The sequence below is a fragment of the Ictalurus punctatus genome, chromosome 29 (assembly GCF_001660625.3).
Source record: "Ictalurus punctatus breed USDA103 chromosome 29, Coco_2.0, whole genome shotgun sequence".
Lineage (NCBI taxonomy): Eukaryota > Metazoa > Chordata > Actinopteri > Siluriformes > Ictaluridae > Ictalurus > Ictalurus punctatus.
The window spans coordinates 9,149,931-9,215,186 of record NC_030444.2 but is presented as its reverse complement, the minus strand read 5'-3'; the positions used below and the strand labels follow the sequence as shown (position 1 = coordinate 9,215,186).

At 39.9% G+C, this 65,256-nt stretch overlaps 3 protein-coding genes and 1 long non-coding RNA gene across 13 annotated transcripts in view; all 4 read left to right on the top strand.

Moving 5' to 3' along the window:
• LOC108260881 (solute carrier family 12 member 6) overlaps positions 1–14,130 on the top strand; it is a 30,809-nt gene extending 16,679 nt beyond the window's left edge. For 6 of the 7 annotated variants that reach the window (XM_017461544.3, XM_017461547.3, XM_017461546.3 and 3 more), the window contains 18 exons: positions 1,366–1,649; positions 3,240–3,407; positions 3,503–3,601; positions 3,718–3,775; positions 4,243–4,417; positions 5,379–5,497; positions 6,098–6,196; positions 6,540–6,659; positions 7,222–7,326; positions 7,420–7,588; positions 8,823–9,018; positions 9,556–9,725; positions 9,843–9,974; positions 10,277–10,384; positions 10,656–10,769; positions 10,935–11,161; positions 12,370–12,503; positions 13,145–14,130. In XM_017461544.3, coding sequence (XP_017317033.1) covers positions 1,366–1,649; positions 3,240–3,407; positions 3,503–3,601; positions 3,718–3,775; positions 4,243–4,417; positions 5,379–5,497; positions 6,098–6,196; positions 6,540–6,659; positions 7,222–7,326; positions 7,420–7,588; positions 8,823–9,018; positions 9,556–9,725; positions 9,843–9,974; positions 10,277–10,384; positions 10,656–10,769; positions 10,935–11,161; positions 12,370–12,503; positions 13,145–13,236 — 2,569 coding nt within the window. In that variant the 3' untranslated portion in view covers positions 13,237–14,130. The remainder of the gene's footprint in view (positions 1–1,365; positions 1,650–3,239; positions 3,408–3,502; positions 3,602–3,717; positions 3,776–4,242; positions 4,418–5,378; positions 5,498–6,097; positions 6,197–6,539; positions 6,660–7,221; positions 7,327–7,419; positions 7,589–8,822; positions 9,019–9,555; positions 9,726–9,842; positions 9,975–10,276; positions 10,385–10,655; positions 10,770–10,934; positions 11,162–12,369; positions 12,504–13,144) is intronic. The other variant, XM_017461548.3, reaches the window with a different exon arrangement.
• Positions 14,131–16,666: 2,536 nt separating this feature from the next.
• Positions 16,667–29,469, top strand: tox4b (TOX high mobility group box family member 4 b). 4 transcript variants are annotated; one of them, XM_053677657.1, is made up of 9 exons: positions 16,667–16,790; positions 21,286–21,354; positions 24,331–24,606; positions 24,881–25,141; positions 25,339–25,662; positions 25,832–25,912; positions 26,033–26,656; positions 26,903–27,057; positions 28,087–29,469. In XM_053677657.1, the coding sequence occupies exons 1-9, from the start codon at positions 16,785–16,787 to the stop codon at positions 28,142–28,144; spliced, it is 1,854 nt and encodes a 617-aa protein (XP_053533632.1). In that variant the 5' UTR covers positions 16,667–16,784; the 3' UTR covers positions 28,145–29,469. The 4 variants fall into 4 exon arrangements, with proteins under 4 accessions (XP_053533632.1, XP_053533631.1, XP_017317209.1 ...); XM_053677656.1 differs by having other exon boundaries at positions 21,286–21,399; XM_017461720.3 differs by lacking the exon at positions 16,667–16,790 and adding an exon at positions 18,690–19,411.
• A 2,015-nt stretch (positions 29,470–31,484) lies between these two features.
• supt16h (SPT16 homolog, facilitates chromatin remodeling subunit) lies at positions 31,485–49,230 on the top strand. The gene is made up of 24 exons (XM_017461666.3): positions 31,485–31,972; positions 32,705–32,797; positions 34,340–34,510; positions 35,237–35,389; positions 35,525–35,671; positions 35,920–36,071; positions 36,189–36,361; positions 36,586–36,676; positions 36,971–37,044; positions 37,804–37,916; positions 38,077–38,142; positions 38,303–38,398; positions 38,489–38,604; positions 38,787–38,940; positions 39,450–39,577; positions 40,113–40,375; positions 41,290–41,408; positions 44,505–44,743; positions 44,842–44,917; positions 45,777–45,946; positions 46,385–46,514; positions 47,128–47,260; positions 48,305–48,379; positions 48,481–49,230. The coding sequence occupies exons 1-24, from the start codon at positions 31,907–31,909 to the stop codon at positions 48,582–48,584; spliced, it is 3,102 nt and encodes a 1,033-aa protein (XP_017317155.1). The 5' UTR covers positions 31,485–31,906; the 3' UTR covers positions 48,585–49,230.
• Positions 49,231–54,125: 4,895 nt separating this feature from the next.
• Positions 54,126–57,644, top strand: LOC108260552 (uncharacterized). Its single transcript, XR_001811188.3, has 3 exons — positions 54,126–54,293; positions 55,866–55,950; positions 56,334–57,644. It is a non-coding gene; the product is annotated as an uncharacterized LOC108260552 (long non-coding RNA).
• The last annotated feature ends 7,612 nt before the right edge of the window (positions 57,645–65,256 follow it).

The following is a 65,256-nucleotide window of genomic DNA, read 5'->3' as shown; positions in this document are numbered from 1 at the left end:
ATCACCAAAGGTAATTGTACAGTTCTGGGCACCTGATGAGTTCCATTACAATGTAAGAATTATGGGTAATAAACCTATCCCTCCAACATAGTACTGACAATTTAGCTCTGTCTTATATTATTTCAAATAAAACCCAAGCATTATTACAGATCGAAGTTATGCAAAGCTTGTTAGGTTACTCTAGGTTGCTAGTGATATTTATTCATCTAAAGTAAACAGACAGTGTTACAGCGAATCCGGACCCTATCCTGGGAAACACCGCGTGAAGCAGGAATACAGCCCGGATGAGACACCAGTTGATTACAGAGAACTTGGCACACACATTCACATACTCGTATACACCTAGAGGTGACTGAGACTCAACAGTCCACTTACAGGCATTTTTGTTTGTTTGGAGGAAACCCAGGAGAATATGCAAAACTCCACACATGGTCAGGACTGAATCCGGGTCCCTGAAGCAGCGATGCACGTTATGATGAAGTAAAACTTAGCAGACTTACCTTCAGTCTTTTGTGTATTCTGACATCATTGTAAGCTTCAGTATAACAAAACAGTACGGAATAGTAAATGGTTGTTTTCTTTCCCAAAGACGTGTTTCAGCATGGGTTTGTTCGCTTGATTTCCATAACAAGGTCATAGGCAAATGCCACACAAACTCCCAGTAGTGGCGAGTATTAAAGATGTTTATCTTAAATACTGTCTCATGGCTAACTGCTTTGATTAACAGTTACAGTGGGGGAAATATGTATTAAACGCCTCAACATTTTTTTTCAGTAAATATATTTCCAATGAGGCTATTCACATGTAATTTTCACCAGACATCAGTATTAACTCAAGAAATCTGGAAATATAAAGAATTCACAACATTAAAGTCCATAAATAAAGTTATGTGTAATAAAGTGGAATGATACAGGAAAACAGTCTTGAAGACACTAAGAAAAAGCAGTTCTCCAAGGCAAGGTAAGGCAAGGAGCCAGCTGAAATCCATAAGTAGTTAGAAAGTAATTATACTGTGCAAATTAATATCAGCTGGGTTAGTAAATTGATTGTCTATAAAAAGGTTTTTCGTTACCAAGGTGTCACACTAGAAACATCTCATGATCGGTAAAAGCAAAGAGCTCTCCCAAGACCTTCTCAAATTATTGTTGCAAAATATATTGATGGAATCGGATACAGACGTATCTTCTTGAGTTAATACTGATGTCTAGTGAAAATTTCATGTGAATAGCCTCATTGGAAATATATTTACTGAAAAAAAATGTCGACGTGTCCAATACTTATTTCCCCCACTGTATGTTGGTCATGTTCATAGAAGTCATTTCTGTGTTTTAAGTTGCGCTATCCATTCATTATGTCTGCCCTCAGAGTGTGCATGCTGGGCAACCGGAGCATCTCTCGACACGAGCTCCACGACGATCTGTGTGCGAAAACGGTTCTGACAGATTCCAACATCAACGTCAACATTAGTGAAAACTTCAACGGCACAGAAGCCCCTCCTTTTACTCCATCAAAGGTGGAGAAGACAACAAATCTGTGGTTGCGTTTTTGTAATTCGTCGAAGCTGAACGCAGCGTGCGACGAGTATTTCATGAACAACAACGTCACAAAGATCGAGGGAATACCAGGCCTCGCTAGCGGTGTTATTGCAGGTACTGTGCACTAACATGCAACAAGTTAGACCGTTTGTGCTCACATTATACCACAGCCCTGTCGAATCCTTAGATATGATTGATCCTAAAGTGTGGATTCATTTCCTAGAACAGCCTCACCTGATAGTAGTTTTGACAGGAGGTGTATAATAATGTAATACGTTATTGTTTCTATAGTAAATGCTCAGAGACTTGAATAGCGGATGATCGAATGATAAATGGATTATAAAAAGGTGGTGTTGTTTAAAGTGCACCTATTATGGTTTTTCAGATATTACCTTTCATGTAGTGTGTTATAGAGCTGTTCTTGAATGTAAAAACATCTGCAAAGATTCAAAAATCAAAGCGTGCGATAAACTGAGTTATTGACTCCCAAAAGAAGGAACCGATTCTGAACAGCTGAAACGAGTCGTTAGTGATTCCAGACTTACTTCCTGTACTAATCTACGTAGGTTTGCAACAAAAAACCCTGCCTCTGGTTTTCACTGACTGCTCTCTGACAGCGGTAGACCAATCACAACAGACTGGGACGTCTGACCAATCAGAGCAGAGTATTCTCTCTGAAAGGAAGAGTTTAGAATGAATCATTTAGAACGGATCATTTAACGAGTCCTTTGTGACACTGGGGAAAAGAGGTAATTCTGCAATTTAAATTATGTGCACGTTAAAATGTTTTTTGAACTTGGATGCATGTAAATCTATTGTATTAAACCTTTAAAACATAATTAGGTAAGTTTCAAAAACATAATAGGTGTCCTTTAACAAAGAGAAATGTATAATCATTGATGTGGTATGGATTTCTGTGAGGAAATCCTGCTGTGAGGCGGGGCTTTATAACAGCCAATAACACAGTCTTCAAGACTTTTCTGTTCCTCAGTAACACTCAGTCAAGCTGTATAAATGATATCTGCTATAGCATAAGCGATAATGGGGAACTAGCTTATTTCACGGACGTTCCACTAAATTAAACGCAACTGTACGCTGATAAAAAAAAAAAAAAGTACAGGTTCTTTAATAAATAACCGTAGTCAGCATTGACTAATTGCTGTAGTATAAGAGGAATGAAACGCTTAAGGATGTGCTGTTATGGAGTCCGATTTGCATCACACCGCCCCGTTGTTGATTATTTTATCATGAAAGCATGCCCTCGGGTGTTTTATTCCTTATATATTTAATGGCAAAAAAAACTAAATCATTTTACATTTTTAAGATTCTGTTTTCCACTTGTCGTCACCGAAAAGAAACAAAACACTGCGAAATGATGCTCAGGGCAAAGGGCTTGGTAATGTAATATACGACATTTTCACCTTGAATTTCACATTTCCAACAGGCACCAACTCCCATGCGTTCAATTCGTTTAAATGTTATTTGTCTAGTGCTATCAAGGATAGACGTTGTCACAAAGCCCATTTTCAAGAAATCCGGATGTCTGGTGTGATCCCTGATGAGTAAGTCAGAGGTGACCCCTCCCCCTCCGAAGAAAACTCAGAGGAAACCCTTCGTATTTGGCGCAGATATTAAACAGGAAGCCATTTTGAATTCAGCCGTTCAATATGCATGAACAGTGTTAACTGTATTCACTCCTTCTAGAGAACCTTTGGAGTTCATACCACAGCAAAGGAGATCTTCTGGAGCAAGGTTCAAACCCCACGCCCAGCTCGGCCTCCACATACCCCAGCCACCACCTTCCGTACATCTTTGTCGACATCACCACATCCTTTACACTGCTGGTGGGAATCTTCTTCCCGTCTGTGACAGGTGCACAGCACTCTCGTCCTTTCTTTTAAAAGACCACATTTGATCACGTCTTAAAAAGTGTACATTTTCTACTTCTGTGTGTGTCTCTCTTACAGGTATCATGGCAGGCTCAAATCGCTCCGGGGATCTGAAGGACGCCCAGCGCTCTATTCCCATCGGAACGATTCTAGCCATCCTCACCACCTCTCTTGTCTGTATCCTTTAACGCACACTCATTCACACACATGCGTTGCAGTTCGCGTCAATGTTTTTAGGCCGAGTCGTTGTTGTTTTCGCGCTATTGAGACGTTTTCCTGAGTAAGAGATGCAGATCTGAGCAGCGTGGTGCTGTTTGGGGCGTGTGTGAAGGGAGTGCTTCTCCGAGACAAGTGAGCTTTCTTTCTTTCTTGTGCTTTTCTTTTGTTTTCTGCCTCTGGTGTTTGTCCATTCATCCATACATTAACCCACACACCCATTCACAGCTTTTCTTTCTTTCTTTCTTTCTTTCTTTTCATCCTATATTATTTTATTTTATATTATTTTGGTTCTTCCTTCTGTTCCCCAACTTTTTGGCTTCTTGTTCTTATTATTTCGGTACTTCCTTTATTCCATCCATCCATCCCACAGGTTTTTATTTTGTCTGGTTCTTATAATTTAGGTGCTTTTTTAACTTTTATCCCTCTGCGTATCCACCCATCTGTCCTTCCATACATCCATCCATCTTTCCACCCGCATACAGTTTTCTTTTTCTTTTCTTTGTTTTTATTTTATTTTTTTGTTATTTTCCGTCCCTCCATCTTTTCTTTCTTCCATCCACAGCCTGTCCTTTCATTTCTTTGTGCTATTTTTCCTGCAGGTTTGGTGACTCAGTGAAAGGCAACTTGGTTGTGGGTACACTGGCGTGGCCGTCCCCCTGGGTCATCGTGATCGGATCTTTTTTCTCGACGTGCGGCGCAGGCCTTCAGTCACTGACCGGCGCCCCGAGATTGCTGCAGGCCATCGCTAAAGATAACATCATCCCCTTCCTTAGAGTAAGTGCCGTGTGTGTGTGTGTGTGTGTGTGTATGGATCTGTCAGTGTGACAAAGTCGACCAAAATGAGAGACGCACCGATGTATCGGCCGATAAAGGCAATTTTTCACGATGGCCGATAGTTTAAAAACATCCGATGATCAGGGCCGGTTATATCCTGTTAATCAAAAGAGGGCGGGAAAACACATTGATTGCGTGCTGTGTGTAAAGATGATGTCTCTTGTGTGGATTGATGACAAATCTGCAGTTTATAATTTCTGTAATCTCTGCAATCTCTGCACTGCTAAAATTTACACCGGACGCTGCAGCAGTGAAGCGGGAGTTAATTTTTTTTCCGCACGCTGCTCGAGCTGAATTAAAGCGCCAGTACATCATTGAAAGATTTAAATGAAGATGAGTTGACAAAAAAGTATATATTGCACAAGAAAATATATTTGCAGAGTAGTATATTTCATATCCAGTTAATGTTAATATATAAAAAAGTTTATATAATATATTACCAGTTTGATGTTTGTGATGAAGTAGAAATGCTTGTGTTAGTGGTGAGTGAATGTGAGTCTAACAGGAGGTTTTTTAGAATTTTGTCAATGTTAATAGAATTAATAACATTCAATAAGTGAAGAAATCTTACTTTAATCTTCAGAATTTAGTTCATGTGTTAATTAGAGTAATGTGTTTTGTGTTTATGAGACCAGTTACTGGGAAACAACTTGTTGAAATGGAGAAAATAACGTTTTTATTTGCATTTCCTTCAGAATTGTGGAATTTAATTATTATTAATTTAAAAGAAGGTTGTTATTTTTAACATTTTTAAACTTGCACAGTCACGTGTGAATTAACATTATAACCTGTGAACCGGAGTGATCCGTCTCCAAGTCGAAAACAGTTTAGAAGACCTGGACGATTAACACTATTACGAACTATTCGTTTTTTTCACCCACGTTAATGACTCTCTCTGCAGGTGTTTGGTCACGGTAAAGCTAATGGAGAGCCTACATGGGCTCTGCTGCTAACTGCCTTCATCGCTGAGCTGGGCATCCTCATTGCTTCGCTGGACTTGGTCGCCCCTATTCTTTCCATGTACGTATGGATACGTGTGTGTGTGTATACACCCAGAACACACAGAGACTATTTGTAAGGGCGAGGCAATACACTATAGTTTATTGTTCATTCATCATTGCTCTGCATTGCCGCTGAATTCTCAGATCTGATTGGTCAGGACCTGATTCATTTTCTATAAAATTCAACTCGCCATGTTCAGATGAACACGTTTATTCTAACATATTATCGTTTCTATAGTAACAGCTACTTCACAGGGACACGAACGACGGAAAATCCTGTTGTTATTTAACCCCGAACCATTTATAAACATTGTTCTGGTGAGGTTTTACCATGAGAAGACGTTTAACGTTTATAAAACAAGACTTCTCGAGTCCGTCTCGGCGCTTTGAGATAGAGCTCTTAAGAATTGTGCGGCAGGGAAAGTCTTCAGGACAGAGGACTTTTGTTTTTTCTTAGTCTAGCTGCATTTGTTTTCAGCATGCCCAGTCATCTTTTATTCCTTACTCATCACAATATTGGCCTTTGTAATACTGATATTGCAACGAAAAAAAACCCCTGCAATGTACAAACAGTTTCATGGTGAACATTTGAACTCATAATCGACTTTTCTCTCTGCAGGTTTTTCCTGATGTGTTATCTGTTTGTGAATCTAGCTTGCGCTCTTCAGACTTTGCTGAGGACCCCCAACTGGAGACCTCGTTTCTCCTATTATCACTGGTACACACACCTGCATCTAAGCACACACACACAGACCCATACACTCTCTCTCTCTCTCTCTCTCTCTCTCTCTCTCTCTCTCTCTCTCTCTCCCACCATGGTGCCTGTTTAATATTTGCTGTTTGAGCAAAATGACCTTTTAAAGGTCTCTCTCCTCTCTCTTTTCTCTCTCTCTCGCTCTCTCTCTTGCTCTCTTTTTTCTCTCTCTCTCGCTCTCTCTCTTTTCTCTCTCTCCTCTCTCTTTTCTCTCTCTCTCTCTCTCTCTCTCTCTCTCTCTCTCTCTTTTCTCTCGCTCTCTCACTCTCTCTCTCTCTCTCTCTCTCTGTCTCTCTTTCTCTCTCAGGACGCTCTCGTTTTTGGGGATGGTCATTTGCCTGGCGCTAATGTTCATTTCATCGTGGTACTACGCAATCGTCGCCATGGTGATCGCCAGCATGATTTATAAGTACATCGAGTATAACGGGTACGTTGCCATGAGAACCAGAATCCTTGCTCGTGTTCATGCATTTGGAAAGTGCTGGAAAAAACAGAGAGAGAGAGAGGGAAAAAAAAGAAAGTCATTTACTCCGCTAACGGAAATGCTATTTACAGTTGGCTTAGATGTGGAAAATGTGCTGTATCGACTCGTGCAACATGACACCATGGTTCAAAACCAAATAGATCCATACCAAATATGTCAAAATGGTACATCCTTTTATGCCAATTATATGAACCTATACTGTTACGTATTAGCAGAGTATTTAATACTAGTGTACGTTAGTGTGTGGTTTGGCATGTAGTCATCATGGATTACTGTACCACATAATACTTTGTGCCAATTAGCATGTCATTTAAATTGAATACTTTTATTTTTTCCCCATTCTACACTTCATATTTGTTGCTGTTTTGATTGTGAAACCTTGTCATAACCTCTTTGTTATATTTCCATATCAGCTTGCATTTTAATTTTCTTTTGCATTTTGGAAATTCACTGGTGTGTGTTTGTGTGTGTGTGTGTGTGTGTGTGTGTGTGTGTGTGTGTGCAGGGCAGAGAAAGAGTGGGGAGATGGAATTAGAGGTCTCTCTCTGAGTGCAGCTCGATTCGCCCTGCTCAGACTAGAGGAGGGGCCACCACACACCAAGAACTGGAGGTATATACTCCTATACACATAGATCTTTATAAGAAAATTATTCTTTTGAGTATAAACACATGCCTTTTTTGCTCTGTGTGTGTGTGTGTTTAGACCTCAGCTGCTGGTTTTGCTGAAGCTAGACGAAGACGCTCACGTTAAATCTCCACGCCTGCTGACGTTCGCCTCTCAGCTGAAGGCAGGGAAAGGTTTAACCATCGTGGGCACCGTCATTACCGGAAACTTCCTTTACGCTTACGGCGAGTCGCTTGCCGCTGAACAGGTTCCACTCTCCATTTTCTCCATCTATATTATCCGGTTACCCATGAACGTATTGTAGAAAAGTTTAGTACTAAAAGTTTGGAGACACACTTGACTGAAATTTTTCTCATGATCTTAAAAACCTTTTGATCTGATCGTGTATGATTAAATGTTTGAAACCGGTGTTGTACACAAAAATATAATTGTGCCAACATATTCATTTCTTTCATTACAAAACGAACATTTTATTTCCAAAAAAAAATCATCTTTTTTTTAAACGGACGACTCGGAGCGAAATATTCCAAAAACCAGCCGATAAGAGTCCAGTGTAGGTGGGAACTCCTTTAGTACTGTTTAAAAAGCATCTCAGGGAAATTCCTCAAGAAATCGGGTGAGAAAACACCAAGAATACATTTCTGGAAATTCTAGGCCAAAAGGGTGTCTAATTTTGAAGATGATATAATATTCAATTATTTTGATTTATTTGGGATTTTTTTTTATTTTTTATCACAACATAATTCCCATAGTTCCATTTGTGTTCTTCCAGAGTTTTGATGACTTTTTATTATTATTCTAAAATGTGGAAAAATAAAAATAAAGAATGAGTGTGTCTTTTGACCGGTAGTGTACATGTAGCAAAGTTTCTAGTTGGGGTTGCAGTCATTTTTGTTGTCATTTCAAGCTAAATAAAACATAAATAAAATCCTCTGTCTTTGTCCAATGGCATGTATTTGAATTGTTGAATTGTTACCTCCTTAAACACTGTAGTATAATACACAGACGAATTATTTTGGACTGATTTCTTTTTATTCTCATCATTGAAGCTGTAATTGTAATTTGTAACAAGACTAATTGAACAGCAGTGTACTGAATCAAGATAACAAAAATGAAAAGCTACTCCTAATAACCCATAAAGCCGTGCAACTGTTATCGTAGGAAAAAGTGACTCTGTTAAATATTAACCCCTTTCCCCTCATATCTGCAAACAAGCAGCATATTTTTTGGTTTGGTTTGTAGCTTTGATTTGGTGTTGGAAGATATGGGTTCACGTGTGTTTACATTAAAAATACTAGATTGGGGAAAGTATACTGCATTTTGTAATACAGAAAATGTCGACCACTTTCAGGCAGTTTGAATTACTGAGGCAAGGTTTATAACCGTACATTGCTTTTCTTTCAGCTGAACCGTTCACCTTTTTCAATCCGTACCTCCCTTTTTATCACCGTTCCCTCTCTTCTTTTCTCTCTGTCTCTCAGACGCTGAAGCACCTGATGGAAAAGGAGCGGGTGAAGGGGTTTGTGCAGTGCATCGTGGCACAAAAGCTACGCGAAGGCATCAGTCACATGATCCAGTCAAGCGGCCTGGGCGGCATGCGACCGAACGCGGTGGTGATGGGTTGGCCACACGCCTGGAGACAGAACGAAGACCCGCAAAGCTGGAAAACCTTCATCAGTAAGCAAAGAAGAAGGGCGAGCTTGTGTTCATACCAGTTCATTTCTAGCTTAATGATATCAATGATAGCAATAAAAATGCTATGTAATGGAACAATTTTATTGTTACTCCTTTTAAAAAGTCCAGTAAAAAAAAAATCCAGTGCAACAAGTAAAAGCAGTGGGTCTGTGCTTAATGCTGAACCATTTCAGATTTAAATGAACTAGAGCTAGCCAAGTTGAAACAAATGCTGTATTCAGTAATGGCACCTCGATGCTAAGCATGTTAACACTCATGTAGTGTTTGTTGATTGCCTGCAAAATGAAATTTTGTCAGAATGATTTTAATTAGTTATTGCTTATATGAATGCAGACAATAAATGTACTACATTAGGTACTTATAATAGATATTAGATATTTCTGATAATCAGCCAACATTGATGAATATCCTGAAACTACACTGCCCCCTAACTGAAGGCGGTATATTATTTCTGCATGATCACTTGCTTTTATCTGAACGTATATGTACCGTATATAATACACACTCTCTGCTTTACAGACACCGTGCGCTTGACGACAGCAGCGCACCTCGCTCTAATGGTGCCCAAGAACATCTCTCTCTTTCCCACGAACAGTGAGCCGAACACAGACGGTTACATCGACGTGTGGTGGATCGTGCACGACGGAGGCATGCTCATGCTGCTGCCCTTCCTACTGCGGCAACACAAGGTGAGAGAGACACGATAAAGTTTAATAAACACTGTTCAATTTCATTTAGCTCAATTAATACTTTTGTTAATACTGTGTGTGTGTGTGTGTGTGTGTGTGCATGTGCGCACGTGTTAGGTTTGGCGTAAATGCGGGATGCGCATCTTCACGGTAGCTCAGATGGAGGATAACTCTATACAGATGAAAAAGGACCTGGCCACCTTCCTTTACCACCTGCGCATAGAGGCTGAAGTCGAGGTGGTAGAGATGGTATGTTTTTTTTTCTTGTTTTTATTTTAATATGAATTTCATCTTCATTTATTTCATTGTTTGTTTGCTACCTTCGACTTAGGAAATATTTATATTTATTTAGATGTAGATTTTTTTTTACCTGTAGTAATCTAGCAAACTCTCTCTCTCTCTCTCACTCTCTTTCTTTCTCTCTCTCTCTCTTACTCTCTTGCTTTCACTCTCTTTCTCTTACTCTCTTTCTTTCTTTCTTTCTCTTTCTTTCTCTCTCTCTCTCTCTCTCTCTCTCTCTCTCTCTCTCTCTCTCTCTCTTTCTTTCTCAGCATGACAGTGATATCAGTGCTTATACATATGAGAGAACCCTGATGATGGAACAGCGATCTCAAATGCTCCGCCAGATGCGCCTCTCCAAATCGGACCGAGACAGAGAGGTGAGATTGAGAGTGTGTGTGTGTGTGTGTGTGTGTGTGTGTGTGTGTGTGTATGTGTGTGTATGTGTTAGTTATTATACAAAATTTTGCATTACCAAACTGTTTTTAAATGTTGCTGTTTACAAAAATAAAAAGCTGTCATTAAGTGTGTTTGGTGCAATTTTTTTGGATACATTTTTAAATTTGGCTGTTGTTTCTTTGTTATTTTCTTCACAAAGGTAAAGTGTGCATGCAGAAATGTTTTTTTTTAGGTTTAGGGTTTGTGTTTTAGGTATTATCTTGTGGAGAGGAGACTGTCAACTGCAGCCCCATACATAGTGCAGAGAGAAGCAATAATTATGAAGACAGAGGGAGTGAAAGTGAGGGCGAGACAGAGAAAAATAGAGTGAGTGAGTGACAGGTATCAGAAGAAAAGAAAGGTCTCATGAAAGGATTGCTGGTGATGGAGTGTGTGTGCATTTGTGAAATTGTGAAACCGAGATTAGATTTTCTCTGCGTGTGTGTGTGTGTGTGTGTGTGTGTGTGTGTGTGTGTGTGTGTGTGTGTGTAGGCACAGCTGGTAAAGGACAGGAACTCGATGCTGCGCTTGACGAGTATTGGCTCCGATGATGACGACGACACCGATGGCGGGACAGAGAAATTTAGCGGAGCTGCTGAGAACAGGCGTGTCCACATGACCTGGACTAAAGACAAAGCACTGGAACTGCGTGCACAAGCGCACATTCCCTCCGGCTGCAGCACACCCGAGGGCTTCAGAGACATGCTCAGTATCCGGCCGTGAGTTTTACACACATTTACACCCACTCGTCCATCCATCTATCCATTTACCCTCCATCCATTCATACTCTCATACACTCAGAAAATACATCTACTGTAAACTTACATCTACACAAGCATTCATATACACTGGAGGTCATAAGTTTACATGCACCTTGCAGAATCTGCAAAATCTTAATAATTAAAAATATATATAATAAGATTGATAATAGGAATTGCATTTTGTTTTTGTTTTTATTTAGTTCTTCCCTGAATAAACTATTTCACATAACAGATAGTCCACAAGACACAAAAATAACTGAATTTATACAAATGAACCAGTTCAAAAGTTTCTTAATACTGTGTGTCGTTACCTGGATGATCAACGTACTGTTTTTATGTTTTGTGATAGTTCTTCATGGGTCCCTTGTTTGTCCTGAGCAGTTAAACTGCCCACTGTTCTTCAGAAAAATCCTCCAGGTCCTGCACATTCTTTGCTTTTCCGGAATCTTCTGCATATTTGACCCCTTTCCATCAGAGACTATATGATGTTGAGATTCATCTTTTCACACTGAGGACAAATGAGGGACTCGTACACGACTATTACAAAAAGATGCAAACATTCACTGATGCTCAAGAAGGCAATACAATACATTAAGTTAAATTAAATTGTTATTATTTTGTCTTCTGGGAAAAAAGCAGATATATTATGTAACATCTGAAGGGCAGGACTAACTGAAAAAATATAAGATCTTTAAACAAAATAATAACAATCTACACCAATCATCCTGTTCAAAAGTTTACACCCCCCGGCTCATAATGTATCGTGTTGCCTTCTTGAGCATCAGTGAACGTTTGCACTTTTTGTAATAGTTGTGTACGAGACCCTCGGTTGTCCTCAGTGTGAGAAGATGGATCTCAAAATCAATCATATAGTCACTGTTGGAAAGGGGTCAAATATCTTAATGAACGTGAATCCACACGGAAATGGTGCAGTGACCCCACAATCAGGCTGTTGACATGGCCATCCCAGTCATCTGACCTAAATCCCACAGAAAACAAGAGTACATGAGTGTTATAGGAGAATACTGTCTTATGTTGGCATACTTAATGCAGGAGTGACAGTAATGGCGTGTGTTTTGTTTTGGCTTTTTTTTGTATTTTAACGACATTTAATAGCAATTTTTGCACGTGTATGATTTTATGAGCATGTATAATCACTCCCGCAGGGATCATTCAAATGTCCGGCGCATGCACACAGCAGTCAAACTCAACGAGGTCATCGTAAATAAATCCCATGATGCCCGGCTGGTCCTGCTCAACATGCCAGGACCACCCAAGAACCCAGAGGGAGATGAAAACTGTATCCTTTCTCTCACAAACCCTGTGAGACAAGTTGTACATACACATACTGTATTCATCTTATTTAAGAAAGCATTCAGCTATAGAGCAGTGCTCAAACGATCGGAAGGACGATACCTGCGTTTTTGTGTTTTACATTAAATGTTTAATCCACACTTATTACATTGTTACACTCTTAATTCTCTGTTTTCACATAAAATAATGGTCTACAGTGCAGAATTGCAATTGAGAACAATAAGAATCAAATTCTAACATGAAATGTCTAAAATAATAATAATAATAATAATAATAATAATAATAATAAATACAAATAAGTGTCTGGATATTTTTTTTCCCCTCAGATTATTACTTATCCCTGTTCATTAGTTACATATTTATAAAACATATAAATTTATTTTTATAATTGTGAAATGCATAAAAAAAAGAAAACAAGAAAAATAAACAAATACAACAGCAAATAAAAAAGATCAGCACTGTGTTATAAGAGAGATTTTAATGTTTTTGAAAAAAATTATTTATTTTTTTTATCGTCACTTTCTGAATGCTCGATTCCGATTGGACAGAAAATACGCCCCATTGGGTTTTATTCTCTACTTGGTTAATTATTTGCTGTGATGTTTATCCCTGATTTGAAAAACGCAGATATGGAGTTTTTGGAGGTTCTGACCGAAGGCCTGGAGCGCGTCCTGTTGGTCAGGGGTGGAGGAAGTGAGGTCATCACCATTTATTCTTGATTGCCAAGTAAAAGTTGTTCGGCTGATGATTAACCGAACCGTCGAGCGGAACGCAGCATGGACGACGCGTCAATGGCTGTCTCTCAAACATGCTCCGCCTACTCCACCAAGCCCCACCCACCGTCCACATCGGCCTGTGTTCGCCAGCACTTGTCACCATTTTCATGTGAACGACATGATGGTTATGAGTGTGTGTAGAAGCGCTATGTGTCAGACCAACTGATGAGAAACACACACACACACATTACACAGTGGGACAGTGAGTGTGTTCCATGGATTGACTCAGGGGTTGTTCTAGTTGATGGACCTTGAATGTGTGTGTATGTGTGGCATTGTTTGTATTTGTATTTGATAAGTGATGAGCGTGGAAGGATAGAGAATTCAGAATTAAGGGCGACGTTTTTTCCTAGCAATATGACACAGGCATCGTTGCACATTTTGTCAATGTTTCAGCATGCTATTTAAGTGTCGCTTATTAACGTGCTTGCATGGTAGTGTGTATGAGTGAGCGTGAGAGAACCATTGAAGACCCTTCTCCTGGAATATGCCCTTAATTTGTTCTTTTTTTGTTTGTTTGTTTGTTTTTTATTTCCTTTGAGCAACCACTGAAATTCCTGCACTCTTATATTGATTGTATTTGTGGTCCTTGCTCTTTTTTTTTATGTATGCAGATCACCTGCACCTAGCAGCGCTTTCAAAGTGTGTTTTAAGATTAAAAAATATTGCCTGTACGTGCAGAGATGGCGATGTTTTCGGCTGTACTTTCAAAACAAAGACCAATTTTTTATGTTATTTCTTTGTTGTTGTTGTTGTTTTTTACATTACATTAATATTTTGAAATAAAAAGGTGCAAGTCAATAAGTGGGAAATAAACAGATTTTGGAAGGAAATTGATATTGGCCTGATATGTTTAATCATTTTAGCTTATCATTACGCATCCACGTCATGGTCATAATCCAGCTGATGAATGATAATAAATACGAAATATTTTTCATGTAGCATCTTTCATACGTTTAACATGCTTTATAATGTGAAGGAAAAACAAATATTCAAAAATTACAGTTGTATAATATGCAAATAAAATTTATAAAATAAATAATAGCAGAAAGAAGATAATATTAAATATGTGTTTGTGTGTGTAAACATAAGAATAAAAGTGTGTGTTCCTGCCAGAAAGCCAGTCAGAGTAAGGCAAATAATCATTCGCCTCACACCTCCAGGGTCGGGGGGTTCGATTCCCGCCACTGCCCTGTGTGTGTGGAGTTTGCATGTTCTCCCCATGCTGCGGGGGTTTCCTCCGGGTACTCCGGTTTTCCTCTCCCAGTCCAAAGACATGCATTATAGGCTGATTGGCATGTCCAAAGTGTCCATAGTGTATGAATGGGTTTGTGAATGTGTATGTGGTTGTGCCCTGCGATGGATTGGCACCCTGTCCAGGGTGACCCCCACCTTATGTCCCATTCCCCCTGGGATAGGCTCCAGGTTCTCTGCGACCCAGTAGGATAAGCAGTACAGAAAATGGATGGATGGAATATTAACATTTCATAGCCTGCACTAAAAAACAACTTTTGTTAATTGCTTAGCCCAGTAAAAATTGACCATGTCCCAGATATACCATTATTACATACACTCCTGGGCAAAATGGTATCAATATTAAACTTTTAATGGTCTTAAAAACAAGTCATTGGTCATAAAATTTGCAAGGTTTTGATTTCTTTGATTCTTTTCTTTGATTTCTTTAAATGAGCCTAGTGGGTAAACCTGTGGACAGCTTTTTATGTTTATTTCATTTTTTTATTTTTTAATTTATTTTAATTTTGTCCACCCTGACATGTGTTAATTTGAATTTTACACCAAACATTTTAATCAATTTATCTTGATTTAACTTTTGCGTACAAGAAGACTAAGTGAATTTCCCTGTTTCTCCAATTTTCCCCAAACAGTTCACTGGAGAGAAAGTAAACAAGCAAACCGTGGCACAGGAGGTCTCAGGAGTGCATCTTTCATTCTTGCTAATTTTCTAACCAATGATTTATTGTTAATATTTTAATATTAATATTTTGCCATTTTGGGCTTGGGCCTCCCCCCGAGGAGTGTATACATCCTCACTACAAGGTGCATGTAACACTGGCGTCTACACTCTTTATACTGTATATCTACACACTATGGTAGTGTAGAGCTGCTTCTCAATACTCAAACTGATGCTTCCTCGCTTCCTCGCTTCTCCGTCCTCCAACCCGTGATATGGAAATCGATCGAAGTCAGCCATCTTGAAGGACATCTCAATTCTGTAACTGTACCGTGAAGAGGTGAGGAACAAGGAGTGAGGAAGCTTCCAGAAGAACTAGGAGCGAGAATACACAGGTGTATCCTACGCGGAAGTGTTTCTTGTCGAAAAACCTGTTGTACATATAAATTCTCCTCCTCCTTTACATCTCAAACAAAAAGCTCTTTGAAGATGTGATGGAATTTTGTGTGAAATATAATTAAATAATAATATATGCTTACAATGAGTATTGTAATGAATTGATCCTTGCATGTTTGGATATGCAAAGCTGCACAAAAGATGCGATAATTTATGTATTGTTCATTAATTCATTGTTGAATAAGCCAGACATTTCACATACTATCAGTGCATTTTGCTTTATTAAGAATGCTGTTATTAATCAAACTCCAACAACATAAAGGCAGATCCCTGACGTGCAGTGAGGTCATCCGTCTGAGCTCAGTCACCATTAATTGACGTCGCATTGAAGTGACGCTTGAGAGAGTGAGGATATTCCATTCGACTTCTCCTCTCCTCTCCTTCTCTCTCTCCTTGCATCTCATCCTTGCATCCTTCCCTCGCATCCTAAGGCGGTGGAGCTAAGATGCAAGGAAAGGAATTCGAGGAAAGGAAATGAGGTGGAGCTAAGATGCAAGGAAAGGAAACGGGATGGGGCTAAGATGCAAGGAAAGGAAGCAAGGAAAGGAAATGAAATGGGGTGGAGCTAAGATGCAAGGAAAGGAAATGGGATGGGTCTAAGATGCAAGGAAAGGAAGTGAAGGGAGGAAATGAGGTGGAGCTAAGATGCAAGGAAAGGAAGCGAGGAAAGGAAATGATTCTGCACAAGAGTTTAAAGCAGTCTTTTGAATTTCTGTTTAGATTTGAAATCGCTAAATAGTCGGTGATATTTGATCAGTGAGCTGTTAATACACTTTCTGCAATATTTACTTTGATCAAACTGATCGTTCATGTCATTGAACTATCACAGCCACTAACAATACAGATTTTTAATTCCAGTTTTTGTAGACAGGTTACAGATAGTATTCATTTTATTTCCAACTAAAGACAGCTGAGAAAGCTCTAATATCGGAAGAAGGAGTTTCCGAGTTGGAATATTCCGACTTCCTAGTTGTCGTGAACGCAGGCATAAAAACAACAACGCCGGCAGTGAACGTCACGTCCGCTTTGAACCCGGAAGCCATGTTGTGAGGGTATTTTTTTAAGCTGAGAGTCGCTTTGGTCGGAGTTCTAAGGCAGAAACCGTGTCGTTTTCAGGGCGAGTATGGAGGTAAGAAGAGAAGTCGAGAGTTACTCAATGTCAATAGCTCATCTGTCTGGTCCTTCGTCCACCCTCGACATGTTAATTCACACTTTGCTCCTCTAATTAATTGTTCATTAAACAAGGAGTTTTCAACAACAACAAAAAAAGCCACCAAGAAGCCCGAGCGCTCCCCCATCAACTTACTTCCTTGTTCTTAGCTAGCTTCCTAGCAGCTCGTCACAAACGAATGGCTTTTTGGATAGCGACCTAGTTAGCTCTCATTTGTGTCCAGAAAACTACTTTCCTCGACATTATTTGGGAATATTTAACTCGCTTGATCATCAGCCTCCCTTCAGATCACCATACACTTCATTATGCTGCTGTGCAAAGCTAATAAGTTCGAGTAAAGAAAGACAAAGCTAGCTACTTAACCACCATCACTCAAATCTCCCACTTGTGTTGATGTTGAAAACATCTGTTAGATTGGAAAGCTTTCCAGCCCTTTGTCTAGTGTTCACTAGAAGTGTACTCCATGGATGAGTGTACTCTGATGTGTTTGAGTCACTGTACTGGAGTGTAAATATCAGGCTGAATATTGGAAATGTGCACTGGATTTGTGCTTTGATGCGATTGTTATAAATGGAAAGAGAAAAGTTTTGATTTAAATAGTTGTAGAAAAGCAGCAAAACTACTCAAATGGTTCAATCATCTAAAACGATTCGTGGTAAGTCAGACAGGCTTCCAATGCTCCTTGAGTGTATTTACTTTAATTTACTTCGTATATAATGACGAGCCATTAGTACTAAAACTGACAGACTGGAGTGTGGACATGTAGACCCTTTAATACAGATTATTTAATAAAGGCTTGATTCAAACGTAATACGAATCTCTTCTGAAGGAGAACTTTTCACCTGCTCAAATAATATATTTATCATATAATACACTAATATGAATAGACAGCCATTGCTACAGAATATTTAAGCAGCTTTAAATGAAAAATATCCATCCACTCGTGTCTCAGAGAAAGAATAAAGAATCGATTCTCGGACTCCACTCTTTGCGAATCGAGAGTCGATTCTACAGCTAAAGAGTTGATTACACACAAACGATTACACACAGAGTGAGTAGCAGATTCCGGTGTAGCTGTTATTGGACCTTCGATCTAATTTGAGATCTGAATTTGTTTCAGTATTAGTTGTATTAGTTTGCTGTTTATCACCTTAGTTAATAGGGGTTCGTACCAGTTTGTTAAATAAAAATGTGACCCAAGTGCATTCAATGGGATTAGTCAAGTTGACAGCTACATATGATGCGCTTTTGTGACTAAAGCAAAGGATTGCTTTCGAGCTATCCCATCGAATGACTAAACCTATAAAATAGGACTTTTTTTTGCTCAATACAAAGTTACGTTAATAATTAAGTTGATAGGAATGCATATTAATACAAGTTTTTATAACAAGGTAGTCTTAATAACTGAAGTGGAGCATGTTACACCTTTCATATTAATACCGTCATAGTAGTGTGTACTTAATAATGCACTATATATTCTATAAGATTATCTTTTGCTGGCTTTAAAAAAAACAAAATCGGGAATCGTTCTATCGGAGTCGACTCCTCAGTCTCAACTGGATTTAAACGCTGTGCCGGTTCTGCGTTCCGTTTAAGTAGGCCCCGTTCGGACTTTTCCACTGCTCGGTAATAGGGGGAGCGTCTTATTTCTGAAAACGCGATTCATATTTTGTCTTGATATTTACCGCATATCGCTTTTATGATCGAATCTTAAAAGGCTTTTTTGCACGATTTCCTGTGAAGTTTAGCGAGTGCAATGGTTTATTCGACACGCGTGAAATATCACGAGCATCGCTGTTCCCCTTCGCTGCGCCGCCATCCTGAGGTCTGAATCCGCAGCTTGGGCTCGATTGAGCAGCCTGCGGTGCGCGTAGAGCGAAGAAGAAGAGAGAAAAAAAATCCCGTTTGTGATGTGATCAGCCAGTTTTTGGATTTTATGTCGGTTTGAATTCGCCTCTGTTTATTTTATCGTGTCAGGAATAGACGCGGAGATGTGGATGATCTCGGACGCAGTGCGGAATGTGGATTTTTGCTGTAGCCGGTGTCTTAGCCGTGTTTTTTACCCCCCATGTGGCTGTCATTCAAATGGAATCTCCGTTAGCAGTGAGCTAAGCTGCTAGCTAGCACGCCTTTGCTGCGGGCAGGACTCTGCTGCTGTCTTTTAAACAGAAACGTGTGCGATCTCGTCGCTTTTCAAATAGTTTTGCATAATCCCTGACGCTCAGAGCGGTCTAAGCGGCTGTGCACCGCAGTGTGCGTCAGTCATGCGGGACAGCGCGAGCCGCGTGTGAGACAAGAGTAGTGGATCTATAACCCGGACTAAACCTGCGGGTCAGTATCCCTCCCAAGGCCTTACAGTCCACTAGCTCACCCGTGGGATTCCTGCGGCTCAGTCGGCGTTAACCTGCGGTTCAGATTTCATCCGGCTGATTTATTTGCTCTCTTTTTTTGCGCATGCTCACACCAGTCCTAAAATGGATCTGAATTTTTACTCTGATCTGACGGATGAGACCGGACAGACTGGGGATCCAGAGTTCCTGGACGCACAAGCCTTTAACGGATTTGATCCAGTTCCAAAGGTGATCAGTGTAAACCCTTTAAAACAACAAACACCAGCCAAGGTTTAGAGGTTGTGTGGGAAGTGTAATGTGTAGATTTGAATAATGAGTTGTATTATAAGCTTTTCCTGCACTCACTGTTGCTAATGTATGTAAAGGAAAGCTCTACTTACAAACACTTTACATATGTTTAGATTGAAATCTTCCTGAGGTGTTTAGTGATTGTGATGTTGCTGCGTCGAGCCATGCTGTGGTTTTATTATTCCTGGGAGAAGTCCAATTCTGCGGGACATTAGACCTGTTCGGATAGGACTAGTTTATCTGTAGGGAAGCAGTGATCTGGACTTTTAGTCAAGCAGGATTGAGCCCAGATTCTCCTCCATCAAAAAAAGCTGTTAAAAACCTACTTCTGTATAGAGTTTCTATGCACACTCTTCTTCTTTTCTTTTCTTTTTTTTTTTTTTTTTTTTTGGCTTAAAAAATGTGAAAATTGGACAAAGTTGGGTTTCGTAAAACTCACCTCAGGTGTCGGCGGTGTTTGTTAGATGACCAGACCGATTAATATATCAGACTTTTCTAACTAGGCTCGTTTGGTGTCATTAAGCTCTCACAGTATGGGTTTAGCTGCTACAGAGCCTTGTAGTGTACATTATACAACCTTATGCTCTACTTGGAGCTCGTATAGACGTTTACACACCTTGTTTTCCTGCTCAGCATGAGAGGATGTTACTCTTTCAACTCCTTTACTAGTTTTAAAAAAAAGTCAGTGTTTATCCATTTCCCCCCTCATACTGACTGACTGTGTGAGCTAGTGTTTAGTAGAATTGAAAGCTGTCAGCCAATAAGACACGAGTAGGCTATTTCCACGTATTTTCCTGTAAATCCTGTCAGATCGGTCTCACGTCCTTTCAGTGAAGATATAAAATTACAACACCGCCTCCATCTTCTACTGATGTTCAGTTGCATATTGACAATTCACTCCAAATGGAGAATTATTCAGGGCTAAAGAAAAATCTTCGAGGCTACAACTCCGAATCCCCAGGCCAGGTTACGCCCCTGTCTGGAATAATTTTTTGGCACGTCGCTTCAGTGATAAAACTCTCACAGTAATAAAACAACCACACAATGTTGTATTTTCTACGAAGCTGCATGTTTGCGTCATGTGGTCATATAATTGCACAACACGGCAACTGGCGAGACGCTGGATCTTGAGTTCAGTCTGGGGTGAACCAAAGTTCCAGCAACAGTTTCAAAGATACAATAAAACGCCATAACACAAAACACAACAGCTCAATAGGAGGAAAAGAAAAAAAATCAGCCGTTTCATAACGCCCAGGTTTTTTTATGCCGTTGAAACAAACGTCCGAGAGCTCTCACTCACTCATTTTTCAACGTCACTTAGCATCGTACAAAGGAGAGATCTTAAGTTGGAGTAGTGAGGACTTCGAGTCCAGCAAACGCTCGACTGGTTGGCGATCTTTGAGGTGCGGGTGTTCGGAGGTGGTGTTAGAATGAAAGTTGAAGCTTTGAAACAGAATGTACAGGTGAGGAGGTGTGAAAGCTAGACAGACTAAAGGACTAAAGTGCCGCTGCATCGCTGTATTTAGGCAGTGATAAAGCAAGAGCTAAATTCGTCTGGTGCCACTATCAGAAGCTGGTCGAATGGCATTGTGGGTAGTGAAGGAAACTGTTAAAGTGAAAATGGAACAACATGTCGATGAAAGAAATTTAAATAGAATAAAATTTAAAAAGTCAGAATTTCATTACAGAGTAAACCTTGGATGCTATTAAAGATGTTAATTATAAAGATTAGTATGCAAGTGGATTTTTTTTTTTTAATTAAAAAATAAAATGTTTTTCTCAATTTGGATCATTTGCTTTGGATTCTTTTTCAGTTTCCCGGAGGAAGCGACAACTTTTTGCCCATCAGTGGAGAGGGCCATCCTTTCCTGTCCTCCTCCGAGGTACCGCTCCACTCCACATACTCCCTTCAAATCCAGGATGCCGAGGTGCTTTGCGTACAGAGTGTTTTACTTCTTTCTGTCCATGTCATTGTTCACATTGTCCACACTTTAGACCTAATCCTAAAGCCAGAATCAAGTGTTTGTTGAAACTGCTTCTAGTTCCAGAGACTCACTGGGTACAGGTTTCTTCTACAGCTCTCAGAAAGGTTCTGAGCTGCAGCTTTCCTTGTCGTTGGCGTGCTACTTTCAAGGATATATATTTTATAACTTTACTGTGTATCTTTGACCTAGACGGGTGCACTAAATGCACTTAAATTACAGATTACGCTCTAATTACGTACCTTAAATCGTTTGAATCCCTTCCAGGTGAAAGATACATAATAAAGGTACAAAAGGCAGTCCGTCCGGCATTTAACGATTTTGCGACGGCAGAAATGAACACGAACTCCGCGATATTCAGAGGAGCTTGCGATTTTTATCAATTTTTTTCCAAAATGTCCTCAGATTTTCTGGAGATTTTGGGCTTCATCATCACAACACCGAAGCCCTCTTCGATTCTCGTGCGTCGAACATGAGTACAGCTAAAAGGTCTCGTTTACCAATAAACATCGCTGCGAAAGATTGTTTTGCACAATTTCACGCAGTTGTAATTTCACCAGTTCGATTAGTTTTCCGCAAAAAAAACTAACTAATAAAGATTTTGAAAAATCAAGCTCCTGTACGGACTGAAAAGCAAAAACCGAGGCCACCTCAGTGATGAGTAAAGGTACATGTTTTATTCATTTTTTAAAAATTCCTCAGAGAGCACGTGCGTACTCGCAAAGATTCCCACCAGTCCGTCTGATTTCATTCTGATTGAGCTGTGTGTGTATCCTGAACCACACACTCTGTGTTTATAAACAGGTTTCATGTAATCTGACCCCGAATTATTGAGCGAGGTTTACTTTCGACTTCCCATAACAACGAGAAACGCACAGCTCCCGTCAGCGTATCCAGCTTTTTAATATCCGCTGCTTGTGTTTTATAGTGCGCGATTACTGGACCGCGCGAAGAACAGATTGTGAACATGGTGAAGTTCACGTCTTCTGGAAATGCAGGAAAAAGAAGTTGAAAAGAACATAAAATGCACATGGGATAATGTCTTTACTCATCTTCTATTATGAACAACAGTTTAAAAGCTACTCTCTAGGAATAACCGCACACCACACAAAGGTTTTATTGAAGTTTTACCGAGTGTGTGTGTAGCGCAGAGCTACATGTACTCGTATGATGTGAGGATGCTTGTGCACCCACCTCTATTAATTCCAGTCATGAAGGAAATGAGTCCAGCGAGTGTTTGGTGATTTTCAGACATTACCACAAGAGATGAGTAGCTACACGTCCACATGAGACACGCTATAAGTAGCACGAATGACTTGCGTGCGTGAACGTAGGGTAATAGAGAGTACCGAGCCTCTTGGGTGTTTTCAGACCTGTAGATCTGTGCTTTTTTCCAAAACGACGACTTAAATTGTCGCATTTCCGCCTTGCCTTGGTTTGCTTTCACAAGGCAATGTTTCAAATCGTGCCCAAATGTGTTTATGCAAGTCAGATATGAGTAAAGCGTCCTCTCATTGGTCAGAGTGCGCCTGTTTACGTTCCGGGATTTCGCTCGTAGCGGTCATCTTCGAAGATGGACGGGCTGCAGCTTATTGTGCGAGATTATCGTGGCTTTCTTTTTCAGCTGTAGTTATTATAATGGATCAGTTTAAAACGAAGAGGCTGTGAAGTGATGGAGATTTTTTTTAAAGCCTTTGTGTGGCACTGTTCCACAGAGCAATTAAAGCCCATCTCCTTGAGATGCTCGCTAAACACCTTGTGAACCTCAGCGATTACGAAAGTTGTTCAGAAATATGTTCTTTTAAGTAAATTTCACTGAGGCATTTTACCGCGAGTTAAACCGCGATTCACGTCGCGAGCCGCTAGCAAAACAAACACAATTTTTCCACAACGCAGTTCACGTCACGCATTGCTATGTGAAGTTGATTCGTCAGTTGCTTTCTCGACACAAGCGAACCGCTCCGGAGTTCGGTCGCAATCAGGTTGAGACCACCTCGTTCAGATGGTGCGGGTCAGGGCGCGATTGCATTAATTAATTCACTAATTGATTGATGAATTAATTCAACGTTATTTATTTATTTTTAGAACTGTGACAGGGGTATTAGCTAAATTGTTTTTGTTTTATAACCTAACATTCTATGATTACATTTATTGTAACCAAAAATATTTTCAGTCTCCACCTTTTTCCCACGAGATTCTGTGTTTTTGTTCAAAATGCTTTTCAGGAACACTAGTGGTGGGTGATGTGACCCAAAAAAAAAAAAATCATATATATGATGCGTGAAGACATTTGTACCTTGCATGATGCGCCTTATTATGTATAGGTTTGCTAATAAAGCCTTAGTGTTGCATTTGATAAGTTTAATGACTTATTTTACCAAAAAAACCCCAAATGCTTTAACACTGATAAGCTTACAGAATTTTAACTTATAATCAGCTGTTTCCAGTCAGAGTTTATAATTATTATAAAAACGTGACTATACTGATACTGTGACAGATCAGAGAAATGTGTTGTCAGAAGTTATCATGATGTATATTTTATGTAGTCGTATTGCCCAGCCCTAAGCCACATCACTAATTATATGTGCTTGATTGCCTGCTGTAAATAATCACTTTTCAGGTAATTTGGCATAATATGCAGTAGTTAAAGTTGTGAATGACTAAATTAACTTCTAGATCATTAAAGCCCCAAACAAATCTGTAGCATGGTTTAAAGTGCTGTACAGACCAAAGCCTTCCAATGTGTGTGGTTACCATAAGGTTAGAGCTGAATTTGTGTGTGTGTATCTCTCTCTCTCTCTCTCTCTCTCTCTCTCTCTCTCTCTCTCTCTCTCTCTCTTTCTCTCTCTCTCTCTCAACCCGATCTTCCTCCTGCAGACTTTCCACACGCCCAGTTTGGGCGATGAGGAGTTTGAGATCCCGCCCATCTCCCTCGTCCCTGACTCGGCCCTCAGTGTTTCGGATGTGGTGTCGCACTTCGGAGAGCTGGGCGATGGTGGTTCAGCCCCTGTCGTCCCTGGCAACGCCGTGGTGCAGGGTGACGACCCTTCCTTTGCCTCTACCTTTGTAAACCCAACGACACAAGGGCTTGAGCATTTGAGTCTCATGACCCAGCAGGGAGGCGGACCGATGTTGGGATCAACTCTGGGAATGGTGAGGAGAAAATATGGCTATAAAAATATCAGCTATACTTGAATAGTTTCCTAATATAGTAAAATAGGTCTGTTTTGATATTTCTCCATCTGGAGGTGTCTTATATATGTTTAAAAGGCATGGGTGTACAGGACCCATATACTTTAGGTTCTTGTTTATAAAAATAGTACAGTTGTATCTATTAGGAATAATGAATGAAGCCTACATGTTTACATCTTATCTGGGATGCGAAAACTGATTTTAAACCCGAACCTAAACGATCTGACCTTTCCAGGATCTTGGGCATCCCATGGGCTCGCAGTTTAGCAGCTCCTCCCCCATGACCATAGATGTGCCTCTCCCGGACATGAACCACGGCCTGCTGGGGCACAATCCGCTGACCACCATTGACCAGTCGGAGCTTAGTGCACAGCTGGGTCTCAGTCTAGGGGGCGGGGCCATTCTGACACGTGCACACTCACCTGACCAGCCACTGTCAGCCACCGGTTCACCTTCAGAGTCTCTGCAGGATGACGACATGGACGACTTCAGGAGAGTGAGTGTTTCGGTTTAGATCACAACTCTGGCTAATTTAAACCTGACTACATTAAACCCAAATTACACAAAAAAATTTAAACGTAAAATTTTTTTAAAAATTTAAACGTAATTGAAACTAATCTCTTTTTCCTACCGTCCTATTCTTTTCTTCTTTCACCTTTCCCTCCATCTGTCCATCTCCTTCTGGCCCAGAAGAGTGTGCTGGTGGAGTCCCCTGTCTCTCTTTCCGTCTCTCCCGGCGTCATCTCTCTCTCCCCTGCTCTGTCGGAGCAGCCTGCCGCATCGGTGTCCTCCGCTCCGCCCGCCCTCGCCCGGAAAGCTGTAGGTGTTGGAGGAGGAGCCAAAAAAGGCAAGAAGAAAAAAGATCCCAACGAGCCTCAGAAGCCGGTTTCCGCTTACGCGTTGTTCTTCCGCGATACGCAGGCAGCCATCAAGGGCCAGAACCCCAACGCTACGTTTGGAGAGGTGTCTAAGATCGTTGCCTCCATGTGGGACAGTCTGGGAGAAGAGCAGAAGCAGGTGTGAATCTGTTAAATGTGTCATCATAGGGTTTCATGCCATAATCGGTTGCTTTTCTTGGCTGATAACTGGCTTGTATGCGTCATTTTACATGCGTGTTTTTATTGGATAAGCCAGATACGGTCAAAAGATTTGCTCAGATACCTGATTAATCCTGTTTGTACTTCAGGTCTACAAGAGGAAGACTGAAGCTGCTAAGAAGGAGTATCTTAAAGCACTGGCAGCTTACAGAGCCAGTCAGCTATCCCAGGTATCCCAGGCTTAGGTGCCTTTTTCAACAAATACTAATGAAACTGTTGTATACTTTAGAAATTGTATCTTTTTAGTAGAAAGCATTCAATTTTACACGAGTTATTATTGGCCTTCGCAGCCCACTATTGAGGTGCTGGACACGGCGCCTTCTCCACCTGCCGCTCCTATTGTGACTCCCGCCCCTGAGGCTCCGCCCCCTCAGCCGACACCCACACGCTCCAGCCGCATCCCGGTGCACGCACCCGACAACAACACCATCACCAACATTTGCACGTCGAACATCATCATCGACTTGCCGCAGGTGACCACGCGCTCTCGCACAGGCGCCCACAAGCCGCCCGCATCCTCGGCTCCGCCCACCGCACCCACCCCGACACTGCCCATGGTCACCAAGATCATCATCCCCAAGCTGCCTTCAGCCCGCCAGCCGCCACCCCTGCAGCAGATGCAGAACACGCCGCCACCCCCACGCCTCCAGCAGATGGTGCATTCTGTTGCCCCGCCACCGCTCCAGGCTAAACCTCGCGGAGGGGGTCCCGTCGGCCAGGCCACTGCCACTGTCACTGCCACGCCTCCTCCTCCACTACAGATCAAGATCGTCCCTGCCCCGGCACAGGCAGATGTGGCCACACCCATTATTGTGACCAGCACCACAGAGGCACCCACAGACCCCGCTGCCACTGCCATGGAGGTGGAAGTGGTGCAGCCTGCCACTATAGTCACCACAGAAGCAGAGGAAGGGGTATGATGATGAATAATTACACCAGACCCTCGTGTTCTGTTTATTGTAGGGCAGTACAAGCACGTAGACAATAAGACATTTCGGAACGTACTGTTCTAGGAAAGTAATCAGCAGCAGGCTGATTGGTGATGCGTTCCTTTTTTGAACTGAACAGAACACGAGTCGGATCTGATGTTCCACAGAGTTGGTTTATTTGTATGTGCTTATTACCATTTGTTTAATTGCTCATCTTTCCTTCTCTTTCAGATGGAGGTGGAGCTGAACAGCTCTCCAGCGCATGAGGTGGCTCCTCCTGCAGGTCCTGTTGTGTGTGTGCGTGCCGGCTGCAACAACCTGCCAGTGGAGAGCAAAGACTGGGACAGAGAATACTGTAGCAACGAGTGTGTGGCCACACATTGCAGGTACAGAAATACCACACACACACCTCTCACTTAAACCCAACTAGCAAACATAAATCTTTGTTTACATTTACGATATTTGGCACAAGCAGTTTTCCAGAGTGACGTACAGAAGTGCTTTGAATTCTGTCAATAAATACATCCTGATACTGGTTCACTAGGCCACTAAGAATGCCATCAGTCTAAAAACTCTTTTGGGGAGGATATAATATAGGAAATAGTCTTTATTGTGTAATGTGGGTGGAAGTGTAGGAGAAAGATAACGTCACAACTGTAACACGATATTTGGTGCAAAAGTTCACTGATACTACTACAGCATTTATTGAATTATTTCAATGCAAACTGGCACAATCATGGAACTTCACCCTTGAGGGTTCAGCTTAATTAAGCAGCTTATCCTGTTTTGAAGGTCTTTTAGGAATTTCCAAAAGGATACGCTTGGAGTGTTTTTTTTTTTTTTTTTTGTTGTTTGTTTTTTTTTTCCTTCTTTTTCCGAGGCCACAATTTGTATCAATTTATAGCACTGCTGAATTTTCTGTGTTTTGATATTTTTTCTTTAAGAGCAGCTCTGACTGTAATGCAGCTGTATTTCAAATCACAGATTTATACACTCAAGTTGTATTATCAAAGTCTAATAAGAAACAGATTAACAAATGTTTTGTTAAAGTAAAATGTAATAATCTATGATGTAGTGAAGCAGTCTGTAAAGAGATCTTTATCTGACCGCCTACGATCAGTATTATATTCCTAAATCAGTATTAATCTTCATTCTGTTACAGACTATTGTATTTTATTGCACATTAGGTTGACTATTTTCACTATGTCTGTATATGCATATTATTTAAATTGTCAAATGGTGATGACCAAATGAAAACTAAAATATTATTGATAATATCCAGCCCTTACATCGTGCTCATTTATTGTCGCATCCTTATGTACAGCATGTTAGAATTATTTATGACCATGACGTTGTCAACTTGTTTTATATCTGCTGTTTGCCTGAGCAGTGTTTTCTTTGTCGTTCTCCCACAGGGACGTGTTCATGGCCTGGTGTGCGATCAGAGGACAGAACTCCACCACAGTCACTTAAAACCCAGTGCACCAATCGTCGAGTGAGACAGGGATGAAGGCAGAGAGAAAGAGAGAGAAAGTGGCTTGTATACATAGGAAATCTCCCCATTGAGGGGAATATTTTTGATTCAGTTATTATCTATGACTACTTACATCTCAAGCTAATGTTGAATGTGATGGTTTTAAAGGGATAAGTTGACCAGTCAGCATCAGTATGGCTAACTGTGCATACAAGGTAGTTATTAGCTGTACTGATTAGCTACATAGTTAATCTAACCATTTAAGCACAAAAGTGAAGACTGAGAGCGCATTTCATTCCTTTGGAATTTAGTGGAAAACTCATATTTAAAAAAAAAAAAAAAAAAAAAAAAAAAAAAAAAATTCCTTAAATTGATCCATTTTAAGGGGAAATAATGGTTTGGAAATCAAGCATAAAATGCCAAATGGTATGTAGAATTTGAAAAATGTAACCGAAGTAATTTTGTCAGTTATTAGTTTGTATTGCTTCCTAAATTTGTGTGCCCAACATGTTTAAAAAATGAAAAAAAAAAATTTTTTTTTAAAAAGGCCAAAAAACTGGTCCATGTGGAGTGGAGGTCATATTAAAAATGTTGAAAAAAATACGTAACATAGCTCACCATAAAGGCACTACATTTTTGATTGATGTAAAATATTTTTACATCAATAAAAATAACCATGAATTAAATATGATGAAAGCTGGCATAAAAGGACACTGCCTGATGAGGTGGTTTTTTTTTTTTTTAAACTTTTCCAAAGTGTCCACTTATGTCTCCAGTTATGCAGAATGAGTGTGTGTTTTGTTTGCGAGTTCATGGAGGAGGAAAAGGCTCAGAAACATCAGCTCTGATGAGTACAGCCATAATTTGCTGTACTATTATTTCTCACCCGCATAAAGACATTTGAAAGATTTCCAAACTGGGATCATGACATATACACCCAACACCTCGGATTGTGGATCATTGCTCTAGTGGAAACCTTTTACATGGGCAAGATACAATGTTTTGAACAATGAGACACGAGTTTTTAAACATATGTACAGCTACATGAACAAGATCAGTGTTTTATATTCCAGGATGGAGTTTGTTCCTGATTTTGCAACCAGCAAGAGACAGTGTTGGAGACAAATTTCAGAATTTCTACATTATATTCTGTTACAAAACAATTTCCTTTTTAGTGACATGCATCAGTGGAGTAGACATTTTTTCATGTTAAATAAACATCAAGCACGAGTCACTTGTTTGGTGTGTTGCTTCTCTGTGAAAATATCTAAAAGAGAACTGATGTATGTACTGTCATGTCAATAAAATCGATGTATGTGATTGATGCCATCGCAAGGCAATTCAAATTAAGCTTTTTTTATTTATTTATTTTTAAATAAAGTTATTATGTTAGAATTGCTGTTTTTGTGAACAACAGATTCAGTAAAGCAATGCTGGGGTTATTTGGACTGATCAGCAAATTCATCTGTGTATTCCAGTTGCACTAAATGAGGCAGTTAGCTAGCTAAAGGTTTCAGAGGTTTTTTCGTGGAAAACTACATAAATTGGCGAAATCGCAGTTGCATGAAATAATTTTGCATGTTCTTTTGCAGTGATGTTTGTTGGTAAATGAGGCCTTTTAGAAGTACTACTGTTTGACGCACGTGAATTGAAAAGGGCTTTGGCTGAATTTGCGAACGTGATGACGTCACATGATGCGTCCTAGCCTAAAATCTGCCGTGATTTTTGAAAAATTGAATGCTCTCCTGAATAATGCAGAGTATGTTTGATTTTTGCATTCATTTCTGCAAATGCAAAATCGTGAAATCATTGTAAAGAAGGATCTTTACTTTTTAGTTTAGAGTAAACTATAGCTTGTAGAACTGGGTAACATTGAGGATAGCTTTTGGGTAGGCTGAGGGAAAAAAAGCACTGGAAACTAGCTCTTTTTATTATATTTATTACCCAGACCAGAATCACGCTAGCTATGAATACACTACATGGCCAAATGTTTGTGAACACCTGAATCACTGACACCCATACATGCTTGTTTTTGGATTTAGTCCCCCTTTGCTATTATATATACTCTTATGGAAAGGCTTTCAGCTAGATTTTAGACCCTGGCTGGAGGGATTTGACAATTCATCAACAAGTAAAAATGATCTCAGGTGAGGAGTCCTAGGACCCAATTAGTATTCCAGTTCATCCCAGAGGTGTGGAGTGGGGTTGAGGTCAGGGTGTCTGCACCGGATACTTGGGTTCTTCCAAACTATGTCTTCATGTACTTCACTTTGTGTACAGTCCTGCTGGTCCCTGTTCGGGTTCCAATTGTAAGGATCCGGCTAGATCCTCACGGGTTTCTCAGGAAAATTAATATAACTCAGCTGGACACAAAGTGAAAGTGCTGTTCTTCGTTTATTACATTGAAGGATACCATAGGCTTACGCATGGTTACAGGTCAGTCATTAGAAGATCAACCGAGTAAAACATCCTAAAAATGGTACCTTAACATGAGACTGTGTGTCAGCACACAATGTGGAGGTCACAGAGAGAGGGAGAGCAGGGTGGTGACCACGCCCCTTGACCCCACATGACATCGTCATAGCGATCATTACATTATGTGTGTGTGTGTGTGTGTGTATATATATATATATATATATATATATATATATATATATATATATATATATATATATATTATAGTCAGGTGTCCACAAACTTTTGCCCATATAGTGTATTTCTTAGTGTGAGCACAGTACAACGGTACGTGGTTTGAGACTCAGCGTATATTTTACACCCCCCACGAGGTTGTGGTGTTTCACTACATCATTCTCTTCTTTGTGTGGGAACCATTTTAAATGACGGGTATTGGCGGGAAAATTCGGAAAGGCGGGAAATTTGCGCGTGCTCATAGCGAGATGGGAGGAGCCTAAGCACAAGACGGCTCGAGGGGGTGGGGCTTGTTTGCTGTTTATATATATATATATATATATATATATATATATATATATATATATATATGTATATGTATATGTATGTATGTATATGTATGTATGTATGTATGTATGTATACACACTCACTGTAAATGTACATTAAAAAAATCAATATGTATAACAAATGTATTTTTTTTAAAAAGACAAAGCAAATTCGCTCGCATAAACCCCTGCTGTATATTTATGTGTGCGTATTTCTGCCACGGTTATAACGCGACGAAACAAAACACAATTTTAACTAAAGAAAGCACAGACAGAAGAGGTGTTCAGGGATAAATAAAGGAAGTATTTACGTATTGTTATTTAATATCTGACAGTCCTAATTGAAGTGGTTGAGGTGTGGAGAGAAGAAGAGAAGGAGGGAAGTAGTTTTGAGGAGAAGGCGGAGGGAGAAAGAGTCGTAATTATGTGCGTGGCTGTGCGGGGAACATCATACATGCGCATTTGGCGGTATTTATGCAGCTGAATTAGCCATGGCGCTAGCGGACACTTACTGACTCTAGCAGCTCGTGTGGACGAAACATTTGATTTTTTTTTATTAAAAAAAAAAAAAAAGATTATATATCCATATATATAAATATTATAAAGTGTAGCTTTTAAAAATACGGATGCGTGGAGGTTCACGCTGCGTAGATAAATAAACAAATAAAGTAAATAAATAATAAGAGAACCAGCACTCCGGAGGTTTTGTTGTGAGGCGTGTAGAAAAAGAGAACGCGGAGATTTCTGATATTCCGGCCTTCTCCGGAGCCGGGACCTGGAGTTAGTACACAAGCTGAAGAGAAGAAATGACGGTGAACTTGGACAAGGAGGCCTACTATCGCCGGATTAAACGACTGTACGGCAACTGGAAGGTAAAAAGAAACCCATTAAATATGGACGGAGGAAAATCCTGCTTTTTGACGTGATGCGATTGAGAGGCCTGCGTGTAGACCTCGGCGGTGATGTAGCTTTATTAAAGCGTTAAATTGAAGCCATTTCGGCTGTTTGTGATGCACAGACATGTTCTGCATATAAAATAATTCCTTCTTTTTTTGTTAAGAAAGCGCATTAGTTTAGTTTAGCGGTGTAAGGCAGTTAGCGCCTTCGAAAGTCTGGATGCTAGCTAATCGTCTATTAGCCTGGTAGCTGCTATGTGCGGGTTTATTATTATTATTATTATTAATACTTGTGTGTTTGAGTCACTAAACCGTAAAAAAAAAGCTAACTGGGGAGGGAGGAGAGTTAAGGATTTTTTTTTCTTTTGCTGATATATCCATAGTTAGTTAGCTGACTCTGTCTAAACGGTGGGGTTTTAGTTAATAGTTAGCACAGCTAGCCACGCGTCCGGTTCAGTAGCTAGCATCTTCCCTGTTGTAGAAAGTAGCTTAGCAGGCTTAGCTTGTTCACGTTTAAAGCCTTGTATTCGCCACCCTTTCTTCAATAAATGCTATGAGATGTTTAATTAATATATTATATTATTAGCTGCAGAGCTTTCAGATTTTCGCCCTTGCAGCTTTTCTGAGAAATGTTACTTAATAATTCTCAGGGTTTCTCTCTCTTTCCCTCCACCCTTCTGTCTGGTCTGTGCATTGTTTTCTTTACAGAAAGGTGAGGATGAGTTTGGGAAGGTGGATGCCATCGTGGTGTCTGTTGGAGTGGATGAGGAGATTGTGTATGCGAAGTCCACTGCCCTGGAGGTGGGTAAACTTCACTGGTGCTTTCATCCAGAGAGAGGCATGGAGATACACCTGTCTTCTACTTGTTCAGTCTTCATGCAGGATGTAGCAAGAAAAGAGTTCTAGCCAGACACACACAGGTGCATCTTTTTTTTTTTTTTTTTTTTTTTTTTTTTTTAAAGGGAATATTGTGGGAGAAGGTAACTTTTTCCTGTAATTTAATTCAAAAAGTGGAACTTTCACATATAATAGATTCATTACACAACGTGAAATATTTCAAGCCTTTTTTTTGTCTAAATGTTGATTTACATCTCATGGAACTCAAAAATCCAGTCTCTCAGAATATTAGAATAAAGAATTTGTAATACAGAATTATTGACCTTCTGAAAAGTATGTTAATTTATGCACTCAATACTTGGCTGGGGCTTTAAACCTTTTGCACGAATTACTGCATCAACGCCGTGTGGCATGGAGGCAATCAGCCTGTGGCACTGCTGAGGTGTTCTGGAAGCCCAGGTTGCTTTGATAGCGGCCTTCAGCTCGTCTGTATTGTTGGGTTTGGGGTGTCTCTTAGACACTCCATGGGGTTCGGGTCAGGTGAATTGGCTGGCCAATCAAGCACAGTAATAGCATGGTCAGCAAACCAGCTACTAGTAGTTTTGGCACTGTGGGCAAGTGCCAAGTCCTGCTGGAAAAAGAAAGCAGCATCTCCATAAAGCTCGTCAGCAGCATGAAGTGCATTAAAATCTCCTGGTAGATGCTTCAGTGACTCTCGACTTGAGAAAACACAGTGGACCAACACCAGCAGATGATATGGCTCCCCAAATCATCACTAATTATGGAAACTTCACACTGGACTTCCATCAGCCTGGATTCTGTGCCTTTCCACTCTTCCTACAGACTCTGGGACCTTGCTTTCCAAATAAAATGCAGCATTTACTTTCATCTTCCCCATGATTGTGGATGTGTGTATTGAACCAGGCTCAGGAAACCTTTGCAGGTGTTTTGAGTTAATTATCTTATTAGAGCTCTTCTCAGGTCGTTATTTCTGTATTATAAATACTTTATTTTACATTGATGTACTGGATTTTTTATTTCTGTGAGCTGTAAGCCCTAATCAAGATTAAAATAAAGGCTTGAAATATTTCACTTTTTGTAATGAATGTAGAATATATGAAAGTTCCACTTTATAAAAAAAAAAAAAAAAAACAATTACGTGAAAATGAACTTTTCCACGATGTTCCAAATTTATGAGATGCACCTGTATGTATGTAGTGCTACAGATGACTCAATATTCATAGGCATGTGGATGACAAGAAAAGGTCCGGGGTGGAGTCATGGGCTGGACTCTTACTCATTTGTGGTAAAAGTGTTCAGTGAGTGAGTGCTAAGGGTTTATGACTGTTGAATGTATACAGTACTATTATGAGAGAGTGTGCAGGCTATTGTTTGAGTTTCCTTTTCTTTTCTTTTTTTTTTTTTTTTTTTTTTTTTTTTTTTTATAAAGTTTTTAAAAAAAAATAAATAAATAAAAAATTTAAATAAAGGTTTGCTCTCACACAGACATGGCTGTTTGGCTACGAGCTGACCGACACCATAATGGTGTTCTGTGAGACCAAGATCATTTTCTTGGCCAGCAAGAAGAAGCTGGATTTCCTCAAACAGGTGTCCGTCACCAAAGGAAATGAGAACGCCAACGGGATCCCGCCCATCACACTCTTGGTTCGAGAAAAGGTAGAGGTGCTGCAAACCTCCTTGCTTGTTTTGTTTTGTCATCAGAGATTACACCATACTGATTCGTGATAGCCTCGGATGTTCTGACAAGATTATCTTGTGCCAATCTAAAATTTGTGAAAATAATCACTTAATGTTTTATTGTTTATTATTATTAGCATTGTTATTAACATTGTATCTGTATTGATAATGTGCTTAATATATATATCTCTCAATCAAAGATGCCGTATATGAACTCTGCCGTTATCAATCATGTTGGCAAATTTGGGGAAGTGGTAGCTCTGGGTTTATTGATTGGAAGGTTCAAGCCCCAGCATTTCCACCTCTCTGCTCCAGGGGTGCCATATAATGGCTGACCCTGTGCTCTGACCTCAGCTTCCTGACAAGCTGGGATATGCGAAGACAAGGATTTCAGTGCTGCAACGTATATATAACAGACTTCATTTAAGTTTAAATACAGAATTATAATTTATTATTATTACTGTTATTGCACCTTGGGACAATTTATTCCAGCCAATCCACCTGTTTTTGGGAGTTGGAAGGAAACCCACGCAGTCATGGAGAGAATACTATTTATAGACTCCAGAAATGTTTGTGTTTGTCTGCAGTTTGTGCCCAACCAGTTATTTGTTACATTTTTACTCAGTGGCGATGTTGTATGTAAGGTGTAATATTTTATTAATTTCATCAGTTTTAAAGATCTCGCCTTCTCTTTGGTTGTCTCAGAATGAAAGTAACAAGGCTAACTTCGAGAAGATGATAGAAGCGATACGAGGCAGTAAAGCAGGGAAGTCTGTGGGTGTCTTTATCAAGGACAAGTTTCCCGGAGAGTACATGAAGAGCTGGAACGACATGCTTACCGCTGAGGGCCTGGAGAAGGTGAGAATGGTTACAAGGAGATCCAGAATTGACGAGTGATCATATGGCTATAAAGAAAACCGGGATTTTTATATTTAGAAGATAGTGCTCAAATATGTCTTGTATATCTCGAGCTCAAATGTGTGTCTGTCTTAGGTGGACATCAGTGCAGTGGTGGCGTATACAATGGCAGTAAAGGAGGAAGGAGAGCTGACTCTGATGAAGAAAGCAGCCTCGATCACCAGTGATGTCTTCACAAAGTTTTTCAAGGAAAGGGTCATGGAGATTGTGGATGCAGATGAGGTGAGGAACAAAGATTTGGGGTGTCTTTGATTTGTCACTGAGGCATTAGGGCGACGGCTTGTGTTCTACAGAGCCTGTTCATTCTGGATGTTAAACACTTCAAGGCCACGCTAGCTAGCTAACTGGATTAGGTCGCATGCATATCGGATCCGTTTTTATCTTTTTATTTTCCTTTTGTTAATCGTATATGCTCATTGTTTTAGTTTTGCACTGGATGTCCACTATGCAGCTTGTTCACGTGTTAACAGAAAGTGAAGCACAGCCGACTGGCAGAGTCGGTCGAGAAGGCGATCGAGGACAGGAAGTTCTTGGGTGGCGCCGATCCCTCGACTGTGGAGATGTGCTACCCTCCTATCATCCAGAGCGGCGGTAACTACAGCCTCAAATTCAGCGTGGTCAGGTGGGAATGTGATACCAAGACATGCTCGCTTTTTAAATGTGCAGAAAAGTGTACAAAAGCAGCATTAAGTAAGGTTATGAAAAGACTTTCATAACTTTTGCTCGCTCTCTCACTCAGTGACAAGAATCACATGCATTTTGGTGCAATAACGTGCGCAATGGGCATCCGCTACAAGTCCTACTGCTCTAACCTGGTGCGTACACTCATGGTGGACCCGCCACAGGAAATGCAGGACAACTATAACTTCCTCCTACAGGTGGAGGAGGAGCTACTCAAAGAGCTCAAGCATGGTGAGGGAGTAAAGTGTGTGTGTGTTCTGTGTGGAGGGTTTTTATTTTTTATTTTTTTAAATTAATTAATTTTTCTCCTGCTTTCTTTTACTTCCCTTTTGCCACATCTTATTCAGTAACCATGAAATTATATATATATATATATATATATATATATATATATATATATATATATATATATATATATAAAATTTTATTAAATATTTTTTCCCTTATTTTCTTAGGGGTTAAGATCTGCGATGCCTACACTGCTGTCATGGAGTATGTCAAAAAGGAGAAACCGGACCTTGTCGGCAAGCTCACAAAGAACTTGGGGTAAGTTTACCACAAATATGCGCTCTCATAACCGCAGTCTCCAAAAGCATGTGCAGTTTTCAGTAGGTGTGTTTATGACGCAGCCATCCCTACACAGTCACTGCTATAAGATATTGCAGGTTCTTATTTGTAGATCTATTGCTATGACCTTTTCATTTCTTAAAAAAACTTTATTTTAATGCTAAATCAGGAAAATACCACTCTCAAAAGCCTAGTTTACAACATTCAGCTTAGACTCTGATTGATATCCGGTCTGTCTTATAACACACACACAACACACACTGTGTGTTTCAGGTTCGCCATGGGGATAGAGTTTAGGGAAGCCTCCCTGGTCCTGAATGCTAAAAACCAGTACAGATTAAAGAAAGGTAAGAATGCACACCAAAGGATTTGAGAAAGAATGCTAGGGTTGTTGTTTATTGAACAGACTTGTTTGTATAGATGACCAGGGCTACGGATGTACTTTTTCTAAAATTGTGTTTTGGCCTCAGATCTCTAAAGATCCTCTTGGGACTGAAGTTTGTAAAATTGTGGCCCCCATTTGTCAGAGTTGTGTACATTTCAGGGTATTCAGAAAAGCTTGAACATCACATGTATTTGATTTACACACAAGTAATTACAGTGAGGACTGCAAAAGACAAACCTCTTGGACCTTTGTTTCTTCTGTTTAAACTGTATTGAGCTGAAACTCAGGTTTTCGTTTTGTGCGCACCTTAAATAAAACAGCTTTATTTTCAGCGATCATGTACCTCTAGGCAGCTTCACTACCATAAATATCGCCTTTAAGCTGGCTACTTTCCAGTGACTGATTGGAAAGAAATAATTAGATTTTCCTTTTATTGACTTACTCTTGTAACATCTGCACAAATTAGGGTGTTTTTTTGCATGTACATTAGATGTCCTATGGATGCATTGTATACAAGTGATATGTAAATTAGGGACCAGTGGGCGGGAACCGAAGCCGATGTCATGGGTTGTGCTCAAATCACTGCTCATTTCAATGCTGCACCCAATAGGCCTGTGAAACAGATGCAGGTTTGTCTAAGTGCCCGTTTCGATGCCACTTCAACATGTAGTGATTCTCTTGAAGTTCAGCAGTGAGCATTCAGTTTGCATTATGTGTGTAGGCATGGTGTTGAGTGTGAGTCTGGGTTTTGCCGACATGCTGAACAGCGAGGGAAAGAAGGAGGAACAGAAGAAGTACGCCCTGTTCATCGGAGACTCTGTTCTGATCAACGAGGTAAGACACGTAGACATGTCCTCACAATTTCAGCTTTCGCCTACTGTCTTCCGTGTAAAGCAGCTGGAGATGAGGAAATCCAGATAACTGATTGTGCATTTATGAATGCAAAATGCATCACGTGATTGGGTGTAAATGTGGTCTTTCTGATGATTTGTAGGAGGACCCAGCCATTGTTCTAACGCCAGTGAAAAAGAAGATCAAGAATGTTGGCATTTTCCTCAAGGTATGCACTACCTACGTTATGGAAATTTTTCGTTGCGTACAAGGTGGTAACAACAAGAATCTCCTTATTTATTTATATTTTTATATTTATATATATATATATAGATAGATAGATAGATGGCCTGCAGTCTTGCATTGCATATCTCTAACTATCTCTGTAGAATGATGATGAGGAGGATGAAGAGGAAGAAGAAAATAATGCTGATGAACTGCTGGGTAAAGGAGCTCGTGCTGCCCTGTTGACCGACAGGACCAGAGTGAGTGCCTTTTTATGTTGCTTATTCATCTGTATGTGTATAAATACACCTGTCAAGCAAAGAACTGACTCTTCTAGTTCAATTGGTTAGAACGAGATGACGGCAGAAGAGAAGAGGCGAGCACATCAGAGGGAATTGGCCAATCAGATGAACGAAGAAGCCAAGAGGCGTCTAACGGAACAGAAGGGCGAACAGCAGGTCCAAAAGTAAGAGAAAATGTGGTTGTTATATTGATGAATAGTAAAATCAATAATACAGGTTTTTAAAAAGTAATTTAGAGTTAAATCTCTATCCACTCTACCTTAACTTTAGGTTGTCTTTATGTATTCCATAGCAGTGTTGGACACTCCCTATTTATTTATTTATTTATTTATTTATTTTTATATAGGGCCAGAAAGTCAAACGTGTCCTACAAGAACGTGTCCCAGATGCCTCGTGAGAAGGACATTCGGGACATGAAGCTCTATATCGACAAGAAGTACGAGACCGTCGTCATGCCGGTGTTTGGCATAGCAACACCCTTTCACATCGCCACCATTAAGGTAAAGAAAAAAAAAAAAAGGCTTTTTTTTTTCTCCCCACTGTACATTTAAAAACATGAAGTGGACAAAAGCTCCAGTTAATTTTCTCCCAATTATTTGGTTTTGCCCGTGATAACAATAAAAGCAAGTGCTTTTTTGCACTAAATGATGCCAGCGTTCGTAAGTCCATCATCAAAGAAGTGTTTGGGTTAACGTTGTTCTTTTGTCTGATTAGCCGGTTCGTTATCTTTAGGTTAATGTATTATTCGTTCCGAAAGACATCATTGGTAATGTTAAGGATGTTAATATCATCAATGTAGTAATATCATCAGAATATGCTCTGTTTGTGGTGGTGTTTTTATGATTTTTGTGTAATTAAACACAGTACTGCTACATCCTCACTTGGGTACCGTTAATTCTTGTTGGTACCAGTTTCCAGCAGAAATTCTTGGAACAATTTTCACTTGCCAAAAAATGTTTGTGCACTTAAAAAATAATAATAATAATTTGTCTTATTTATTTGTGTGTAGAACATCAGTATGTCAGTGGAGGGAGACTACACCTACTTGAGGATAAATTTCTTCGTTCCTGGGAGCTCTCTGGGGCGGCATGAGGGCAACATCTTCCCCAACCCTGAGGCCACGTTTGTTAAAGAGATGTGAGCACTTTAAGTTCATTTTGTTTTTATATTAACATTAGTAAGGTATTGGTTGGGCTAAAGACACAATGTAAAACAGAAATCCGAATGCTTTTTCTTCCGTAAAGTTATTTACTTGTATTTAATGGCAGCTGAACATTAAGTTTTTGCTTGATGGTGGTTGGGGGGTGGAACATGGTGTATTATTGGGTTTCCCCGAGTTTGTGTTTATGGTGGCGTAATCAGATGTTTTATAGGTGGATAAAATGTATGGAAGATTACAGAGGGGGTGAAAAAACATTCAATTTGACAATAGTGGTTTTGAATTGTGTACAATGTGCTTTGGGGTAATAAAGATAAAATATTCATTGCATGCTGTCTTGGTTAAGACAATGTGCAGTAGTGAGAACTGATTGGAAATGAAGAAACTGTTTTCAGGGCTGTATTCGTATAGTTTGAAATGTTTCTACTTGAGCAACAACATACTATCTGACCAGTTTTTATTTTATTTCATGATGTTTGGCAAATTTTGATTTGTTGTTTTGCGTCCTCTCAGCACATACCGTGCATCAAACCTGAAGTCTCCTGGTGACACGTCGGTTCCCTCCACCAACCTGCAAAACGCCTTCCGTATAATCAAGGAGGTGCAGAAACGCTACAAGACGCGTGAGGCTGAGGAGAAGGAGAAAGAAGGCATCGTCAAGCAGGACTCGCTCGTTATCAACTTGAACCGCAGTAACCCTAAGCTCAAAGACCTTTACATCCGGCCCAATATCGCCCAAAAGAGGATGCAGGGCTCGTTGGAGGCGCACACCAACGGTGAGAGGGAGCATTTTCTTTCATTTTCTTACACTTTATTGGACATTCACCACAAGCCTGCCTATAATGACCCAAAACAAAACCAGTTCAGATAATAAATATAGCCAGATCTGTGAATGTTTTGTGTGCCCAATTAACAGTGTCAAAAAGAAAATACAGATGGATTTAGCTGACTAGCTAAAACAGCTTAACTGGCTAACTATACAAAGGCCCCCCGTGAGAATAAATCGGGTGACATTGTTCAAGAAAGCAGCAAGAAAACGGACCAAAGCCAATCCTGCATCCATCCATGTTCCTCTTTTGTAATAAACGTTCATTCCTTTTTTGTTTTTTCATCCTTCATGCCTATACACTCTTTCTTCTGATTACTTTGTGGCTCTTGCTAGTGACAGTGCAGTTGGGCCTCTTTTCATGCCTAACATTGAGTCTTGATGGCGTTTATGTATTTGGGCATATATTTCTGGCCAAATACGGTCATAGACCCTTGATGCAGCAATAACTGAATTAGTATTGCAGGACTTTCAAAGTGAGCTCAGGATCGAACCTCATTCATCATTTTCCGTTTATTTAAAAAGAAATCCTGCACACTAAAGCATTAATCAATATGATGAGTGTTGTCAGTATGAAAGTTACATTTATTGAGCTGTTATACAGAATCAGATAACTGGGATCGCCAGCTTAGGATGTTACATGTCTAAGAATTTGGTAGAATGGTGTTTTTGATGAGTACGGTTGTGCCAAATGAGACATGAGTCTAAACTCACGAACAAGTTCCAGTTTCTTGCCTACAGATTGTACATACATGATATGCTGCTCTATAAGCTTTCGCTGATGTAAAGGATGGGCACGTGCACATGCATAGTAAAACGTCCCCTGTGGTGGATCACATTTTTAACATGTATGCCTGTTCGCAGGTTTCCGTTTCACGTCAGTGCGTGGTGATAAAGTGGACATCCTGTACAACAACATCAAGCACGCCATATTCCAGCCATGTGATGGAGAAATGATCATCGTATTACATTTCCACCTCAAGGTGCACATCTGTATATGCTTATGTTCATGCAGGATAACTTCCGTATAGTTTCCCAAGCATTAAACTAGTCAGTTAGAAAAGTAGCTAAAGTTTGGAGCAGTATATGGCCTGTGGTGTGTTTCTTTTTTTTTTTTCCTTTCTTCTCAGTAGTCTCTCTATGCTCTATATAGAGAGCAGCATATTCTTTATGAAATAGGTGTCTTTGGCTTCGAATTGAGGTCACAATTCTCACTCACTGATTCCTTGAACCGTTTTGCAAGATTAAATTCTTACATTACTGTAGCAGCCCATGGTTTCTGAATGTTCCAAGTGGATGTTTTATGAATGCACACTTGTCTACAATTTGAGCTATTGATTTACTGCTCATTTGATGTACAGTAGCCTAAATCCCCTGCAAAAATAACTAATTTAATATTGTACAGTATCTCACAAAAGTGAGTATACCCCTCACATTTTTGTAAATATTTTGATTATATTTTTTCATGTGACAACACTGAAGAAATGACACTTTGCTACAATGTAAAGTAGTGTGTGTACAACTTGCATAACAGTGTAAATTTGCTGTCCCCTCAAAATAACTGAACACACAGCCCTTAATGTCTAAACCGCTGGCAACAAAAGTGAGTACAACCCTAAGTGAAAATGTCCAAATTGGGCCCAATTAGCCATTTTCCCTCCCTGGTGTCATGTGACTTGTTAGTGTTACAAGGTCTCAGGTGTGAATGGTGAGCAGGTGTGTTAAATTTGGTGTCATTGCTTTCACACTCCCTCATACTGGTCACTGGAAGTTCAACATAGCACCTCATGGCAAAGAGCTCTCTGAGGATCTGAAAAAAAAGAATTGTTGCTCTACATAAAGATGGCTTAGGCTATAAGAAGCTTGCCAAGACCCTGACACTGAGCTGCAGCACAGTGGCCAAGACCATACAGCAGTTTAACAGGACAGGTTCCACTCAGAACATGCCTCGCCATGGTCGACCAAAGAAGTTGAATGCATGTGCTCAGCGTCCTATCCAGAGGTTGTCTTTGGGAAGTAGATGTATGAGTGCTGCCAGCATTGCTGCAGAGGTTGAAGGGGTGGGGGGTCAGCCTGTCAGTGCTCAGACCATACACCGCACACTGCATCAAATTGGTCTGCATGGCTGTCATCCCAGAAGGAAGCCTCTTCTAAAGATGATGCACAAGAAAGCCCGCAAACAGTTTGCTGAAGACAAGCAGACTAAGGACATGGATAACTGGAACCATGTCCTGTGGTTTGATGAGACCAAGATAAACTTATTTGGTTCAGATGATGTCAAGCGTGTGTGGCGGCAACCAGGTGAGGAGTACAAAGACAAGTGCGTCTTGCCTACCATCAAGCATGGTGGTGGGAGTGTCATGGTCTGGGGCTGCATGAGTGCTGCCGGCACTGGGGAGCTACAGTTCATTGAGGGAACCATGAATGCCAACATGTACTGTGACATGCTGAAGCAGAGCATGATCCCCTCCTTTCGGAGACTGGGCTGCAGGGCAGTATTCCAGTATGATAACCACCCCAAACACACCTCCTAGATGACCACTGCCTTACTAAAGAAGCTAAGGGTGAAGGTGATGGACTGGCCAATCATGTCTCCAGACCTAAACCCTATTTTGAGCATCTGTGGGGCATCCTCAAACGGAAGGTGGAGCAGCACAAGGTCTCTAACATCCACCAGCTCCTTAATGTCATCATGGAGAAGTGGAAGAGGACTCCAGTGGCAACCTGTGAAGCTCTGGTGAACTCCATGCCCAAGAGGGTTGAGGCAGTGCTGGAAAATAATGGTGGCCACGCAAAATATTGACACTTTGGGCCCAATTTGGACATTTTCACTTGGGGGTGTACTCACTTTTGTTGCCAGTGGTTTAGACATTAATGGCTGTGTGTTGAGTGATTTTGAGGGGAGAGCAAATTTGCACTGTTACACAAGCTGTACACTCACTACTTTACATTGTAGCAAAGTGTCATTTCTTCAGTGTTGTCACATGAAAAGATATAATCAAATATTTACAAAAATGTGAGGGGTGTACTCACTCTTGTGAGATACTGTATTTTATACACAAGAGGCAAGAACATACTGTCTTCCAAAAGGCTGCAATAATAAGTGAAGCACTGAAAGGAAAATTCTGGGCAGGAAACTGAAAATGAATTTTTACTTATTTTTAAAACCTTTTTAAAAAATTTTTTGTGTGTGTAATTGTTAATATTAGACTTTTAATTCATTTTATGAATCTGAATTGAAAAACTACATACCAATAAAATAATGTTTACTGAAATAAAAAACTATATTAAATGATTAATTCGGTTCTGTAACAAAGTTAACTTTTATTTTTTTTAATCCAAATAATGTAACATTAACTATTATGATGTGCAAAACAGCAGTCAAGTAATGAACTTGGCAGCTCTAGGCTAGCATCTTGCAGATACAAAAAGTTTAAATATGCTACACAATCATTTTAATGAAAACGGGCAAAACACAGAATAGCAGAGGGCCTCTATTCTCTTGGTTGTTTTGCTGTATTCTGCATATTGAACGGTAGGTGGTGTATCAGCCCTGTCGTGGAAAAGTGCTTCGGCACTGTACCCCCTCTTGACGTTTCTGCGGGAAAAACCCTGCAGATGGTAAACTTGATGTCCTTATCAGAAACTTTTAAGTATTTCCAAACCGACGACATGATCGCCAGTTTAGGGAAAGGCAGAAAACCCGTGAGGGCTTATTTAAAACCTCCACGTAAACAATGTTAAATTTTCACAATATCCTAACAGGAAGTTATCAGCAAAAAATAATACAACTACATCAAAAGAAAACTAATAATAATAATAATAATAATAACGACAAAAAAAATCTGTTTTTGGACTTCTTGATAGTGACTGAAAATCAATGTGTGAAGGTCAGATTGGTTGAGCTGTGGTTAAATACTGGCAAGAGATAGCCACTGCCTCTATAACATCTGATGATTGAACCAAGCGTGAAAGAGAACCCCCCAAAAAAGAAGAAAGTTTAACAATCTTTTCCACATTTCCATTGTGGTGTGTGTGTGTGTGTGTGTGTGTGTGTGTGTGTTTTTTTGTGGTATCAGAACGCCATCATGTTTGGGAAGAAGCGCCATACAGATGTACAGTTCTACACAGAGGTGGGAGAGATTACCACAGACTTGGGCAAGCACCAGCACATGCACGACCGAGACGACCTGTATGCCGAGCAGATGGAGCGTGAAATGAGGCACAAACTCAAGTCTGCCTTTAAGAACTTCATTGAGAAAGTGGAGACACTTACCAAGGAGGAGCTTGAGTTTGAGGTCCCTTTCCGAGATCTGGGGTGAGAGACTGTATAATTCATGAGTGGTGATGGCGGGTGGGGGTTCTTTTGTGTGTAACTTCGTATCAAGCTGGTTTCTTTTGTGTGTCTGTGTGCAGGTTCCAGGGCGCCCCCTACAGAAGCACTTGTCTCCTACAGCCAACATCTAGTGCACTCTGCAACGTGACTGAGTGGGTGAGTGTGAAAGCACAAAACAAACCAGAGCATGTTACTGAATGGACACACCTTACACCAGGGTTATTCAGTTAGTTCAGGGTGGATGAACGATTACAAAAACAATAGCAGGGCCTGAATAATTGTATTTTTTTTTTATATAAAAATCTTTTTCAATGGGACTGTTTTTAAATTTCTGAGTCATAAACAGTGCAAAACAATGTGCCTTTTTGTCTGTGCAAAAGAAAATAAATAACTATATCACCATACTACAGGTTCACTATATCTAATAAATAAATGCATAAATTCTGTCCAAATTTTGATTGAATAAGCAAAGTCTCTGACCCAGGAAAGACAATTGCTTGAAACATAACGAGAGCGTAATTTTAGCTAGAAATAGAGCGCCAAGTCGCCTAAAATGCCCGGGCGCTGCAGATGGTGTCAATGCGTTGTTACACTTCTAGTAAAGAACTTAAAATACTAACCTGTTGTCCTCCCCAGTCAGGACACAAAGCCACTTCTATTCTCCATGCTGCATGCATATGTATATATGTTTACCTATTCTATATATTAAACTATAATTTATGTAGTTAGAAAAATGCCTTCATTTCCAAATAGTAATAATGAAGTGAGGCTCATAAACTCTTAGCTGTCCATTTTGCATTATTGGTGTTGATTTCATTATTATCTGAGGAAGGTTAATCACATTTATATGCTACTTCTCTGATCTATGGCGGTCAAGTTTGTTAGTGACCTTGGAAATGTTGGCTAAAGCTGATTGCCAAACTGATCATCTCAAATGGGCAATAAAATGTACAGAAGGGCTGGAATCTGTTCAGCAGGCCACTAATGGAGGCTTTCTCTGCATTCCCCTCTCTAGCCTCCTTTCGTAGTGACGCTGGATGAAGTGGAACTTGTTCATTTTGAGCGTGTGCAGTTTCATCTAAAGAACTTTGACGTCGTCATAGTCTACAAAGACTACAACAAGAAAGTAACAATGATCAACGCAGTGCCTGTGAACTCTCTCGACCCGATTAAAGAGTGGCTCAAGTAGGTTCACTTTTACACTTGATGCCAAATAAAGCATTAATGTATGTTTTTTGTTTTTATTTGCTTTTAACCCTTTTGTCCTAAAATCTTTTATTAGTGCTTTCCACCAGATGGTGCCATAACACATCTGTGATTTCACATTACGTTGTTTGTGTCCACTGTACAGGCTGTAACTACGTATTCATGCTGAATTAGGTTGCAAACTTTTAGCAGCCGCCAAACAGTGATGTGTGGAGAGCTAGAGATTGTGCCGACCATAATGTTAAAATTATGGGAACCATAAAGTTCCCATAGTTTATGCATACATCTTGCCTTTGCTTCTGTGAATAATCTCACCTGCATATTAGGATATAATACAGGATATTGTATAAGAATTTTATAATTATCTCTTGGGTATACCTAGTCCTAAGGTAAAGTATTAGTTTACCGTCTTTCCAGCTCATGCGACATCAAGTACACAGAAGGAGTTCAGTCACTGAACTGGACCAAGATCATGAAGACCATCGTTGACGACCCTGAGGGCTTCTTTGAACAGGGCGGCTGGTCCTTCCTTGACCCTGAGAGTGAGGTAAGTGAGAAGGAAATGTATTGGTTGTTCATAAGCAAGATAAAAATAAGTACTGTATAAATAAGCCCAGAAACAAGGTAAAGATTTGTTTAAAAAAAATAAATAAACGAATAAAGTCTGAACAGCATTAGTATTAATGCAGTAGTATTAATTATTGACTATTAATAATTAATTAAGTCCTAATTATTGACATTTTGTAGACTTTATGGCCATGGTTCATGTACACAGAGCATAATTAAATGTAAAACCAAATCTGACCTGCAGAGTTCAGTGTTATAAGCTGGGATATTAGTTTTTAAAAGTCGTCTTTTAACCTATTGAGCAGTGCCAAGGTCCAAATATTTTGTCCATGTCTGCACTATTGCTTGTGAAATTAATGGTGTCTGATGTATGTGAACAGACATTTCTCCTGGCCTTCAAGAAACTCTCTTACAAACCAACAAGTTTTATGTATATTTGTATCTACTTTATAGCCAAACTCCCCAAAACTGTATGTTGGCTTTTGGATGGGTGCTCTTAAAAATAAAGCTGGTATTAAGAACAGTGTGGTGGTGTGAGTAATGATGTTAAATACAGTAGAGGATTGTTTGTAACTTGGTAATTATGCTTGTAGGGAAGTGGTGGAGAGGAGGACTCCGAGTCTGAGATGGAAGATGAGACATTCAACCCTTCAGCTGATGAGGAGGAGGAGGAGGACGAGGACAGTGATGAAGATTACTCTTCAGAGACAGAAGACTCTGGAAATGGTAATACAAATCTTTTTTTGGTTACACTACTTGTATTGTTCTCCGCTTGATGTATTGCTTTGCTTATATTTCCTCATTTGTAAGTAGCTTTGGATAAGTGTCTGCTAAATAAATGTAAATGTAATTTGAAGTGCCATTAAAGAAACTATGCAAATTAACCTGACCAGATGTCAAATGTGTTGAAATGGGGGAGAAAAAAAAATGGAAATAAGTTTCTCTTCTCATCACAAGATGTATTTGTAGTGTTCATGTTTCGAATGCTATTCCGTACTGATTTATTTTAACCATAGTTTATACTATGGTCTGTCTGAATAATTTAATCTGATTGGCTGGAAAGTGTGTTGAAACTGTTATACACGGGTAGTTCCAGTCAATTTAATCGCAGTTCTAAATTAATGCACTGCCTATAAACAACTGTAACCATAGTAACACAGGTACAGTTGCATGCAGTATTTAAATTCGTGACATGGATGCAGGTAATTCACACATGCTCGCTCGCTCGCTCGCTCTCTCTCTCTCGCTCTCTCTCTCTCGCTCTCTCTCTCTCGCGCTCTCTCTCTCTCGCTCGCTCTCTCTCGCTCGCTCTCTCTCTCGCTCGCTCTCTCTCTCGCTCGCTCTCTCTCTCGCTCGCTCGCTCTCTCTCGCTCGCTCTCTCTCTCTCTCGCTCGCTCGCTCTCTCTCTCTCGCTCGCTCTCTCTCTCTCGCTCGCTCTCTCTCTCTCGCTCGCTCTCTCTCTCTCTCTCGCTCGCTCTCTCTCTCTCTCTCTCTCTCTCTCTCGCTCGCTCTCGCTCGCTCGCTCTCTCGCTCTCTCTCTCTCTCTCTATATATATATATATATATATATATATATATATATATATATAATTCACTCAGATGTAATCTTAGCGCTCTACTTTAGCTCTGTGTATATTTTAGAGCGGGCAGAATTGAAGATCTAATGACCCGTATATAATTATTTCATACACGTGTTTTATATATATATAAAAATACACACACTTTTATTACTCTTTTTAAATTATGATCCACATTTTGTTTGTTTTCCAGACTACAGTGCATCACTGGGCAGTGAAGAGGAAAGTGGCAAAGACTGGGATGAACTGGAGGAAGAGGCCAGAAAAGGTGAGTGTTTCACTCTTGGACATCTTCTGTAGAGAACTAAAGCTGCTTCTCTCCTTTTTTTTTTTTTATTTATTTTTGTCTCCCCCCCCCCCCCCCCCCAGCTGACAGAGAGAGCCATTACGAGGACGATGAGAGTACAAACAGGAAAAGGAAGGGCCGGTCAACAGCTGCACCTCCCAGCAGCAAGAAGAAACGGCGGCGTTAGAACTCTACTTTCCACACACACTCACCCATACTGCCAAATCGTGGTTTCTTTAATTCTTCCCTCTCTCACTCTCTTGCTGTCTCTCTGTCACACGCACTGTAAATAAAGGTTTCTGCCCTTTAGTCGTGTTGGATAGTGAGTGTTGAAGAAATGATGCAGAGAGCAGAAAGACTCCATGCATATTTCTCACCTTTTTATTCCTGTTTGGCATTGCGTGTGTGTGTGTGTGTGTGTTTGTGTGCTTCAAGTGTGTGAGTTCATAAATGAGGTTTTCTTGTAAATTTTCATCAAGCTTTTTTTTTTTTTTTTTTTTTGTTAACTATAGAGATAAATGGCTTTTTTTCCTTCCCCCACTCACCTTGCCATGTGCTTTATTAGATTATTACTTCTGTTTCTGTCATTTTGTCCTTTCAGCTCTTGTTTCCTCATGTTTCATTCTTAAGGAACAGATTGAATATAAGTTTGTGTATAGATTCATTTTGATTCCTGAACTGTCCCCTATCATTTTTTGGGGGTGTTGGGTTGTAAGGGGATAAAAGAGGGATGGACAAAGTGGTGGACACAGACAACCAATCTACAGACATGATGTGAACACTTTCTTTTGTTATTACAATTTTCTTCATTCTGAATTGGTAGTCTTGTATTATTAAATAAAAATCTTCCCCCTTTTTTAATAAAAATAAAATAAGTCTTAATATTTGCTCTTTTGTTTTTATTTGAATTTGGTTTTGGTGATGTTCTTGATTTGTTTGGCTGTATACCTGCTCAGCAGCCGATTGTGTGGCTGCAGCACAATGCGTAAAATTCTGTGCATGCAGGACAAGAGCTTCAGGACAAAATATTCAATTTACATGAGAATAGGGGAACTATGATGTCAGTGACTTGGTGCTAGATGGGCTGATTTAGGTATTTCAGAAACTGCTGATTTGGCTTTTTGGGTCTGATCTGGGGTGTGGAGAGTTCAGGTAATGATTAAAAATTAAAAACATTGAGTGAGTGGCAGATCTGTGGGTGGAAATGCCTCAGTGTAGAGAGCGGTCAGAGGAGAATGGCTAAACTGCTTCAAGCTGACATGAAGGTTACAGTAACTCAAATATCCCAACTGTGGTGAGTGGAAAAGCATCTCAATGCATTACATGTTGAAAGGCACATGGCTATCAGTTGGTGGTTTTATTCTGTGTTGCTTTAATATTGCCAATGTTTTTCAGTCTGACTTGCTGACCAAGTTGTGCGTCATGGTAGGTGCTGATATGAGTCATGGGACTGAAACAGTTGCGTTCCTGTGTGAATATCTACTGTCAGTGACCCTTTTTTACTTTAGACGTCAACCACAGAGCAAGTTGTATTCTGTAGATAACTGACTTATGATTAGTGCTGCTTTAGGTGGGAAACTAAAATTGAATTACCAGAAAGTATTCTTAAATTATCAAATACAAACAGGTGCATCTCAAAAAATGAGAACATCATGGAAAAGTTATTTTTTTTTCCATAACTTTCATATAAATATTCCATTTCATATTCTAGATTCATTACACAAAAAGTTCAATATTTCAAGACTTTTTTTTGTCTAAATCTAGATACTTATGGCTTACAGCTCATGGAAATCAAAAATCCAGTATCTCCAGAATATTAGAATAAAGAATTTATCATTTAAAATGTATGTTAATTTATGCACTCAATACTTGGCTGGGGCTTTAATCCTTTTGCATGAATTACTGGAGGCAATCAGCCTGTGGCACTGCTGAGGTGTTCTGGAAGCCCAGGTTGCTTTGATGTCGGTCTTCAGTTCATCTGTATTGTGTCTGGTGTCTCTCATAGATTCTCTATGGGGTTCAGGTCAGGCGAGTCGGCTGGCCAATCAAGCACATGTAGCAATGTGGCTCGTTTTGTTTAGATACCATAGTGATCCTGCCGACTACGCCACGTGTGGCAATTTGGCTTGTTTCGCTCTACAACTACACCACGTGTAGCTATGCAACTCGTTTGTTTCTTTTCGTGAATATACCAACTACGCCACCCTGAGAAAACGCGGAAAATAACCCAAATAAGGTCACACAAGTACGTTCCACTTAGAACAGGCAAGAGGCATGGGTTTCCATATAAAAAATACACTTTATTTTGAAGTTAAAAAGACTGGCCAAGAACTATTTTAAAAGAAGCAGCCAACGCAGTCAGGCATTGGTCAAATAAAACAATCACAAGAGAAAGTTAACAATAATCATAGGAGGACTGAGGCTTCCTGTTTGAAGGGCAGGCTAGTACGACAGCACCAGCTATACAAAAGGGAAAAGCACCCCACTAATCAGAATCATACCCACAAAATTCAATGCAAATAAACACAGCAATAATGATGACCCTTAATTAAGTAAAGCCTAAAGGTGCAGCAAAGAACCATACCCCTCAGGATACACTCAGCTCCTACAAGGAGAAAACAATACACAAAGTCAATTACAGTTTGCTCAAAGCAGACAAACAAAAGAATAACACAAAACAAAGACAAACATACTGTCACAAAAACACAGATAACCCACACTCAAACTGATTACAGGTAGCAAGTTTTCCAAAGCTGACCAAAACCACTACTACCACATAGCAGTATCAACATAACTGATAAAGACTGTTACAACACAGTTGAATTAAAGAAAGCTGATCTCAGTGACAGTAACCAACACAAAGCAAAATAACAAAACAAAACAGAACATAAAACAATAAAAACAAATCAAAGCAACCAAGCAGCAAAACCAAACAAAACCGAACAGCAACGTGGCTCCGTGAGTGAGGGGGAGGCGCTATACCGATATGACCACATCTCACTCAGCACGCCTTAACACATGCAAAATTGAGGACCCATGATCCAATGACATGATACTCACGATGGTACATACGAAAATCATGATAGCATCTTTATGTGTTATCTTTAGGTGTGACGATGACAGCTGGCGCTCCGACCGGAGCTACGTTAAATTACCATGCTACACAGTTGGGAGCCTTGATGGCACACCGCACTGAGATTGGGAAGCACATCAAACCTGCACACAGTCTCGGTAGCCCAACGTCACACTCTGTAGTCTGTAGCAACGGAAGGAAGGGGCAGGTTTTCGACCATGACACATTCTGAGAGGCCTCAACGACCATTTATATACTGTGGTAGGGAGCGAGCCCACTGGCCACATAGTTAATAAGGGTGACGTTTTAACCACGACACACACCCCACTACACACAGTAACACCATGGTCAGCAAACCAGTTACTAGTAGTTTTGGCACTGTGGGCAGGTGCAGAGTCCTGCTGGAAAAGGAAATCAGCATCTCCATAAAGCTTGTCAGCAGATGGAAGCATGAAGTGCTCTAAAATCTCATGGTAGATGCTGCATCAACTCTCGACTTGAGAAAACAGTGGACCAACACCAGCAGATGACATGGCTCCCCGAATCATCACTGACTGTGGAAACTTCACACTGGACTTCAAGCAACGAGGATTCTGTGTCTCTCCACTCTTCCTACAGACTCTGCGACCTTGATTTCCAAATGAAATGCAGCATTTACTTTCATCTTCCCCATGATAGTGGATGTATGTACTGAACCAGACTGAGAGATTAAAGCATCAGGAAACCTTTACGGGGGTTTTGAGTTAATTATCTGATTAGAGCTTTTCTCAGGTCACCCTTTCTGTATTATAAATTCTTTATTCTAATATTTTGAGATACTGGATTTTTGATTTCCATGAGCTGTAAGCCGTAATCATCAAGATTAAAATGAAACAGGCTTGAAATATTTCATTTTGTGCAATGAATGTAGAATATATGAAAGTTCCACTTTTTGAAATAAATTACGGGAAAAAACTAACTTTTGCACGATATTCTAATTTTTTTTTAGATGCTCCTGTACACACAGTGGTTGAAATAAGTATTGGACGCATCAACATTTTTTTCAGTAAATACATTTTTCATGAGGCTATTTGCATGATATTTTCACCAGACTTTGCTATTAACTCAAAAAATCTGGAAATATAAAGAAATCCAAACATTAAAGTCTATGTGTAATAAAGGGATATGACAGGAAAAAAGTATTGAACATCCATCCATCCTTCCATCTTCTACCGCTTACTCCTTTTCAGGGTCACGAGGGAACCTGGAGCCTATCCCAGGGAGCATCAGGCACAAGGCGGGGTACACCCTAGACAGGGTGCCAGTCCATCGCAGGGCACAATAAATATTGAACATGCTAACTGAAATTTATTTAATACTTAGTGGAGAAGCCTTTGTTTGTAATGACAGCTTCAAGACATTTCCTGTATGAAGAAATGAATCGGCTGCAGTATTCAGGTGTGATTTTAGTCCATTTTTATAAACATATTGTCTTTAAATCTTGTTCAATTGGATTCCAGTCAGGTGATTGACTGGGCCATTCTAACACCTTAAACCAATTGAGAGTTTCCTTTGCTGTATGCTTTGGATTGTTTTCCTGCTGGAAGGTCCACCCACGTCTCATCTTCATCATCCTGGTGGATGGCAGCAGATTCTTCATAAGAATCTCCTGGTAATGGGCTCCATTAATCGTTCCTTCAATTATATGAAGTCTGCCAGTACCATGTGATGAAAAACAGCCCCACACCATGATACTTCCACCTCCAAACTTCACTGTTGGTGTAGTGTTTTAAGGGTGATGTGCAGTGCCATTTATTCTCCAAACATGGTGTGTAGTATGACAGCCAAAAAGTTCAATTTTGCTCTCATCTGACTGGACTACACTCTCTCAGTATTTCATAGGCTTGTCCACATGAGTTAGCAAACGATAAATGAGCTTCGACATGCCTTTTCTTTAGTAATGGAGTCTTGCGGGGTGAGTGTGAGCAGTGGAGTGCATTGTCTATTGTTTTCTCTGTGACGATGGTACCTGCTGCCTCCAAGTGTTTCTGGAGCTCTTTCCGAGTGGTCCTTGGCTTTTGGGCTACTCTTCTGACTATTCTTCTTTCTCCCTGGTCAGAAATCTTGCAAGGAGCTCCTGTGCATAGTTGGTTGACATGAGTTATGTTGCTTCCACTTGAGGATAATGGCCCCAATGGTGCTTACTGGAGGATTCAGATGTTTTGAAATACGTCTGTATCCGATTACATCAATATGTTTTGCAGCAATAAGGTTGCGAAGGTCTTGGGAAAGCTCTTTGCTTTTACCCATCATGAGATGTTTTTTGTGTGACACCTTGGTAATAAAAAAACTTTTTATAGACCATCAATTTACTAACCCAGCCCAGATATTAATTTGCACAGATAAGGGGTTTATTTACTTATGGATTTCAGCTGGTTCCTTGCCTTACCTTGCCGTGGAGAACTGCTTTTTATTAGCGTGTTCTATATTTTTTTCCTGTGTCATTCCACTTTATTAAACATAACTTTATTTATGGACTTTAATGTTGTTAATTTTTTATATTTGCAGATTTCTTGAGTTAATACTGATTTCTGGTGAAAATTTCATGTGAATAACCTCATTGGAAATATTTTTACTGAAAAAAATCTTGACACGTTCAATACTTATTTCCCCTACTGTATATATGGTTCTATAGCACAACCACAACATTGTGTCTCTGTCTCTATTTTCTCCACCCCTTCTCACACTGCTACAGGCAGTCAGCTTTTCTCCTTTTTTAAATTAAATTATAAGGTCAAATTTGGATATACCTGGACCAGGGGCACCCGAGTTCTCCACACAACTGTGAGTTAATTCAGATTTAATTGGGATTTTACTTAGTGCCATATGAAATGTTTTTAAAAAATCCAGTTACGAGCACATATTTGATTTGAATGCCATGAATGCTTTTGCGACTAACACAATTTTAACAAGTCTTTCTACAGCTTTTTAAATAATTAAATAACTTTTGTACAAATAATTAAAATTGCATAAAAATCAGGTATTTATGGCGAGTTTAAGAAGCTGTGTAAAACAACAACAACAACAAAAATCAGTGGCCATAAGCTCCTCTAAGCAGCTGCTTGCACTCCAATTATTAATATAATTGATGCCTACAAAGCAGGAGAAAGCTATGAGAAAATGACGGGCAAAATGTTTTCAAGTAGCCATTTCCTCAGTTTGTAATGTAATTAAGAAATGGCAGTTAACAGGAATGGTAGGGGTCAAATTGGGGTCTGGGAAACCAAGAAAACTTTCCAAGAGAACTGCTCATAGGATTGCTAGATAGGCTAATCAAAACCCATGTTTGACTGCAAAAGACCTTCAGGAAGATTTAAGACACCTGCACAAATATGACCTCATGGAAGAGTCATCAGAAGAAAAACTTTCCTGCATCCTCACCAAAAAATTCAATGTCAGAAGTTTGCAAATGAACGTCTAAGCGAGCCTGATGCATTTTGGAAACAAGTCCTGTCGACTGATGAATTAAGATAGAACTTTTTGGCCACGATGTGCAGAGATATGTTTGGAGAAAAAAGGGCACAGAATTTAATGAAAAGAACACCTCTCCAACTGTTAAGCATCAGGGTGGATCGATCATGCTTTGGGTTTGTTTTGCAACCAGTGACAGGGGAAACATTTAACTGGTAGAGGAAAGAATGGATTCAATGAAATATCAGCAATGAAGCCGGTATTTTATAACTGTCTGTAAAATAGCTGTAGATGAAAATAGGATGGTTTCTTCAAGAGGATAATGATCCTTAACAGAGCTCAAAATCCACAATTATTACCTTAAGAGGAGCAAGCTGAAGGTTTGGCATGGCCCTAACAGTCCCCGACCTAAACATCGTCCAAAAGCTGACCTCAGTAGAGCAGTGCATGCAAAACGGCCCTAGAGTTTCACAGAAATAGAAGCCTTTTGTAAGGAACTGATCAAAGCAAGAACTGAAGGACTCTTATCTGGCTAAAAAAAAGGGGGTGTTACTAATTATTGACCATGCAGGGTGCCATAACTTTTGCTTTCCTTTTTTTATTATTCTGAAACAGTAAAAAATGGAAATAAAAAAGTAACCTTGCTTAACATTGTAAAGAAATGTGTCATATTTAACATAATAACATTTTACTCACTTAGCTATCACAGTAAAATAAATTTTAACACCAGGGAGATATAAATATATATATAATATTTAACAAGCTAATATGTCTGTATGTTGATTGATCTCTTGATGCTGTCAGCACCCATGAGGTTCTGTGTCCTAAAGACTTTCCCCATGTTGGAAAACTTACTGATCTGCTTGAAGCTTAACATGATGTCCATAATGTTTTAATAATTATATGGCTTGTTTTTTTAATGCAAATACATGTTTAATGTTTCAGGTTTAAGAGATCCTGTGAAGGTTGTTATGCAGTCATCTTTTTGGTTTGTGCTCAGTTTGATTTCCTTTTGTGGTCTGTGGCTTTGGTAAGTAGAAAACATCACTCATATAAAATGTGAGAAAATAATTGACAGCTATGATAAGGCAATTATTTTTACTCTCTATCTCTCTCTCTCTCTCTCTCTCTCTCTCTCTCTCTCTCTCTCTCTCTCTCTTTCTCTCTCTCTCTCTCTTTCTCTTCATTATGCATGATATGAAATGTAGTTTACACAATCCATTAAGTATTTAGAACTATAAACATGATGGGACATGCTGCTATAAGAAAATAATCAGCAAAAGGGTGGTTTATTATTTTCTTATGACAGCACATCCTGAATTTCCTTTATTACTCTTAAAGCACAGCATGTTTTTCCCCCAATTATTTTTGTTGATTAAAGAAAGATTAATCAATCCTTTTGTCCATTTATAGTTAGATACAACTATCACATCATGCACTGCTTTGAGAGCTGGTATTCAAGAAGGGAATACCTGAATACCAAAAGCATCCGCCTGACCATCTTCCTCATTGCTGGTTTTTGTGTGGGTTTTCCTATGGGTATCCTGTGTGGGTTCTGCTTTGGGCATTCGGTGTTTTGTGCCGCCATCATAAGCACAGAGGTCGAATCTCATCCATCGCCATCTTCCTGCTCCTCAGTGACCTGCTGGAGCTGATTCTGATTCCATTCCTTGTGGCATACCTTTTCAAAGAAGACTCTAAACCATGTGAACTTATTTTTTCACTTTTGTTTGGAGCCAGGCTCTATGGGAATTTACTTCACCAGATAGTGGCAGTAGAAAGCATTTCCCAAAGATATCCATCACTTGGTGAGGTTTTCTCCCCTTCTTGTTCCATTATCCTCTGCATCGTGGTGTTTTTGCTACTAATTGGATGCAGGTTCATATATTTAATTGGAAATGTAATAATTATGCTGGTATGTGTGTTGCCTATAATTGTGTGTGCAGTCACATACTTGTTAACTTGGAAAGCACCTCATGACCTCAACCAGGCCATAGACAGGAAGCCAGGAGTGCTGGTGCTTACTGTTGCCATGTTTACACTGATCATTTTATACATGCCATTTTTCTTGACTGTTTGTACTGACCTTCCGTTTATGTTGGACTCTCTAGCAAGTTTGAGATTAATCTCGGATCCTCTCCTATGTGTGCTCGTCTGCAGGGAGCTTGGTTCCAGTGTCCCACGCACACACAGATCGATTACAATAAATTAGCAGTTTTGAATTAGCACACAACAGTGGGTTGTGCTTTGTGATTTTGTTGTATTTGCGGTCTGTATATCATTATTAAAGTCATTTGATTTACTTAACCCCAAATACCAACTTTAGACAGCAGTTAGTATATACATTTATATACATATTACTTAGTGAGTTTGAAGTATAACAATAATATAAAAAAATAATAATAATAACAACAATAATAGTAATAATAATAATAATAATAATAATAATAATAATAATGTAGTTTATAATGTATAGAAAAGATAGTACTGGTTTGCGTGTTTCGTGTGACTTTACTCAGTGTGGCTCTACCTGGTTTGTCTGTGGTTAAAATGTAGACACACATACATTTAATCCCTTCTTTGTGCACATGCAGTTTATTGAAAGTGTTTTTTTTTTTGCTTCATTAATAATAGTGTGTCATTTATCTCCCAAGGGTGTTTTTCAGGCAGGCTTTGCCTTTGAGTTTATTCATTTGTTTATTTTAATTTTAATAAAAAAATTTTTTGAAGCAAATTGGAACTTCTACAATTTGTGCATATGTGTTAAATATCTCTGTCCAGGAAGCTGTACTCAAAAGGACATTGTTTCCTGCAAGTGTGTTTCAGTGTGTATTCAGTGTGTTCTGCAAAATTATGGAGGAACAAGACATGACCTTTTAAAAACTCACTAAGAACTTGCTACTGAATGTACACATCGTGCACATTATCTTTGTGCTTCACTTTTGTTTGTTTGCTTTTATATATATATATATATATATATATATATATATATATATATATATATATATAATATATATATATATATATATATATATATATATATATATACGCTGTTAGATTTCCATGTATCTCAGGAATCTCATAATATATCTTCAGATCTCCGTCAACCCTTTCAGCCTGTTCTACAATTAGTTACTTCTATTAACTTTTAGTTCTGTGCTGCTATGGTCTAGAAAGTGTGGTTTTCCTCAGAGCGTTTCAGATCTGCGGAGTCTAAATGAACACACACTGACACATGCATGCTCACGAGACGTCCAAGTTTATTCATGCAAGCCAAGAGTATTTATACACATTGATAACAGCAGTGCGTGGACAGTTTCTACTGGTGCAGGGGCCAGACAGATTTAGACAAAACACACAACGCACAGGGTCGTACTACAAAATAAGTCTACTATAATAAAGATTTCAGGCGATCAGCTTATTCAAAAAGGTAATTAAATGTATACATTCATCATAGGTATTTGATACCAGTTCATAATATAAGAGAGTACATGATATAAGAGAATTTCCTTTCATTCCTCTCTTTTATTCTAGCGTAGCATAGAATAAACAAAAAGGAATTCTCTAAAGTCATAGGTTAACATCACCCATCCACAGACAAGTCATGATATTGGTTTTGTGATGAGAGTCAATACAGAAAAACTATATGTATATGTGTAAAATGTGAAGCAGGTCAGCCAGCAGGACAGGACTTCCTTCTTTTGTAGACATGTTCACCGATGCTCAGACCTCGTCAGAGGTACAGGTATGTTCCCGAATAGGCAACCTGCCATAGAGAATAGGTGGAGGAAAAATAGAATGGACAGAGCTCATTTGTTAACAGCTTTTAACCAACTTGCATGTCTCCAGATCGGTCCTTCTGAGGTCATAACACCTGGTCTCCTGGAATAAGAGGATGTGTGGGTTTCTGTGAGGGGTAAAGGTAATTTTAATTCAGCACGCACACAACACATCAAGCAATTTAGACACGTAGTCGTCTATATGAATATAACACTACTTCCTTTGGACTGAGAAAGTTTAGTAGACATTTTCCAAGCCATGGGGAAAGGTCCGAATAACACCTCAAAGTGTGAAAGGCCTGTGGTTTTAGATTGCGTCATTCGAATTTCAGTAAGAATGGCAGGTAAAAGGTCAGGCCACGGAGAACTCCTTTGCCAAAATCCTGACGACAGTTTTAGCATTTTCCCTCGTGCATAGAAAAGCCTCAACCCATTTAGAGAAACGGTCTACAATGACCAACAACATTCTATGCCGTCCAATGGTTGGCATATGGGTACAATTGACCTGCAGACATTCAAAAGGCATCAAATGGCCTCTGCTTTACAGCAGAACCAGTGGCGTTGTTTTGTAGTCATATCAAACATCATGAGAGATGTGTCTTTATTTGAGGACCTAAGTCACATATACACAATTGGGAGGTCTTATCAGACACTCCTGATAGAGAACGATGTGAGACACCATCTTTGTTTTGACGATCGCGAGAGCTGTTGGTTTAGCACAGGAAGATATTAGATTGTCGACTAGAGTGGAGTGTGAGATTGGCGGGCTTAGAACACAATCCGAATACAAAAACATACTTACTGTTAAACAAAGGAGTATCAGACAGATCAGATCGAATGCTACATGAAGAAACAATTTCTTTTAAATAATCATGATTTTCAGGTAAAGGAATGGCGTCATCCTGTGAATTTAGCAGACAAATTTAATGGTCAAATTTGTGGTAGCACAGAGAATAGTTCTGCACTGAGACGTCATGTGTTGTATTTCAATGTTGGATAATACCTGTTTCAACTGAAGGGCCATGTGCAACACCAAAAGTGACAGGACCAATCATTCTGCATCTGTTACCTACAGAGCGCTCCCAGCAACCGCCTGCAGACAGCCGGGTAGTCCAGCATGTCCTTGTGCCACCCCCAGAGTGTTCATGAGTGGGCAGATGGTAAATTTCCGTGTAGTCTCCAGGGCTAGAGAGGAACATAAAGCATTTTTTGCATAAACAGTCTCAGGTGTATGTGTCCCAGGAGTCAAAAGTGGATCAGAATGGTCTACGATGGGTCTGAGCTGTTTTGTAGCGGGCAGCCAAGAAGTCATCACAACCACCATCCGGCTGTCCGACAGCCTTCTCTGTCCTTTTGATAAGAGAAAACCCAAACATTTGACTTCTCTTTTGTATAGGTGCCATTTTGTACGTGAAACCTTGAATCCATTGTGAGCCAGATGTTCTAGCAGTCTCAAGGTTGCAGTTCAGCAGCTTCTGACTCAGCAGGGATAAGGAGCTCATCACATGTTGCAGTACACTGGCATCGTCATGGAGATCTTGCAAGGGGTCTCACCACACGAGAAAACATGGAGTCAACGTAGCCCTGTGGAAGGCGTGTCCAGGTCAGCTGGCGTCCCCTATACATGAAAGCGAATAATGGCTGAATCCCTATTGATTGTGATAATAATAATCCTGCTGTACAGGATTATGTACAGGTGGTGGTGGAAACGTATCTGATTGATGGTTTGATTGGGACCTCTCCATCCCTGCAGCAGCGGGGACGGGAGGTGGGCAATACATTGATATTGACCAGGCTGATAATATGGGACAGATTGTGCAGGAAAATACTGCCGGCCACCTCTTACCATAAAACCATGACCACACCAACCTCTTCTTCTCCCTTGCTGCTGATCTTGTTTTTTAGCGTGACACTTACGAGGTGGCCAGGTTTCTTACAATAATGACATGATGTGCCTAAACGATAATCCGGACCGGTCAGTTGGAGATGAGCACGACAGGAAAGTGCTCGCGCTGTGTACAGTGAGGGAAAAAAGTATTTGATCCCCTGCTGATTTTGTACGTTTGCCCACTGACAAAGAAATGACCAGTCTATAATTTTAATGGTAGATTTATTTCAAAAGTGAGAGACAGAATAACAACAAGAAAATCCAGAAAAACGCTTGTCAAAAATGTGATAAATTGATTTGCATTTTAATGAGGGAAATAAGTATTTGACCCCCTCTCAATCAGAAAGTTTTCTGGCTCCCAGGTGTCTTTTATACAGGTAACGAGCTGAGATTAGGAGCACACTCTTAAAGGGAGTGCTCCTAATCTCAGCTTGTTACCTGTATAAAAGACACCTGTCCACAGAAGCAATCAATCAATCAGATTCCAAACTCTCCACCATGGCCAAGACCAAAGAGCTCTCCAAGGATGTCAGGGCCAAGATTGTAGACCTACACAAGTCTGGAATGGGCTACAAGACCATTGCCAAGCAGCTTGATGAGAAGGTAACAACAGTTGGTGCGATTATTCGCAAATGGAAGAAACACAAAAGAACTGTCAATCTCCCTCGGCCTGGGGCTCCATGCAAGATCTCACCTCATGGAGTTGCAATAATCATGAGAACAGTGAGGAATCAGCCCAGAACTACACAGGAGGATCTTGTCAATGATCTCAAGGCAGCTGGGACCATAGTCACCAAGAAAACAATTGGTAACACACTATGCCGTGAAGGACTGAAATCCTGCAGCGCCCGCAAGGTCCCCCTGCTCAAGAAAGCACATATACATGCCCGTCTGAAGTTTGCCAATGAACATCTGAATGATTCAGAGGACAACTGGATGAAAGTGTTGTGGTCAGATGAGACCAAAATGGAGCTCTTTGGCATCAACTCAACTCGCCGTGTTTGGAGGAGGAGGAATGCTGCCTATGACCCCAAGAACACCATTCCCACCGTCAAACATGGAGGTGGAAACATTATGCTTTGGGGGTGTTTTTCTGCTAAGGGGACAGGACAACTTCACCGCATCAAAGGGACAATGGACGGGGCCATGTACCGTCAAATCTTGGGTGAAACCTCCTTCCCTCAGCCAGGGCATTGAAAATGGGTCGTGGATGGGTATTCCAGCATGACAATGACCCAAAACACACGGCCAAGGCAACAAAGGAGTGGCTCAAGAAGAAGCACATTAAGGTCCTGGAGTGGCCTAGCCAGTCTCCCATAGTCTCTCAGCCTTAATCCCATAGAAAATCTGTGGAGGGAGCTGAAGGTTCGAGTTGCCAAACGTCAGCCTCGAAACCTTAATGACTTGGAGAAGATCTGCAAAGAGGAGTGGGACAAAATCCCTCCTGAGATGTGTGCAAACCTGGTGGCCAACTACAAGAAACGTCTGACCTCTGTGATTGCCAACAAGGGTTTTGCCACCAAGTACTAAGTCATGTTTTGCAGAGGGGTCAAATACATATTTCCCTCATTAAAATGCAAACCAATTTATAACATTTTTGACATGCGTGTTTCTGGATTTTTTTGTTGTTATTCTGTCTCTCACTGTTCAAATAAATCTACCATTAAAATTATAGACTGATCATTTCTTTGTCAGTGGGCAAACGTACAAAATCAGCAGGGGATCAAATACTTTTTTTCCTCACTGTATGTGGGCAGTTTAGCATGAGTGGGTTTTTTGCTTTGAAATTGGAGCAGCGGCGGTGCTGGAATTTTAGTTCTACGTGGTGGTGCGTGAGGTGTCTTATCATTCACATGAAACGTTTTAGGGAGTTTGTCTTTTAAATTATAATATTTATTCCATAAGTGGAGTAGGCGAAGCCATTCCATATAACATTTTGACATATATTCATAATCACAATCCAGATCACCTTCCCCGTCATAAATAATTTGTTTGATCTGAGCTAATACATGTGGCTCAAAGGAGCGACGGAGTGAAATGATTTGAAGCTGCGGTGCACCAGCCGTATAAACAATACCCAGTCCCTAGGTGTCATTCCAGGAGACGGAAGAGCCGGGCTGGACGGAGACCCTCCCATAACTTAGAACACAACACACACAATAACACAATAATACTAAACAAACAATACAAATATAACACTCAGTATATATATATATATATATATATATATATATATATATATATATATATATATATAACAAATATAACATATGCTCAGCAAAAAAAAGTCACTTTTCAGGAGACTGTATTTTAAAGATTATTTTGTAAAATCCAAATACGCTTTACAGATCTTTATTGGAAAGGGTTTAAACAATGTTGTTAATGCTTGTTCAATGAACCATAAACAATTATTGTACATGTACCTTGAGACACTAACAGCAGGACCGTTTCTGGCCATTTTGGCACCCTAAGCAAGATTACTATTGGTGCTCAATCAGAGACAGGTCAGGACTGCAGGTAGGCCATGTTAGCGCCCGCACTCTCTGCTTACACAACCACGTGTTTGTAATCTGGGCAGAAGGTGGTTTGGCATTGTCATGCTCTGCATGGCAGCATATGTTGCTCCAAAATGTATACATATCTTTCTGCATTAATTAATTAATTAATTAAGTAAGTAATTCGTTAATTAATTAATTACTTGATTAATTAATTAATTTTTGGGGAGTGTACGAAATCAGGTAAACATTTTATTCAAGGCCTGCATAATACTGTCATATCATATATAACTCTCACATAATGAACAGTTATGATCAAAAAATATATAGCACCTGACATTATTATTATCACACACAGAAATTTGAAGGCCTAGCAACAAACGAGCAGTGAAATAAATTTGCTCCTGGTACCACCTGTTTTAAAAATTACACAGGCTCCCCCCCCCCCTTTTTTTTACAGTGACGTGTTACACTCACACTTCGATAGTTTGCCAGTGATCATTTGAAATTGCCAAGAAAAACAGGATTCATAATAGCTAAGTGTCCTGAGATCTACAAAAATCTTTCTGCATTAATGGTACCCTCACAGATGTGCAAGTTACCCATGCCATGAGCACTGACACACCCTCATACCATGACAGATGCTGGCTTTTGGACCTGACACTGATAACATCCTGGATGGTCCTTTTCCTCTTTGGCCTGGAGAACACGACAGATTTTTTGTCCAAAAACTATTTGAAATGTTGACTCTTCGGACCACAAAACACGATCCTACTGTGCTACTGTCCATGTCAGATGAGACCGGGCCTAAAGAAGTCGGCGGTGCTTCTGGACAGTGTTGATATATGGCTTCTGCTTTGCATAGCAAAACCTTAACTTGCATCTGTGGATGCAGCGGCGAATGGTGCTGACAGACAAAAGGTTTACCAAAGTATTCCCAAGGCCATGTCAGGATATCCATTACAGACTCATGACAGTTTTTAAGACAGTGACGACTGAGGGATCGGAGATCACGCGCATTCAGAAGTGGTTTTCGGCCTTGCCCTTTATGTAATGAGATTTGACTTGATTCCTTGAATCTTTTAATTATATTGTGCACTGTAGAAGGTTTATCTTTGGGGAGTGTTGTTCTCAAAGTGTTGGATTATTTGCTGACGCATCTATTGGCAGATTGGCAATCCTCGACCCATTCTTGCACTTGAAGGACTAGGCCTTTTTTGGAGCCTTCTAATATTCTATGATTAGATGATTGCCTCACCTATTTAACGTCACCTTCTTATTTCAACTTGTCACATTGCTATTCGTCCTAAATCTCCCCATCCCAAGATTTTTTGGAATGTGTTGCATGCATCAATTTCAAAATAAATGTTTATTTATTTATTTATTAATTTAAAAACACAGTTGATAAGGCAAAACATGAAATAAATTGGCTTTATATGTTTTTTGTTTAAATACAAGTCAAAGTACTCCGGTTTCCTCCCCCAGTCCAAAGACATGCATGGTAGTCTGATTGGCATGTCCAAAGTGTCTGTAGTGTATGAATGGGTGTGTGAATGGTTTTGTGAGTGTGCCCTGCGATGGATTGGCACCCTGTCCAGGGTGTACCCTGCCTTGTGCCTGATGCTCCCTAGGATAGGCTCCAGGTTTCCCCGTGATACTGAAGGAAGGATAAGTGGTATAGAAGATGGATGGATAGATGGATGGATGGACAGATGGACAAGTCAAAATGCATTTACAAATCACTCCTCTTTGTTTTTTATTAAGCACAAATTTGTTTAGGATGTCTTTGTATGCTGTAGTATTAGGATTTCTCTTCCCTGGATTTAAATCTAAACATTTTTCAGCATGCCAGTGCCCCTATGCACAAAGAGAGGTCCATGAAGAGATGGTTTGCCAAGGTTGGAGTGGGAGAAGCCCAGAGCCCTAACCTCAACCCCACTGAACTTATTTGTATGCACATCAAAGAATCAAAGAAGTGATTCTGATTAACCCCAAATAAAGATCAGCAGCTTTCTGTAAGATGTTCCTGACACTTTCTCTGTTTCATCTGATTGCTGAAGCCATTGTTCTGAATGAGCCTACAAATCATGTACAGGATCTCATTCTCAAAAGATATCAGTCAGATAAGGGGTACAAAAGAATTTCCCCAAAATCTTACATGTACCATAGAAGAC

Bases quoted from the DNA above. Each gene is read 5' to 3' on its own strand.
- tox4b (XM_017461718.3), top strand. From the start codon at position 19,307: ATGGATCTGAATTTTTACTCTGATCTGACGGATGAGACCGGACAGACT. The intron at 21,400-24,330 runs GTGCTTTGCGTA...TTCCTCCTGCAG, and splicing joins TTCAAATCCAGGATGCCGAG to ACTTTCCACACGCCCAGTTT. The intron at 26,657-26,902 runs GTATGATGATGA...CTTCTCTTTCAG, and splicing joins CCACAGAAGCAGAGGAAGGG to ATGGAGGTGGAGCTGAACAG.
- supt16h (XM_017461666.3), top strand. From the start codon at position 31,907: ATGACGGTGAACTTGGACAAGGAGGCCTACTATCGCCGGATTAAACGA. The intron at 40,376-41,289 runs GTGAGAGGGAGC...GCCTGTTCGCAG, and splicing joins GTTGGAGGCGCACACCAACG to GTTTCCGTTTCACGTCAGTG. The intron at 44,744-44,841 runs GTGAGAGACTGT...GTCTGTGTGCAG, and splicing joins GTCCCTTTCCGAGATCTGGG to GTTCCAGGGCGCCCCCTACA.